General features: G+C 44.8%; 2 protein-coding genes across 2 annotated transcripts in view; both read right to left on the bottom strand.

Moving 5' to 3' along the window:
* Positions 1-863: 863 nt before the first annotated feature.
* On the bottom strand, positions 864-57,033 carry rev3l (REV3 like, DNA directed polymerase zeta catalytic subunit). The gene is made up of 32 exons (XM_084030648.1): positions 56,393-57,033; positions 31,516-31,705; positions 31,309-31,383; positions 30,536-30,696; positions 26,500-26,641; positions 25,578-25,672; positions 24,217-24,321; positions 23,209-23,293; positions 19,387-19,529; positions 18,811-18,939; positions 18,388-18,625; positions 17,848-17,990; positions 12,704-16,517; positions 11,421-12,331; positions 11,187-11,269; positions 10,916-11,041; positions 10,024-10,213; positions 9,289-9,403; positions 8,918-9,033; positions 7,821-7,939; positions 7,240-7,358; positions 6,871-7,012; positions 6,371-6,615; positions 5,592-5,700; positions 4,815-5,021; positions 4,539-4,648; positions 3,939-4,053; positions 3,661-3,798; positions 3,260-3,450; positions 2,515-2,761; positions 1,854-2,069; positions 864-1,014 (listed from the first exon to the last, which is right to left on the bottom strand). The coding sequence occupies exons 1-32, from the start codon at positions 56,529-56,531 to the stop codon at positions 874-876; spliced, it is 9,099 nt and encodes a 3,032-aa protein (XP_083886774.1). The 5' UTR covers positions 56,532-57,033; the 3' UTR covers positions 864-873.
* A 4,193-nt stretch (positions 57,034-61,226) lies between these two features.
* Positions 61,227-61,407, bottom strand: part of traf3ip2a (TRAF3 interacting protein 2a) — a 6,301-nt gene continuing 6,120 nt past the window's right edge. The window contains exon 10 of the mRNA XM_084030837.1: positions 61,227-61,407. This exon is cut by the window's right edge and continues 1,761 nt beyond it. The gene's annotated coding sequence lies outside the window, so the exon portion shown is untranslated.

Here is a 61,407-nt window from a genome sequence, read left to right as displayed (position 1 = left end):
TTTTTTTTTTTACATTTATACAAATACACAGATCCTGTGTACGGCGAATTGAAGATTGGATCTTGACATTGTGGTTTGATGACAGATTTCTTTTTTTCTTGCTCATAAAATTGAAACGTACACAAAACCATATATGCACAAGGAAACGATAGACTCTTCATGACATAAATTATCAAAATACAGTATTGCAACAGTCCCAGATTTTTTCGGAAAAACTGAAGTAAGTTCCAGTTCTCAAGCGAGTTTTGAAGTGTCAAATCTGCACAAATGAACATCAGTACAATCACGGTTAAAAGAAACATGAAAGTGGTGTCCTAGAACAGGACTAGTTAAAAACGTTTGATTGCATTCATGGCCGGAGCTTTAGTTGGGTTTTCTTTTGTTTGTTTTAATGCTCAGTGAGATTATAGATGGAGCTATACAGGAACTATTTACAAAACAACTGCAGTCAATATAAAAAAATGAAGAAAAGTCAATTAGTGGTTTGAGTGTAGTTCGTCTTTAGATTTGTAAGGAGCTCCTTAAAAACTGCTACAGCGCGTACAAGTCCTCCTCGGCTGGACTGCACCCAGCTCCACAACAGGAAGTCTCACCGCCAAAGACATCAGCTTGTGCCGTAGCAGCGGAGATAACGGCAGCAAACGAGTATGAAGACACACACACACACACACACACACACAAGCCCTGGGAGTCGGTTCAGACCGGACACACAAATACTTGAACAGCTACAAGACAATGAAAACCCGACGGGGCTCAATCGAAGCACCATATAAACTATTACAACTGAATGGACAATCAAACACTGACAACGAGGTGGGGAGGGGCGGGGGCAGCAATTAGCACCAAATCGGACGTCCGGGGTTCAGGAGCCAATCAGAACTGCTCCAGCAGCTGTCGGAGGTAGGGCGCCTTAGAGAGCCGTCTGTTGATCTGGGACAGCTTGTAGAGGACGGGACAGTCCAGAGACACACAGGGGGCCTGCCGCTCTGCACAGCCGCTACAGTTCCTGCAGATCTGGACACAAAAATACCACAGACCCATGAAATATTACACCGGCGAGGCACCCGACAACGCGAAAATGTCCTGTCACCATTGTCTCAGTCAAAAGAACTGGGATCTGTGATGACATCCAGATAGAATCAAGTCAAAATGTGCTTAAAATGGCAGCAAAACACACTGGAGTCACTTTGCATTGTGTCAAGAATGTCATATTTTATGGCGTCACAGTGATTCCAGAATGGTATATATTTTAATCCTGACATAATATCTTAAAATCGCCCCGTGCCTACTGCCGACACTGAACTGAGGTCGGGTTCCTCCGAGGATACACTTCAGACATTTGATTTACAACGCCGTCACCCAGAGCAGGGTTTGGGCCGGAGCATAGGAGCAGGCGGATCGATGCTACGTCTCCATGCTACGTCTCCATGCTACGTCTCCATGCTACGTCTCGTTTCTGAAGATTGACACCAGTTTGGGTTCCTCTCTTCTAGCAACAAAGTTGTGGACCAATGAGGACCATTTAGCGGTCATGAAAAGGTTTTCTGATTTAGCAAGTTCAGTTTTATTTGGGATCAGATCTAAACCAATTTGTTTACATTACAGATATTTCTACAATATTTTTAACAACATTTGAGTGCCTTAACTGTTAAAGTAGTTACTGTATAATAATTTTCAAGATAAATGAACAAAACAGTTATTTTCTGTAGAAACATGGTACATACCAAGCCCCTACAATGTTGCTATTTAATGACCCTTTGTAATAAAAACAATTAAGAATGAAAAGGAAGAAGAAAAGAATGTTACGGTGATTATTCCAAGTAAAAAAACGTTTGCCATATAAGATGTCTCACCTTCAGCAGCTGGTCTTGCTGACTCTCCCACTGTCTCATGTCCTGGTAGAGCGTGACGGCGACTCGCTGAGGCTCAGCGCGGCACCGCGAGCACACGCCCAGCTGCGTCAGCTCGTCGCACACGGGGCAGTGAAGCGTGGTGAAGTACTGGGAGATGGTGCCCTTCCTCGCCACTTCCTCTCCCCCCGCGGCCGCCGAGCAGGACGCCTTCTGGATCTGTGTGACAACGACAATGTGGAGTCTGAACGCCTGCAACTGTCCAATGACATTTATCTGGCAGACGGAGGTACCCATGATGCACTCAACACTGATGCATTCAATGAACTCTCACACAACAGTGCAAGAAGGAACTCCGCCAGCAGATGGCGTTCACGTTCTGGAGAGTTTGACTTCAGTATCGACACAAAGGCAGGTTTGATGAGTGGATCCTCAGCATGAAGCACCAGAGAGATGCTCTTCATCCTTTGTTCTTTCTCCACTAAATAAACCCAGTGAAAGACTTTCTGACAGTCTGCTTTTATTTTGAAAGGAGGGGAAGCAACAAACTCATAGAATCATCTTTTTTGCCCATTCAGGTTTTTCTGCCTTGTCAGAAACTCATTATCGTCACGTTGCTTCTTAATAATGGTAACCTCCTGATGTGAATGACGAGCGTACTCACCCTGGGGAGCTCCTGGTACCAGCCAAACACGTCTACGCCGATCAGCTGGAACATGCGAGCCAGCGGCGGCAGGATCTGCTTGGTGATGTAGTAAGTGGCGTTGAGGCGGAGGCCGGGGTCCTGCAGGACCTCCATGGGCCGACGCACCAGCTGGATGAGGGGCAGGCCGGGCATCCCGTACACGATCACGTAGGGCACCCGCTCGCCCACACGGGGCTCCAGGCGGCGGTCGTACGCCATCATACGCCTGAGACGGAACGAACAAAACAAAAAACTTAACATGACCGAGCTTTTCATGATCAACTCAACGACTGCTGGCCTGAATACACAACATAAACTAGACGAGTGCTCATGAATGAGGCTCAACATTTCCCTCTCAACCATGCCTCTGAATTTATATTCTTTTTTACCCATTAAGAGATGGGTTGCCTAGCAACAGACTCAGGTACTGTACATGGAGGCTTGTGCAGCCAGACAATGAGCACGGTGGGGAAGCAGTAATTGGATTCACACACTGACTACTGTAACTGCAGTTGACCACACAACACACACACACACACACACACACACACACACACACACACACACACACACACACACACACACACACACACACACACACACACACACACACACACACACACACACACACACACACACAGAGAGAGAGAGAGAGAAGAGAGAGAGAGAAATGGAGGATTCTCTCATTGAAGCATTCGTCTGCTTGTGGTGCGGTCACACACACCTGGTGAGCTCCAGGGCAGGCACGCAGGCTCCGGGCCGGTACGAGCTGCTGCCCCGGTACTCTTTGGCGAAGGTCAGGTCTTGCATGCTGGCCCGGCCATCCAGAACCTTCATGCACTGATGCTGCACGAACTGCTTCACCTGGCTGATGTCCCGAGTCTCGAACAGCAGCTTAATGGAACGTTCCAGGATCTGGACGACGAGGAGAGAAGAAACGCGAGGGATGAAGTGGATTCACGTGAAATATAAGAAAGCCACCTGCTGATTAAACCCCATGATGTTTAAATATGATCAGGAAGCAGGGCCTTCACCGACTGACACCTGTGAAGCAGTCAAAGTAGACGAGGAGGAGGAAAACTGGCTGCACAGTGAAACGGAGGAGAGAGGAGCTTTGCCTGTTACCTTGGAAACAGCGGGGCAGCCGTCGCGGCGCACCGTCTCAATCCCTTTGGCATCAAACACGGGCTCCTTCTGGTCGAGGCTCTCGTACATGTAGCCCACGTAGCGCTTCTTAGTCTGCAACACGCAGGGCAGGTAGACCTGGGGACCAACACACGGGTCAATAACTCTGAGAACACTGGAACAGACTCATCGAAATGCACAATGCCGTGTGTGTGTGTGTGTGTGTGTGTGTGTGTGTGTGTGTGTGTGTGTGTGTGTGTGTGTGTGTGTGTGTGTACCTTCTCAAATTTGAGCTTGACTGGCTTGGGGTTGGTTGCCGTCACCGCCTCAGCCATCTCGTTGCCGATCTTGAAGGCCTGCTCTTTGGTGGCTCCCTTCAGTAAAACAAACATGCTGCAAAACGCAAAAACAGAGCACTTAATTCTACAGTCCATCTACGCCGCGTCACTTCCTGTCACTGCTCAAAAACCTCATCAGCTGGTTGGCCTCTTTAGCAAAGCGGTACGAACCCGAAATAAAGTATTTAGTTGTGATTCAAGGAAATAACCGAAAACAACAACATAACGATGACAGTTTGTAAAAAGCCTGATGTCGTGGTTCGTTAGGTCTGTCTGCAAGACGACAAGAAAACAACTTTTAAAATGCTTGTTTTCTGGATGGCGTTGGGATCGATCGGAGGTAGGCTATGCTAACATTGTAGCTGCTCCATCAACACTTAAAATAACGTCATCTAGACTTAAATACTAGACAGTCTCTGGTTTCTACTGGTCTGGTTCAGCCTCTGTACTAATGTGAGCTTCTGAGGTTCATGAGGTGAACCTCAACACAAGGTGAGACGTGGTACTGATACTTGTACTAAAGTACTAATATTGGTATACCTGTCGGTGTCTCCGTACACAACATGCGCTCCCCATTTCTTCGTGTCATTGACCAACTTGATGGCTCTCTCCAGCGTCTCTCTGGCCTTGTGGACGATACTGTCTCCAACCTGCAGGGGACAGAAAGGTCCAAAGCCATGTTGACGCTGCAGAAATGTATATTATGCATCCCACTTTTTGGATGCATTTGGATATAAATGATAAGATGACCAACACAAAGGCGTTCCTAAATCAAAGACTGGCAGGATTACGTAGCTCTGTGTGGCCTGAGCTCACCTCCACGCTGGGCATGCGTCCAGAGTAGTTGGCGGCGGTGTAGCCGAAGGTGACATTGGCGATGAGCTTGAGTCCGAGCTGCCGGGCGTCCAGCAGCTTCATCAGGGTCTTGTCCTGCTTGTAGGCTTTCATAGACTGCTTCACCATGATCCTGGTGTTGAGGATTTCCTCCAGCATGCTGGGCAGGACGCCTTTACGCACCGACGACTGGACAGAAAAAGGGGGTCAGAGTGGAGCTTTTAAGGTGATTTCTATTCTAATTTACTGGAGAAAACAGGTTTTTCAGTATGTAGTGTCCAACAAAGTAAAATAGAAAAATCTTTTCATTTCCTGCACATTGTGCTATAAAGATTGATATGTAACACACACGGTGAAGGGTTTGGATTTAGGGAGCAGCAACAGACACAAACTAAACTACTGACAACCAGCTTCAGTTTTGGACAAAAAAAAAGAAACAAAAATCAGCTCCAGGCCTGATTTCCTTCTGTGCCTTTTAATAACCTCATCACACAAGTGTGTGAGTGTGTTACGTAAGGCGGCTGCGGGACCGGAGCCAGGTAGAGTGGAGCCATGAGTGAATGAATGAAAAGAATGAATGGACGGACGGACGCGGAGCATGAAGAGGGCTTCCTACAGACGTGCTCGGCCTCCGCGGCAGCTAATGAAGCTTTAACAAACTGGCAGAGGACTGAGGACTCAGACGGATGATTCACACTCAGGCTGATTGTTTTCCCGGGGCGACGTTAAATAAGCTCCTCAGGGTGGAGGGTGCCGTACCTTGACGTAGGCGACGCCGTTGGGTGATACGGTGATGTCATTGCGGAGCTGGTAGAGGAGCTCCGGAGGAACCCGCAGGGAGGTGCAGCCGAACCTAAACTCATCAGGCCTGAAACGGAGAAGAACAAATGTCATTTAGCGTTGTACCCAAGCTAACGCTCAATCACCAGAGTATCACTAGAGTTCACTGGAAGACAAGTTGCAGCCTCATCGTGTCCTCTCAAAATGATGCTTCCTGGGATCGGAAGGATTATTAAGGAAAAACCTTAGTCCTTTCTACCGATCGTATTATGGATAAATTAAAGAGTTGACTGACCACTAATCGTGCCAACGCAGCTTTGGTTCAGGTTTTTCAACGACGTCTTAGAATATCAACATGACATGGTGAGTGGGCTTCTACAGACGCTGGTATGGTTAAAAATAAAAGCAGCACATGAACTGGCTAACGGTATAACTATTACATGTATAATAGCAAATAATAATTCAAACTAAACCCAGTGTTGAATCACCAGTTGGACGTTCTGAAGCTATTGAAGCCAGCGTTCGTCTGCCAGCCAACTACTCCCTTTTTTTTTTTTTTTTTTGGTAGACATATGCATGTTGGAGAAAAAAATAAGTGTGCATGGCTCCTGCTGTTGCTATGCAACTACAGTAATCCTGCAATGTGTCCTACGTTGCAGCTCGGAGCCGCGAACACCATGCAGAGCTCTCAGCATGTCGGCCGCATTAAAAATAACGAGGGGAGGTTGTCGGTGTGTGCGGGCCGGTGGTCAGCTTACGTTCCCAGGCTGTCCACGTGGCCGAGGCAGGTGGAGTAGCAGTAGTTGTACGCGATGACGATGGAGGGATAGAGCGACTGGAAGTCCAACACGACCACCGAGTTACTGTAGAAACGCGACTCGGGCTCCATCACCAGAGGGATGCACTGCGGCGCCCTCTGCTGGGCTCGCTGCTGGACGCTGGGCGTCACTGGGATGTAGTTCAGCGGCTTGGCCAAGCGGAGCATCATGGACTCAACGCGGTACTGGACAGATAAAAAAGGAAGAACACTGATTATAGTCTGTCGTTGCACATCCTCGGTTGTACGTGTAATATGACCCTACTTCTCACTTGATTTATTACCTCAGTAAACATTGTAAACATGAGTTCACAGTGGGGTCACAGTCCTCTGTAGTATCACAGTACATTCTAGTCCCGCCCACTTTTAAGCTCTCCAATCAAATGTGACAGATTTGCTGATAATTCCTCTTTTAAAGGTACGGTGCTAAAATATCTGTACCTGTGATCCTCGTGTCAGAACGTGGAAGAACTGAATCCCAAACAGTCTGGCCAGCTCGCTGGTTCTGCCGATGACGTCACGCTGCTGAAGAAGCTGCATGGTGCCGTGCACGCGGCTCACGTAGTGGTCCACCATCTTCCACCTGACACACACACACACACACACATTAATGCATAGGCATTAACTGTTTTGGTGTTCATGTAAATCCATCTTTGTTATCATGGCTGGTCATAGACCAAACCAGAATTCATGGTGTAGCCTCAGACCTGAATTCCAACAGCCAAGTAAATACTGTTACAAATTGCCTCGTCTTTAGAAATGTATAAAATGAAGCTCACATCTCTGATGAAGCGTGTTTGGTATTGGTACCTGTAGAGGTCGGTGTTGTGGTCGAACCAGTCGGACAGCGTGCGGGGGCTGTAGAGGGGGAAGCGCTGGTGCAGTACGTGGAAGGCCACATTCTCAAACGTGTAGTTGTTCAACGTCGCCTAAAAAAAGAAGATAAATAAATATCTTTGACCGTCTCATTTTTAAGGTGTTGGGTTTAAAACTCTCAATGGGTGAAAAGTGAAGCAGGTGAAAAGCTGGTTATGGCTCAGCGGTAGAGGGAGTTGTCCTTAAATTAAAAGATTATACAGACAGGTTTTAAACGTGGCATTGATTTAACGTTCAGTATCTTTCCCGAGAATAACTGCTGGAGGAGCCGGGGTTCGAACCACCGATCTCCCGACTAGAGGACGACTCACTCTTTGAGCGGTCTGAAGACGAGCAAAGCTCTGTATAAATGCAGGTCAGTTTACCATTAACCAAAGATCCATATCATCATTTGTAGTTCACTAAAAGGACTAAATCATACACAATGAAAAAATTAGAAAAGGGGGAATCCTGTGAGAGCAAGTAGGTCACAATTTAAAAGTGGTGGTGGGGGGTTGACGGGACGGGACACCTGCCTCAGTCTTCATCACCCTCCACAGGTTGAGGGTGATGCGTCCGATGATGTTGATCTCAGTCATGGTGTCGGCGCCGTAGTCGTCTCTGTCTGCAGCGAAGCGGTTCTCTCTGGAGTCACCTGAGGACACGCAGAGTCCGACAGTTACAGAGGAGTGAGGAGGGGAGACACACACACACACACACACACACACACACACACACACACACACACACACACACACACACACACACACACACACACACACACACACACACACACACACACACACACACACACACACACACACACACACACACACACACACACACACACACACACACACACACACACACACACACACACACGACCTGGATTTCAGGATTTCTTTCAGACCAGAAGAAAGGATCACTTAAACACAAACTCTGCTGGGTGAGAATAAAAAAAAGTGCACTAAGACATCCTGGAATAATCCTTTACATTTTGTTAAGAAACAAATATGTGTATTCATTAATCATAATCATCTCCCTGCAAAATACCGTAAAAAAACATTTTAAACATTTACTTTTGTATTCTGTCATTTTTAAATCAGACTATTTTTCACTTCTCTATGATATTACGATACAATATTATATATATATATATATATATATACAAAAAATATATAAAACACCTACAATAAGTGGATTGTGTTAAATTTCCATTATGCCTGATAAAAATGATGGATGCAAATATCAAAATCTTTATTTATCCTTAATTTAAAATCCTTATGATTTATGATCGTCTTATTTTAGATTATTTGATTGTTTTTTTTAAAGTTGCGTCTTATCTGCAACGGAATCAAAATTTCTTTAAAACATGTCAAATAATTCCAGTGTGTTTTAATACCACTTTATTTTAATGACTATCAGGATAATAAAGAACCATCACCGTCACCATGATCGACTTATTGTGAGCGCTCTTTAAATCATGATAAAATCCCGTATCGTCCGGTCACTATTCCCTACTTTCAGCAGCAACAATCAGACCGTCACACCTTGAACACACGTGTTGAAAATGCAGCTACGAGCTTAACAAGACCAATCGACCAAGTCAACTTGTGGCAACAGTGGGTCCTACCTGGTACTCGTGACAGCTGCTGACAGAGGTTCACTCCGAGCGCGGCGGCCCGCTGGAGGAGGTATCCCCAGGAACGCATCTGCACCTCGTACCCCACCAGGATGTCTGGGTCATACCTGGCAGAAATCAGCCATGTTTGAGCCGAGACTTGATCTTCAGACTAATATACAATATACAGTATGTGCAGAGTTAGTATTAAAAACATAATAATGCTTTAAAAATCACATCTTTTCTTTGCCTTAAAGCTCAATTTAAGACGGAAAAAAGGGAAATTCATCTCAAAAGTCTGCTTCATCAGCAGAATTGCATATTTGCTGTAAACAAACAAGTCTGTAGGTAAAACGGGAACTGTGTTGGCCGCACATACGCACCTCCTCATGACCGCCATCACTTCCTGAAACAGCATCTTCTCATCAGCGGCGTACGTCACCTGCAGCCCAGAGACACCCGACCTCACCAGCAGGGGCGCTGTTCCTCTGTGACCTGCTGAGCATGCAAACAGACTCCTACTTTGAGAAGGCAAATTCTGCATATCTTTGCAAATGAGATAACGTTTTGAGTAAATCTTTGCATGTAAACTAAAAAAACATCACATTGCAATAGTCAATATCTTCTCACACCTTTTCATATTTCATATCCATCGGCCTGACTGTACGCAGGCACTGATGGTGGAACTGAACAACCCACGTAAACACTGCTGCCTGTTGATGCTGTGTTTACCAAAGGCATTTTTTTGTGCTGCACAAGCAATGCAAAGCAAATATGCCAAATTCACATTATTTGCGCAAGTTGAAATATTTTAACTTGAGCAAGAACTTTGTGTGACGCTGTGATGGAAAAGCCTATCAAATTGAGATCATCCTTCTTCCTGATGTCGCTGAATCAGAAATGGAGGAAACAAATGTTGTCTCTTGTGTCTGTGGTCCCCCAGAGCTCTATGATAGTAGTTCATATTAGTCCAGAGACCAGACTATGTGGAGAAACCAGAGAGCCAACGTGCATCTTGCTAGATCCAGTGAATACAGGCGTGTCTAGCGTGTAGTGCAAGGCAAAAAAAAACACCCTTAGCCTCAAACATTTTGCTACATCATTAAGTGAGTTTTCACCTCGGTCACAACAATGGTCTTTGTCCACCACGATGGCACCAGTCAGCTGCGTGCTGTCGACATCTGGCAGGGGAGCATCAGAACTGAGGCAGTAGAATAAGGCACATATGGGATCGAACTCAGGGTCAGGCTCAAGGTCACGACGGGTCCGTGCATGGAGCTCCATGCCCATCAGCGTTAGGTGCTGGATCTGATGGAGGAAGACAAAACACTGCTGAGGCATAACTGCATTTAAAACATTGTTTTAAGACAGTTTTTATTTCCTATGTTTAGTTGTCATAAATGTAGTAAATGTAAATGTTGTCTGCTTTGTTTTATGTGCATATAAGATGGTGGTTCATGTAGACCCAGCGGCTCAGTGCTCTCTGAAAGGCAGCTGTGTTTTTTGTTGCTTTTATTTGCACATATCTTATATTCATCTGTGTATTTTCATATATTTATTATTTAGTAAGTGTGTTTGCATGAGTGTACGTTTTGGAGATACAGCAAAACATGTTGTATGATGACAACAAAGGGATTCTATTCATTCTATTCTATTTATACCAAAGCTTGACAGAGACACAGAGAGAGCAGACAGGCCACAGCAGAATATATCCATTCAAAATCCATTCAGGTTTATGAGGACGTGTGTATTTGTTTATTTCACCTTTGGAACGCAAGGGCCGCAAAACAATCAGCGTTTTATCCTACTGATCATTGTTCTGACCAATGGTCCCTCTCTTCATTCACTCTCTAGCTTGCTCGACCGCCGCTGCAAAGTCTGATTGCTGTGTTAACGATCATGTGGCTACACGTTAGACCTTTCTAAGTACATATTGGACTGATAGAAGCCATCTTTCACCCTAAAAGCACAAAAACAGGCTGATTGGGAGAAACGTGTGGGGCAGCTTACCTCATGCAGAGCTTTGGCATCCTGCAGGTTTTGCATGCTGATTTTGAAACCGTAAGAGTTGGCTATGCTGGGCCCTTCAATCTCAGAGTTATCTTTCTTTGGCACATTCAAAGCAGCAAACTGGTTCTGTGGAAGACAAAGAGGACATGAGCAACACCCGTTATGGCTAAATTCAAACAAATGAAGTGGAAGTTGGGCCAGCTTCATAATCTACGCAGCCATTTCCCAAACCAGGGTGGACTGTTGTTTATGATGTGGTGAGAGGTCTGACCTTCATCTGTGTGGTCAGTAACACTCGTCTCAGTGGGTCCGCTTGGCTCCTCCTCCTCTGCTTTCTCTGAGAAATGGGATCTTCTGAACAACAAATAAGGAACAGGAAGACCAGAGACGAGTTAGAAACAATCACGATTAAATAACCAACAATTTACCAGAGCTGACAAACTCCTGGCACTTGCCAATTACAAACAACAGACACAGATTCCAGGCAGAATGAAGCCGTCCTTACCCTCAGATATGGGCGTGCTGCTCACTGGCTCCAGATCTTCCTTGCTTCTCCGCCTCCTCCTTAAAAAGGGGGTGCTGTGAAGGAGGCGAGGACTAGTCCTTCCCTCTTCCCCGTCACTGACATGGGAGTGCGAAGGACTAGGATTTTCCCCAAGTATTTCCATGGAGTAAGAGAGCCGTGGTGACGGTGGTCCTGGAGAGTTTTCACTTTGCCTGGTTTGGCTGAGCTGGTCTGGCCCAAAGGGGCTGGGCTGACAGGACTTCTGCCAGGGAGGCAGCTCTGGCGACTCTGGAGAGGTGGTTTTATCATCATCATCATCATCATCATCATGGTCGTCGTCTCTGCTTTCCTGCTCAATATGCACAGGGCTGTCATCTGAAACTGGACTCACCTCTGTGGATTTACAATGAGCACCTGTATTCTTCATGGGGGAGATGACTAACGACTGGTTGCATTTCTCTCTCCTTTGGGTCCTAGAGAGTCTCTCGCACAACTTCCCCTTCACCACCGCACAGCTAGAAGCAGCTGGCTGCTCGGTCCTTTCTGGGTTCCCCTCTACATCCAGCCCAACCCTCCCCTTCTTCAGCAGCCCTCTTTGTAAACTCTCATACTGTTTCCTGGCTTCCAGCCACAGCTGCACACGCTCTCTGCTTGGTGGGTTTTTGCAGGGCAGGAGGATGACCTTCTTGTCACTGGCTGAGGACGGGTCAGGCCCGGCAGGCTCTTTGCTTGCCTCCGAGGCCTGAGCTCCCTGGATTTGGGAAGATGAGGTAATAGTGATGGCGGGGTGTGTCATGGCTGAGAAGGCCGTTTTCCAGAAATGAAGGCCCTCCAAAGACAGATCTCCACTAAACTCTGCTAGCTCCTTAGCCAGCCTGGTACCCACCGTTAACTTCCGGCCGCCGACTTCCCTAGAGACAACAAAAGAAGTGTAATTAAATCAATTAATCAGATTTCCCTCTATCATTGCAATTGACTACAACTTCAGAAGTTGAGAACTATGTAGATAGTAATATGCTAAAATGTACTGCTCTTTAGTGGACAAACTATGTAAAAGCAACACTGCTTCTAAACACATCTTCAGCATTTCCATACTGCAATTTCTACTTAAGTTCTATTTGCATTCAGTGTATCAAGCTTTTGCTTGCACGTTTGAAAAATGGAGTGTTTTTCCACGGTTCCAGAACATTACTTCTGAACATAGGAGCATTTTCAGTTGTTTTATGTATATTTAGTCTCCTTGCAGTTTCATGCCTTAAAAATGATGGTGCATATTGCCTTACATTGGTTTCCCTGGCGCATCAGAGGGGTCGCTGCAGAATGGCTCCTGGAAGGTGGCCTCCGACATCTCCAGGTCCAGCAGAGTGCTGAGGATCTCCTCCCGGCTTGGAGGGCACATGAGGGGCTTGAGAATATGGGCTCCACCTCCTGCTCCCCGCAGTAGCTGGCTTGCCTTCACCTGGGATAGTGAGCTGATGGAGCGTGGAGAGCTACTGGGTGTGGTGGATGTTAGTCCATCAATGCCCTCCAGAAGCTCCCCCGTAGGGGAGCCCTCGTGGTCCACGAACGACGCAGAGCTTAAAGGCAAAGGAAGGACGGGGTCGAAGACTGAAAAGAGCAGCTCTTTTCTCTCACAGTGAAAGTCTTGAAAGGGGCTGTGTGTATGGGCTTTACCTAAAGAGAAGTCCCACTCTCTACTCTTGATTTTCTCTGGGTCGAGGAATGTGAGTTGATTTGATAGAGACTCTCTTTCGGGTCTATCAAAGAGGTCAGGACTGATGGGCCTCGCTCTGTGCCAGTCGGGGCCCCTTTGAAACTCCTCCCCAGAATCAAACAACCTATCAAGTTTCTTCTCAAAACCAAACGCCTGGGCAGATACGGCTTCCTGACTTACATCACTCAAGAACTTAACTGGTAAGTTTTTATCAGTCAGGACAAACTGACTGCCGCTGTATGGGCTGGAGAACTCCGTCTGATCAATGGCATTTATATCAAAGGTATAGTTGTGTGGAAGCTCTGGTGACAAGCTGTCCTCAATGAAGTTGCAGCTGTCCAGGCCTGGGTCTGACAGAAAGATGGGGCAGTCATCGGACATGTTGCCCTCCTGCTTCACTGATAGGTTTGGCTGAGTGCTGCTTGCCTTGACTTTACGAATTCTGGGCTTTTTTTCCTTGGGGATGGTCGATTTCGGAGCCCTGGGTTTCCGTGGAGTGGTGGACGGAGCTCTTCTGGATTTAGCTGGTTTAGTTGTGGGATCCAGTAGTTCTGTGACCTGAGCTATGGCAGTTGAGTGGCTGTCTGTACCAACCACTTGTAGAGGAAGAGCCCGTCTCTGCTGCCTCTTCTGGAGAAGCTGCTTGAGGACAGCCAAGCCAGAAGGGGTCTCGGAGAGAGTGGGGATCTGCCCGTTCTTAGGGCCTGAGTGTGGGGAGGCTAGGGAGACTTTAGAATCCCATTCCAGTATGGGTCTACCAGCCAGAGGAGGTGGAGGGGCCATGCACTCTTCTTGTGAAGCCTCTGCCTTTACCACAGTGGTCTGGCAACCTTGCTGCTTCATCTGAGCCGGTGCTGAAAAGCTTTGGTTGATTTCCATGATGGAAGTCTCACAGTCCTCAACCTTTGGTTCAATAGACTGGGCTAATACGTTTGCTGGCTGTGAACTGCCCTGGCTGCCATCTGTGGTCACTGGCGGCTGAGATGGAAGGACGTCTTGAGAGGAACCCTCGGAAGTTGGTAGCTCATCCTCTGGGAAAAGGATCTGGGATTTGTCTTTACTTGATTCATGGCTTTTAGTTTCCTCAGTCTTCTTTTTGCGAGACTTTCTTGGTCTTGTGGTGGTTGAAGAACTGTTGACGGTGGCTTCTGCTGTATCTTTAGCTTTCTTTCTCTGCTTTGGAGCAGCACCTCTCTGTCTTGATTTCTCTTTTTCGGGTTCTTCTTCCTCCAGAGGCTTAGTAACAGACTTGCTTCCTTTCCTTTTCGTGTCTGTGGATTTCTTAGGTTTGGCAGTTTGACACTTCTTTTGTGCTCCTTTGGTTAAAGAGACTATGTGTGGCTTGTGTAAGGTAGAACTAAGACATGGATCACTGAGTGGGTTTATCAGCTGTTCTGAACTCATGGTGTCCATAAGAGGGTCACTTGGGGACCAACAACGAGGGGGCGTTGAGTTTGTAGGGCTTGAGGATCTATCAGAAAGGTAGCCCAACTCTACCATGACATCAGTATACTCAATGTCATGGTCATCTGCTAGCTCACAGTAACATGGCCGAGGGAGTGCTAGAGAGGGAAGAATTGGCCCTCTCCGACAGCCTTTAGTCCTTTTGACCCTTACTTCCTGTCTGACTCGAGGTTTGGAGGAGGTGCAGACTGTTTTTTTATTCGTGGAGCAAACCTTTGCCTTTCTTTTGGGTTGCTTCTTGGCCTTTGGCTCAGTGCTGGGAAACTTGACAGCAGTGGATTCTGGCACCTTGGGCCAGAAATCCTTAGGAGGGGCTAGTTTATTGTACTGCTCTAACTTGTCTGGCGTCAGCATCACCATCTGCTCCTCAGCATTCACTTTGGACATCTTCACCAGCATATTTTTCTGTCCTTTAAACCTGTTGATAATAATGTACTTGATGATAATAGGAGGTTCCTTCTTGCGCCGTTTCTGGTATTTTACTTCCTGCCCACTGGAGACATTAGTGTCCTTGACCCGTTCTTTGACGTAGGCTGGATTTTTAGAACGAGTGGCACCTGAGTACTCTCCATCCTCGCCGTCGTAGATCATCTTCCGTTTGGCCCTCAAGGTGTATTTACTACCTGGCAGTGCTGAAGCTTTAGTACAGGTGATCTCAGATGGTAAATCGTGTAACCTATCCTCTGCAGAGTCTGTAGCTTCTTCAGAAAAAATAGGAACAGTGGTGGAAAGGGGCTCAGAAAGTGGCTCTGTCTGCTCACTTACAGACCTTTCCTCACATTCTGGCTCCTCCTTTGTGATTGGCTCTTCCTCAGTGATTGGCTCATCTTTAATTGGCTCAGCCTCTTTCATTGGCTGATCCTCCAAAATGGGCATCTCTGGGTCTGCAGTCACTGGACCAGCTGGTGAGGTTGAGGTGAGGCCAGTGCTAACCAGGCACTCAGCAGCAGAGCTTTCAACTATGTTTAATTTGCTCCTGTGTCCTGCCATGCCCAACCCTTTTTTATACACCTTTAGCCTAGATCTGCGGGGCTGGGCCTGTTCAAGCTTGTTGCAGGGTTCAGCCAGCTTTTTGCTCCCAGCTTTCTTCCTATTGAGGCAGTTGGAGAGGATAACACTGGGGAAGAACTTGTAGTGTGCTTCCTGTTGAGCCACAATAGTCCTCTCCATCTTATTTTCCTGATAGTCCTCATACCTGATTTTGAGCTCGCCGACATCTCCCTCCTCACTGTCCTGGCCAGTTTCTTCCTCCTGAGGATCAAGGAATCCATCCTCCACCATGGGTGACGGGGCTGAGGAGATGTTCCTCAGGATGGGGCTTTTACTGTCCTTCTGGCTCAGTTCCAGCTCCGTCTTAGCCGAGCAGTTTCTCAGCTCTGAGTAACAGAGAGAGAAAGTCCTGTGGTTCTGAAGAATGGACAGACAGTTTGTTTCTACATTCTTTATGCTGCCGTACTTCTTCCCGTTTTTGGTGACTTTTCCGTTACCAAATGGGAAACTTTCTAGGTCTGTCTTATCCAAAGCTATGGAGGTTTTCTTGTCATACGTATACAGGGGTAGTATATCCTGCTTGTCCACGCAGATAGCGGACACCTCGGGCTGATTGGGTAACTTGCAGGTGATGGGATGTTTGACTGGCGGGATGTAGGGGATTTCTTTATTAAACTTGAACCCTGTTGAACATTCACTACTGCTGTCCTGGCTGCTTTTTGATTGAAAGTGCTTGTCATGTGGTTGCTCCGCGTCCAGCACATGAACCGGTCTGTGCTCGGGGTGCTTGCACTCAAGAAGGATCTTAGTTGAGGAAGGTGGCTCCAGGTGAGCAGTCTCCCCGGAGTAGGGATTCCTTTTCACAAGCCTCTTTTCTGTGACTATGACAGAAGACTGGGTCCTGGAGCCGCTGTCCGTTAAGGATGAATCTATGGATACAACAGAAGAGGCACATGAATAAGAGTTGGCAAGGAATTTATTCAGACATTCAGAAAACATTTGAAAGCTAAAACTGAGTAAAAACTTAAGAAAAATGCACTTACTTTGAGCTTTTGGTTTAAGAGTAATTCTCCAAACCCATTAGCACTAAAAGTAACTCCTATATATGAGAGGAATTAAAGGCCTGGAGGACTCCTAAATCACAAAAAGCCCTACACAGTCTGTAATGTGCTGCAGGTAATGCTTCTCCTGTCAGTGAAATTAACTTTTAAAAATAGTGCCAATTAAATAAGGATTCACGAACTAACAAATCAAACCAATCCATTACCGCCGGAGACGATGGATCATACACTTCTATGTAACGTTGATATTGGAAAAATACAGTTTGCATCGTTGATGATGTCATCCTCAGCCCTCTTAGATTACAAATCAAACCAAAAATGTCTTCAGACCCCAATTTGTTTAACAGCTCATAAAGTGCACATTAAATCATCTTCAACTGCAATTAATACTTAAATAAAGATGATATAATGGCCATCACTAGATTATCCAGAAAAATATGTGTGAACAAATTTATATGTTACATTTTTTTTATTGAATTTTATTGTGATGTATACCACTCCTGTGAAATAAAATTAAATATACCATGAGAGAACATTTTGGCCTTATTGACCACCTCTACAATGCTGCTTACTGAGTTCTGTATAAGAATCTTTGTGTCTGCTTTGTGCTATATATACACACATACTATGGCAGCAGTGGTGCATAATTTTAACCCCGTTTCAGTGGCCACGTGGTTCCAGCAAAAGAGCTTCAAAAATAGCTGATGCAGGGCAAGCCCAGGGACTGAATGGCACACTGGTTCCATGTGCCACGCTACGTTTTAATGTGTTCAAACATTCATAGATTTTAGTGCTGAGAAAATGTGGGAGAAGATTTAGAGGCAGACAGTGCTTTAAGATGGGCACTTGATCCACAGATTGGAGATGGTTTGGTTTTAAAAGGGTGGTGCACTGATAGAATACACCGATGTAAATGCTTTGCATGTAGACAGCTGCGTCAGAAAAACTCTTATCACCCTTAAACAAAACATGCCGGTAAGTGTGAGGTGTTTTAAAGAGTTAGCTGGTAATCATTCCAGGGAATAAATCACACTTCTTTCATGATGAAATTACATCAAACAGCCAAAACCCGGAGTCAAACATGATCGTTATTGTGCAAGTGATATCTGATATCCTTCATGGAACATCAGCAGGAGACGCAAGAACAGTGTCAAAGCAAACGGACATTTCAGTGCCGTCTCCGTATGAGGTGACTCACCGCTGCTCTCGTCTGCAGCCCCGTCGAGCTGGGAGATGGACAGGTTGGCGAACAAAGAGTTATTCCCACTCCACTCCATGTCTTCATCAGAGGACTCCTGCTGCTCATCGCTGAAGCAGTCCTCCGGCTCCTTCACGCCGGGCCTGTACAAACACAGATGAGAGGAACTCTGGTTAAACAGTGTCTGCCGGCATGTTCTCCGTTATCTCCATGTTGTATTTACTCGCATTACTCTCTTTCTTAAGCTGGGTACAGACTTTCAACCCGATCTATTTACAGCAACCATCTAGCGACACAATATGTATTTGTAAACAGCAATAACATATTTTCTGGGACGTATTTTGTTTATCGTTATTAACTTTATCATTGATTTATCATTGACTGTTTTAAATGGGAGAAATGAGCCAGAGAGCAGAATTCAGTCCAATTAATGGTTTCTAAGTGTAAACGTTTTGCTTTAAATTACGTCTTTCTATAAAAATGAAGATCTATTTTTTTGGCATTGTGGTGTGCTTCATCCTCAGAATAAGACAAACTTGCCTCAGTGAGGTTGAGCTCTCAGCAGGTTCGTTGTCCCACCGCTGTGACATCATCACGCTGAGCTCGGCCTCGACCATGTCCAGCTCTGGCCCCGCCTCCTCCTCATCGCTGTTGCAATGGTAGCTCCTTGCACCAGGCAGTGACTGGGACTGGGAAGTCTGCCTAACGGGCGTCCTGCAGAAACCATCGTTCTCCAGGCCAGCCAGCAAATCGATCATGGCCTGGTCTTGGCTGCCGTCTGCATCGACAACAAAAGCAAAGCATTTAAAATACATGACATCAATCAAAATTAAATTCTGAATTTCTGTTTTTTTTTTTTTTTACTCATTCCTGCAATCAGGTCGGAGACAGTAAAAGAAATACGACGGATCACGGGATCACGCTTTAAATCGATCTGCAAACGCAAAGCACAAGCTATTGTACCTAACAGGGGTGAGTGGTGGGACGTCTGGGAGAGAGGGAGGAAGGTCTGACTGTTCTCCAGGAGACTCAAGATGGCCTCCTCATCGACGACAGCCTCCTCTGGGATGTCACCACTGCTCCTCACGGCGTCTGGGACGGGGACGAGGGAGAAGACACAGAGAGTTCACCACCCACACAGCAGTAACACTAACGGTCCAGCATGCAGAGTCAATGCATACCTACGGCAGGGAGAGATTTAATTTCATTTAAATTATATTTAAAATGGATTTATCATTTTTATTGAACGGCAGGGGGAGGACTTTACTGTCCTGTCCTATGTACTGAGTCAAGTTGTGTGTATTGTTTGTAATATAATTGAAAAATAAAAAAATAGTTTTTAAAAAGATCTTTGATTAAAAAAAACAAAATTCAGCAACATCACGTTTTTTAGTCAGAAAGTGAGGATCAACTGATGAAAATAAAAAACATGCTTTCAAAGTTATTATTAGAACTGTAAAGGTATTATTAAGTACTCATATTGGTACTTGGTATCGGCGAGTACTGAAATGTAAGTACTTGTAGGCTGGTTTCCCTCACCTGGCTGCGACAGCCTGTGCACCTCCACAGCGTTGGCGGGGGTACACAGCAGCCCCTCGGGGGACAGGGGGTCAGAGTGGAGGGTCATGTCACCAAGGAGATCATCTTGGTCCTCCCCGTCACTCACGGACGAGCCTTGTGTCCTGAGCAGAGAAAGACACAACGAGACCGTTTATACATGATAATAATTACACATTGCGAAACACCAGAAACGGCAATGGTCCTCCGTAAAGGTGTTTTTGTAAACTTACCACAAGCCTATTAAATGCATACAACACGTGAGCGTCAGCGCTGCCATTACCTGAATCACAGAGTGGAGGACCTTCATGTATCCGGCCCCATGTAGTCATGTTGTATTAGCATCTCTTTACTGTGGGACTTAATCAGGGGAAGTGCTCTGTTTACTGTGTGTGTCTGGGTCTGGTAAGGGTGTGCGTGTGCAGCTAAGTGGTGTCTGTATGTGTGTATGAGAGGGGAATATGAATGGAAAATGGGCAGGCAGCCAACTCAGGCTTTGTATCCCTCCAGATCGCTCTCAGCTACAAGCTGCCTATCACGCTCCCTTACCCATGCTGCCCTGCTGCATCGCCTAGCAACCCGCCACTTAGTGACTCTGAAATATTGAAATGTAGACCAGGCAGGCGGCCGACGCTCACAAGTGGAACACAATTCACAGGAACGGTCATAAAAGCACCAAAAAAAAGAGGTACTACTCCTAAATTGATTTAAACCCTGCGTCGAAAAAAACTCATGTCAGATTTATCAGCAGATGCTTCAAGATTAAAGAAACTGCAGGTTTAAAATCCCACAGTGAGCAGGATAACCTGAATATGAAATGCCCAAATATATATTCATTACTCTCTTTCGACCCCTCAAACCAGAGCTAATGATTGTTAGAACAGTGGAAAGTCCAACAAAGACGGGTTTTAATGAGTGTTATTTTGTTACGAGTTATTTTGTATATGATGTGTTTGAATTCATTTTTATGACCAGAGAGGTAAAATTGTTGTTTCTGTCAATAAAGTCTAGTGGCTTTGAGGAGAATATATACATGATGTTTCTTTTAACTCTGTGATTTAAGGGTTTATATATATTTATAACCAAACCATAGCTTGTGATTTATTTTGTTTCAGGATCCATCTGGATTCTGGTGTGAAGCCGTTAACAAAGTTATCTTCATAATTCAAGACCAACTTTACAGCCAAGTGTTAAAGTCATCTTAGTAGCTAACTGCATTGGTAGCAACCTGTCAATAACAAGGTAGCTCCACCCTAACTCCTCCCCTGCTTTATGGTCTATGTGGCTCTAAATGGACCATCATTTACTAAATGAACATCATGCTGGTTTGAAGAAGACTTGAAACTAGAGATCGAGACCATAAACTCATGTTTACAATGTTTACTGAGGTAATAAAATAAGTGAGAAGTAAGGTCACTTTCTCACTGACTTCTATACAATCAAACTTCTTTTTGCAATCAGAGGAGTCGCCCCCTGATGGCCATCACAGAGAATGCAAGTTTAAGGCACTTCAGTGTTGGCTTGAGCTTTCGTTACCGGAAGAAAAAGGGCTTTCAAACGCACTGAGAAGAAGACCAGCGGCGGCTGTGTGGACCGACAAGTGAAGCTGCATAACAGAGTCTGAGCTCAGCAGCAGCTCAGAGGGATGAAGTAAACCCGGCTGTAGAATCCGTCTGGATGGAGACACAGCTGTGTGGGCTGCATTCAGAAATGAGAGAATGGGATAAAGGCTCTCTCACTAAATTATATAAACCTGGTGAATGATGAATGTCTATCAGAGGTGATGAACAATGAAAAGGTGAATTTTTCTGAGTTTTTATCAGCTGACCTTGCTGCTATTCCAGCGTCTGAGGTGAGGATGACAGTCAGAGAGATTTTACTGCAGTCTCATTGTCATTCAGAGAGTCTGTTCTGCCGGGCCGTACGAGGGAAGGCCTCTAGAGAGTCAGCATGCACGTGCCACTGTCTGGCTGTCTCTTAATTAGTCTGCTAGCTAACGACTTTAGAGGCGGCGAGGGAGCAAGCCTGGCAGGCGTCGGGAGGTTACCGCAGCGATTAACACATTTTGCAAGCAAGCCACGCCCCCCTCTCGCTGCCTCCAATGGCACTGCTTTATGTGACAGTTTGAATGATGGACCTGAAGAGGGAGAAATGCAAGGAGGGTGAAAAAAAGAGAAAATAATGATACACTTCTACAGCATATCATTGCACTGTGCTAACAGAAACCCGCTCCCCATTTATGAATATTTTCATTCTGAGGAGCTAAAGCTGGTATAATGTTGCATCTTGGGATGGAAGCACACTTTTGTTTTACCATTTACGGCATGTAAACGTAACCCGATATTACACAGGCAGCGTCCAATATCACTCACTCACTAAGGAGTTCGCCATGTTGTAGTTTGGCATTTTTGGTCGTCACCATATTGGAACTTTTCCAAGCAGTGAAGGAAGTGACCATATTTGGACTGTGGAGGAGCGACGGATGGATCTGATGAATGGATCTGGATCCATCTGGATTTTGTTGTGAATCTGTTAATGAAGCTAGCTTCATAATTCAAGGTGAACTTTACAGCTTTAAAAAGGTAGCCCCGCCCTAAAGCATCCCCTGCTTTCTGGTCTCTTTGACACTAAATGGACCATAATTTATGAAATGAAGATCATGCTGTGTTGAAGAAGACTTGAAACTAGAGATTGTGAGCATAAACTCATGTTTACAATGAGATAATAAATTAAGTAAGAAGGGGATTTTCCCATAGACTTCCTTTTACAAACAGAGGAGTCGCCCCCTGATGGCCAGAAGAGAGAATGCATGTTTAAAGCACTTCAGTGTTGGCCTTACTTTCAGAACCGGAGGTTGCCGCCTGGAAACAAACGATCTGTAAAGTCATGTTAACATAGTTACGCCGAGTCAACAAGAAGTACTATGGTTAAGTGTTGGGGTGATCTTTTTTTGCTACATTATCAATAGCCAATCTTAAATCAAATAGGGCCAAATATACATGGATATATAACACATAATAGAGAATAAGCAAAGAAAGAAATTGTGCTTAAGATTTTCTTGTGACAGAGGGTAGGACTTCAAACATGCAACTTAGATAAAAATGAAAAAAGGATGACAGTGAAAAGAAATGAGAAATTCCCAGCAAAGCCTGCAGTGATAAAAGAGACCTTGTGAGCAAAGACAGCGATGCATATTAAAGCGAGGGAAAGCCAGCAGAGAGGGGGGGGGGGGGGGGGGGGGGCTGTGTGAGTATTAACACACAGAGAGGGATGGTCGGGAGAGTCGACAGCGGCCAGCACAATGCTCTCTCACCACACAGCTTTCACCCTCCCCTCTGATATCAGAGGTTAGTGAATAGAAACCATCTGGATGAGATGCAGAGGAACGCACGGCTGCAGAGCCAACTGTACTTTTATTTATAACAGGAAATCATTTCAGCGTGGGAGAGGGACGGAGGGAGGGATGGATGTGTAACCTCGTCATTTCACTCTCTCCTTCCCCCTTTTCTTTGCACTGCATTCGCTTCGTCTCCACCCCCTCACTACATCTGTTCTGACTTCACTTTCTACATCTTTCCCTGCCCTCTCAGAGATGGTGATGTGAAGCTGAGGGAAACTGAGGACATTCTGTTCAACACAGAAGAATCAAAGATGAGAGAAACTTGTGATGAATACGCTCTGACACTGTGGTTTGGTAATATGACTGGAAGCATCTTGTGCTTATTTCGAAAAACATTGCCCGTCCCTTCTATGAGTCCCAGCTTCTTTCTCTGGCTTTCCTCTGCGAAAAACTGTCACACTCACACGTCAAACTCGTTCTCCTTCAGGATCTCCTTGAATCTCGTCATGAAGAATTTCTCGCTCTCCGTTGAAGTGACGGACCCACGATCTGGAAAACAGATCAGACAAACCGTTTACATTCCTGGAAACTGTTAAATACAACTAAAACACTGCGGTCGGTAATTACCGTTGAGTATGAGGTTGCTTTCAGAGTTCTATCACTTAATCACACCAATAGAATGTAATTAAACACACGGTGAATGAAAAGTTTTATCGTATGTTCTGTAGAAACTGTAATCTTTGTGAGACCTGGACATTTGCATTTCCTCTCTCTGAACCCGGTGTACCTGGATCTAGGCCTGAGATGTGAAGCAAACACGTTTCATCACAAAGCGGCAGATGGGCCTGTGATTATTTATCATGCTGCCATGACGGCTCTCCGGACCTGTGTGTGTGTGTGTGTGTGTGTGTGTGTGTGTGTGTGTGTGTGTGTGTGTGTGTGTGTGTGTGTGTGTGTGTGTGTGTGTGTGTGTGTGTGTGCGCGTGTGTGTGTGTGTGTGTGTGTGTGTGTGTGTGTGTCAGGGGCAAGATTAAAGCTCTTGTTTGTGGTTAGAGGACAAAGTTGTCACCAATCACATGGACAGCTCTGATAATGATGATCCTCTGACTTGTGTATGTAATAGAAAAGTCCTCCCTATTGGACCGCAGCCCAGCTCACATTAGCTTGTATACATAAATTAAGCGTGTTTCAGGATCTCCACTCTCATCTGCTTTCCAACCTATTTCATAATCATAATTTCGTACAACTTATTTTCATTTCTAGTTATGATAGTATTACACTAATACAGCACTAATGAGATCTTAGGGAAATCACCACTATTGCTGCTTTGTACATGTTGATGTCCCAGATACGCCGGGGATCCAAACACCGTCCTGTCCGGGTTCATCACATTTAAAACAGTACCACTGTGTTGGGACTAGTTTAATATCAGAGACTGGAACCGTTTGAGTTTACACTGTGGATCTGCTCACCTTGTGACTCGGGGGTTTCCACCTGGGACGCCTGGTTCTTCTCTCTCCTCCTCTGCTTCTCGTCCTCCCAGATGGCCTGCAGGCCCGGGTTCCTGCCGATCTGATCTGGACACACAGAGAAGAGTCGCAGCACAATGAGTCAGCCTGCGACGCCACCATATAGCATCACTGTCGATACGAGGAGCTTTTCAACACACAACAAAGAAGGTTTTTATGTCAAGCAGTCCTGATGAATCAAAGCGACGCCAGACTGAACTGCAAAATTCAACCCACACATACATACTGTAGCTACGAATTTAACAGCATGGGTTTAATACGTTGCTATGTAGCAGAAGGAAAAGTATGAGTCAGAACACAAGCACTGACCACCCCGGGAGTGACCTCCTCCCTTCCTGTCTTCACAGACAGATGCTTGTTGTGGTTTACAATTCCACATCCAGCCTGATGTAAATCATAAGGACTCTCCTCCATGCAAGTTAATGCACAAACTAAACAAGCAGCAGAACTGGCCGGCAAACCAGAGGACCTCATGCTGATCTGTTGTTTTAAAGCTTCACCAACAAACTCAGCACGCTTATGGCTGGAGAAATGCTTAACATTAATACAAAGTTTAGTTTAGCAGCACAGCTGGTGTGTGGTGGTTGGCAACAAAAAAAAAGGTGTGTCTTGACTTTGTTCATGAATCTACTTACATATAGATAAAGATGCATTTACAAATTCAACATGATCTCATCCATGTTTTTTTTTTCACCATTCCAAGTACATTTCATCTCATTTCCTCACAGTCTCAGGCTACATTCACATTAATACGTTTTCCTTTTTAAAATACATAACCTTTGCCACATTTACACTGAGAATTAAGGAAAACGCTGCTCACCCCTTTTAGTTCAAAAACTGTGTCTTTAGTTCGAAAATTGTGTCTTAATCTTTATGGAGCAGAAGCCTTTGGTGTCGATGATGCAGACAACCAGAAGTTGCAGGTTTTGTCGGATAATCCCACCCTGCCTAATGGGTTTGGTTCAGTTCAGTGAAACATCCCCACACCCTGGGTTCCCTCGCCTCTTCCTCTCTCTGCTCCCCAGTGAAAGGGGGGTGTGAAGTCAGCTCAACAGTGTTGTATATTTAGGGCTGCTAATGGATTTGATGTGTGGAGATGGCCAGAAGGAAGTGCTCCGAGCAGCGGCTTTCTCTCAGTCATCTCAGCAAAACGTGCTGCACCTTAAGCACTGATGATTAAACGGACAAACTTTTGCCTCTCTGTCCACTGTGTTATTCCTACAACTGTGTCAGAGTGCCCCACAATACTGGCAAAGACTGCTGGAGGGGTGCAGGAGGCGGGATGTCACCCTGAGGGTTCTTACTTTCGATTTCCAGGCGGTTGAGGACGTCTACAGCCACGGCGTCGACCTCCAGCTCACAGGTGCTCTGCTTCTCCACCTCATCCAGGATTAGGGAGCTGCAGGCAGACGGAAAGAAATGCTATAAAAATGCTTCAAGAGGGCCCACAGTAAATCATGCGGTACTGCTGGTTAAAAATGTATGTTTGACATATGAAAATTAAACAAAGTTTGACTTTTGTGACATCTTAAAAGCCAGAAATGCCAGACCACCATACCACTGGACTGCTGCACTCACAGCTATGACATCACTGATAATTTAATATTTCCTCCCTCTCTCTCTGTCAGTCACACATACAGCTCTAGTCTCTTAATTTACCTCCCAAAATTGATGCATTCAACTTAAAATGCATGACATTTAGTTGACAATTCCTGTATTTTCTTTATGTCACAATTTATATTGCAGAAGAACGTCAGTTTGTTCCAATATCATGCACACAGAAGGGACAGCTAGCAGACTGTGAGAAGATATTTGGAGAAATGGAAAATACCTGTATTGGATTAAAATGTCAGACTCCGCCTTCAAATACGCACATGTCTTATAATAATTAAATAAAATGAACAGGTAATAATAGATTATGACACAATTTTTACAACCCTATCCTTCAAAATGATGAACAAAGAGAAAGGCTAACACAACCACTCAGTTCAGAAGTATGTAAGATTAACCATGGACAGACAGACAGATAACAAGCTTAAAGCTGGCAGAAATGATTATGGGTCTTGGCATTTCAGTAAGACCTCATCCACTTGACAAAGAGAGAGACGGGGCAACACATGAGAAGAGAACGGCATCTTGCAGAACGAGGGGTTTTCAGCTTTTCCTGTCAGGACATTTACTCACAGTAAGAGCTAATGGAGCAGAGGCTGGGTAGATGGGACTCACCAGGGAATGGCGTTCTCCTCCCAGCGGACAAATGTGCCCCCCAGGGTGCTGTCGTTGAGTTTCGAGGTGCACAGGCTCTTCCAGGGGCTGATGCTGGGACGACTGCTGGGAGTCGGCCTGCCTGGAGTCGCTCCTGCGTCTTCTAGAAAACACACACAGGCGTACAGTAGAGCACACGATCAATCCGCTGTTTATAAGGCCTGATATTAATCAGCTACCAGCATTGTTTGCTGGTTCAAACTGCCATTGAGAAACAAGTACAGTTTAATACGACGTGGGTCTCGGTAGTTAGAGATCTGTGAACGTGTTGGCTTCCCATCATTCTTGAATCTTGAATCAGTCAATCAGACAGCGGGTGAAGCCAACGGATTAGCCAGATTACATAAACCAGTTTAATCTGGGGTAGTCCACCTGACATGTTGGTAATAAACTAGAGATGCACCTTTTTGTGTTTGTAAAGCGTAATGACGTATATTGTCGGCGGGTCAAATGCAGGGAGGTACAGTTCTGCAGTGGCGTAGTATCGATCAGCTACCAATCGAAACCAGGTGGATTCCTGGTTAACAGCAGATCAGTCTTATATTTCCTTTTCGCTGGTCGCATTTAAGTGCCACATGATTCTTTTGAGTCTATTCATCACTATGTAACTGCAAGTGCACAATAAGCCTCGGAGAAACAACCTTAAAACATCTGGAACCACTAACTTCACCAGAAACTAATTATATTGTAATTTATTCCCACGCATGCTGCTCAGAGTAATCACGGTGACCGGTTCAAGTCTCTACCGAGCATAGTCCTGCAGGATTGAGTCCCGAAAACAAGAAATGAACAGGTCAGACTCAAAAAAAAAAAATTTTTTTTAAATGGAATGGAGTTAAATCAGGGAATTTGTTTGTAACGGGCAGCTTGTATGACAATTTCGTTAATGTTTTGTATTCAACCTAATTGTCTCAATGACTTTGAAATCAGGAGCATTGTTCTAGTGATGCACTCTGTGTAAAGTGTCCTGACTTGTTGAAGTATAGGCACGTACAATGAAAATATATTGTTTTCCATCATTGTGTCTATGGCGCTGTTTTGCAGCTGAGTGTTCGAGCTGTGCAGTGTACTTCAAAACACATTACGGCTTCCATTCATCTGAAAATGGGCCCATTTTACTAGTCCAGTCCCTTTTAGAGTCCCTCCCACTTCATCCCAGATTAAGAACTTCCTTTCAAGTTGGAGCTTGAGGGGAGAAGAAAATGTAAACAGGTGTAGCTATTATTGGGGTACTTTAGTTTCTTTGTTGCACGCTGCATTGATTTCATCAGTGTAGAGGTGGATCAAACATGGGAACTCTGCTTTAGTCCGAGGGGAGTCAAGCGTAAGGACTTAAAAAAATTAAAGAAAGAAGTTTATTAAAGTCAGAGAGAGGAGAGAGGCCTGATCAGCAATGATGAGCACGGCTACAGGTCTGAGATCAGGACTAAGCTGTGATCAAACAGAGCTGACAATCAGGGGCTTCCATCAGGAGGAAGTAGAGATGGGCTTGGGAGGGTCAGGTTCAGCAAAGATCTGAGGAGAAAACCTTGTCTGCTACTCCCACTGCGAGGCCCAGTGACTGTTGGGTTCGCTGCCTGAGGGGACAAACCTGTGTCGCCACTTTTCAACAGTCACTACTAAGTAGGGATGCCACGGTTCTCAATCTAATATTGAACCGTACGGTACGCCAATGCAATACGCACTGAGGTATTTTCGGTTTTGCAATAAAATTCCATGTCATTTCACGTTTCCAACCTTGTATTTCTCTGTGTCAGCGCTTTAGAGGAGCACTTGAACACAGCATTTGTTCATGTGCTGCGATGGGGAAACGCCTCCCTGCCAAGTAAATATCCAACGTCCTGGAAGCAGGGCGGCTATCAGGTAACACGTCAGTTAAAAACAGTTGTCTCTTGTTGATGTCTTCCAACAAGCCGATTCTACCGGTGAGGAAAACACAAGAAGTGCAGTGGGACGTTTATTGCTAAAGATTTGCAGCCCTTTCCCTTCATTTCCAACTTCTATAAAACAACAGAAAGGCATCGACGTGGAACTGGCTAAAGCACAGAGCGTATCACTGACCACGGATAGTTGGACCGCTCGGGCAACAGAGAGTTATCTCACTGTGATGGTCCTCTGTATGTCGGAGTGGGAGAAGAAGAGCACAGTACTCCAAACCCCTCCCCTGTATGAAAGTCATATACGCTACTGAAGTAGAGGTACTTTTGTTTAAAACGGTGAATTTGTTTATTACAAAACACTTGAATGTGTCTGAATGTAAAAAAAAAAAAAAAAAATCTTAGCTCATAAGCAAAATAAAGAAATAACTTTGGAATATATAAATAACTTTTTTTTTCTCATTGCATACAAAATGTGTACCGAAACAGAACCTAAACCGTAACCCAAGAACAGAGGTACGTATTGAACCGTGGGGTGACTGTATTGTTGCATCCCTACTACTTAGGCGTTATTACAGTATAACACTGTATTTAGAAATCCTGACATTTCTACTGTAGTGACCAGCAGACACCACCAGGTCGTATCTACAGTGTAACAGGAAGCTGAGCTCCCAAAGATGGCGACTCAGTGTTGCCTTAAAAAGCTTATAATTTATAGTCCATTTATAGTTCCAAATCGTTTTATTGGTGAAAAGTAAATCAGACGATGCATCGATTCTGAATTGAAATATTTTCAATACTTGTTTGTCACTATATTCCCTACGACGAGCTCCGTGATGCTAAGCCTGAGTGTGATGACGGGGCATTTGTGTGTGCGTGTCCAGCTGTGTAGCTGGGAACCCTGGGACTCAGCACCACAGAGACCGCCACCCTGTGTCCTGTCTAAACATAAACTTAGTGTATAAAGACAATAGATTGTACTTTTGTGTCTTTAGTGAGCCGCAATGAAAATAACAAAAATGGACCAGGGACGGAGGGAAGGAGCGAGAGAGAGAGAGAGAGAGAGAGAGAGAGAGAGAGAGAGCGAGAGCGAGAGAGAGACCAAAGTGTGAAAAAGACAGCGAAAGAAAAACAGACAAAATTTCAAAAAGGTCAGAGACGGCGAGCAAAGCAAGAGATGGAGAAAGAGCCGGGAGGGCAACAACAGAGATGAACACAGAGCTTTGAAAAGACAACAGAGGCATCCTGAGGCTGAGGTGAGATCAGGACTAATTGGATGCAACACCAGGCATGGAGGCCTTCCCTGCTGAGCCATCAGGAACGATGCAGCGAACAGGAAGAAACACCGTCCAGCAGGGACGAGGAAAAGCAGCATGTCCTGTGTGACAGCAGAAGCCGGCCACTTGCTCAACAGCACAGCGTCGGCACGGGACGATACACGAAAAATCTATCCAACCACACTGCGATCCACGATAGTATCCTCATAATGAAAATGCTTAAAACTGTAAAATGTAAGGAAAACATGCTGGAATCACGTAACCTTACATTTTGCGAGAGATCATAAGGGAGAAATAAAGAATCAAATCAATCAACTTCTTTCTGATAACTCCTGGAGGCCAGTCTGTTTTTGAGTAGTCTACTCTGATGGCAATGCTTGGCAGCATTCAACTCGTGAAGATATTCAAGATTATCCTGATGGTAATAATAATTTACCAGAATCTTGTTGCGAGTGTTTTGTTTTTTATTGCTATCTGCGATAAAATCCTGTATCGCCCCATCCATAGCAAAGGCATACACCTGCAGGTGGTTATTCTCTCTCAAAGAGAGAGAAAGTAGGGGGCGAGGGCAAATGATTTAATTCATGTTGTTGATGATTTAAGATTAGATCAACTTTTATTAGTCAGGCAATATTACAGCAGCAAAGAGGCTAGTACAAAAACAAGAGACAAAACAGAACATAAACACTCTAAAAGTCTTACTACTCAAAAAGAGTGCACAGTTATTCAAGATAATAAAGGAATAAAGGGATTGTTAAGGTGTACGGCTGTGGATGGGGGTAGCAGCAAAACGTGTTAGAGACACCTAAAGAATATATATCAGTTGAAGTCTTTGTTCCTTACCTTTGCTCTGGTTCCTGCGGAACTTGACAGCCCCCAAGTTCACCAGGTTCATGCCGTACAGATTGTAGTCTATGAAGAGCTGCAGCAGGTAGGGGATGTGGCCTTCGTGAGGCTGGTAACTCTTGTTCATCACTGCTCCGCTTTGTAACAGCTCACACACCCTAAAACATAATAGGTAATAATAAAATTACACAACTAGCCTGTATCCAACTGATCAACACTAGTGCATGTGGCTGTTTAATCCCAAATTTAAGGTGGTGTAGAATTAAAATGCGTTTTAAATTACAACATTTTTTCAGTATCCCTCATGTGGTCTCCCATTTTAATAATAACCAGGGGGCCAGGGTGAGTAGATATTATTGTTTTGAAGAAAAATATGTGTAATATATGGAGTGTATGGCAGAAATGGTCCCCGATGAAAATAAATTACCAAGAAGTTAAAAAGACCAGAAAGGGGTCGAGTGGGTCAGGGAAAAATGTCTGGCCTAAATCTTCCATTGCTCTTCACCTTGGTCCCTTGTTCTCTCATCCTCGTTTCAGGTCAAGCCTCTTCCCTCCCTCCCTCCCTCCCCCAGCTCTCTGCCAAGTACCAATTCAGCTCCACAACACCATTCACCTCATCACAGCGAACGCTGGCAAGTTATTCACAGTCTTCCTGTGTCCCCCCCATGCACACATAAGTTTGTACCAATGAATACGCAGCGATCGAGAGTAACACGCACACAGCATCCGGTCATGTCAAACAAAGATGCATTGATCGGCAGTAACCTTACCTTTTGACCATCTGAGGATTGTACAGATAGATCTTCATAAAGTGCTTCTCCTTAGCATGGTAGCCATAGAAAGGCCTGTAAGATAAGGAACATATAACATATAAACATACTGAGGCTTCCCCCCGTTCTTATTTTGTGAACTGCTATTTGGAGCAAAATTTCTCAGCTCAGATCTGTTGGCGAGACCAGAATTCATGAGTCGCTTACATGCCAGAGACCAGCACCACCTTGAAGACATGCTGGACGCTGGAGGCGGGGTTTCCCATGGCAACGTTGAGGGCCCTGTCGATGCTGAAGGCCACCTGGCGCAGGTAGCGCTCCGACTGTTGGCCATAGCCATCGTACGGTATGTAGACGTAGGGGAACACACCATGGAGGTGGAGACACGTTTTCTGGCCTGCAAAACAAAAACAACAAATCTGACAAATTTGACAACACGAGGGCTGCTGCTCTCAAATCCAACCAACACATTTCACGTACATTTTCATAACTTCTTCTACATTTATTTTCAGAGTATAACTTGGCCTATTTATTTACCAAAATGTTTGAAAGTATTGCTATACAACACTCCTCCACTCACATGATGAGTATACCATGAATTAGGAAAAATGTGCTCTAATAGTACCCATATCATTTTAAGGACACTGTTAATAATGTGCTGGTGTGAACCGAGTTAGTTGGTAGTACCAGTGCTACCGGTGGAAATGCCAGTCTGGAGCATACAGCACACATCTGGAGTAGATGATTGGAGTAGTGTTTATAAGACTGGGTTTTTCCAGTCATCGAGTGCCAGTATTGCAGGACAACATAAATCAACCCACTGAACTCTTTTTCCCAGCATGCAGTGACACCGTTTTTGTTGAGCATACAATAAGCCAAGCAGCTGGAGCCTTAGATGTGACTTCTTCTACGGAAACCATTACATCTACTGACAGGGTGCAAAGTGAGATGGATCGAGTGTGATGAGGGTCCAGTAACCCCCCCCCCTACACTTTCCAACCAATAACTGCAAGGCATTGGCAACAAAGACAGATGTGACAACAAGCTTGTATGGAGATCGTGGGTGGAGGAGAGAGGATTGAGGTCTTGCGTGATGTGAAAAAGGGAGATACAGTATTTATAATAGGGCCTGTGTGACATCATCACTCCCACCACACAAACGCTGCCGAGAGTCATCTGAGGTGAGCTGTGCTGCAGACAGCACGCTCCGATTCATTATCAGCCCGGGCCACTGCTTTTATCTGCACACTGCCGGAGGAGTCTGCACCGCGTTCAACTGGGTTACATAAGGGATAACAACAGCAGTGTAGAAATGAGGCTGCCGAGGCTCACGGAAACCTGAGCTTCTCTCCACCAGTGACCGGCTGGCAGTCGGACAGGAGGAGGCGGCATTGAGCAGAAGCTTGACTCTTGTCCAGACGTGTCTGCACATGCCCAGAGACAAGCCTGCCTCCACAACCTTCATCACTTGGTAGCACTGCTACAGGAGGGGAAGAAAAAAGAGGGTTCTGGCACAGTTCCTCCACCACAAACACACTTGCCAATACTTCATCCTCATGCTACGGTGTGACAGACGAATGTGCGAGTTCCCCACGGGCACGCCTGTTGAGATTGCTGGATGTGCAAAGCGGAGCTTTCCGAAAGAGGAAGCCATATTCCCCAGCATAGAGGCGACAACGCGTCCGTCTCCAGACAAGACGGGAGGACGATGTGAGCGGAGACGTGTTGCACCTAAAGACAATGAGCGCCTCAGAGCAGGTCTGGTGTAAAGACGGTGTTAGACATCTGGCGTATATGAGAGCGGCGAGAAGCACTGATGGAGCTGACAGGCAGAGGAAGACAGCGGTGTTGAGACAGGTGTGACACACGCGCACACACACACACACACACACACACACACACGCACACACACACACACACACACACACACACACACACACACACACACGCGCACGCGCACGCGCACACGCACACGCACACACACAGTGATGAACAGGGAACATTTCCATTTATTCTTTCCTTGGAAATGTACTATTATTCATTGTGTAACATTAAACCCATCAAAACTGCAAAGAACACACTGAACAATCTGGCACACAATCTCTGCAGGCCGTAGTTCCATCAAAACTGTCAACATTATCCCCGCCGATATCATCCCAATAATCATCAAATGTCATTTTTTTTTATTGTTTCAAAGATAAGATCTTTTTTGTGATCGTCCTTTTATTATAAAACAATAGTAAAAAAGTAATGCAAATAATAAGATAATCGTAAATCTTAAGGTCTCCCTGCATAAATAAATTATAACATAATCATGAATGATAGAACAAGAAAGAGAATCTATTATGTTTTTCTGCTTTTCCCCCCCATTTACTTTAATGTGTTATATTGTTTTTTGTAAAAGGTCTCCAAAGCTTAAAGTCCATGTCCAAAGGGAGTTACACTCTCCCACACAGTAAAGTGGGTAAGTCACCAAGTAACCATTTGCATTCTGCCCAGTCGCTAGTTTGTCCCGCCCTCAAACAAAAGAGTCGAGCTGAGTAAGGAGTTACTGTGTTGAGAAGACAAACGTCTATAGACTTCTAAAGGGAGCACATAACTCCTGTTTTCTGGTTATGGTAAGGGGTGGTTGACAAATCCCAGCAGAGTTGGTCATCTGACCAATCAGTGCAGACTGGGCTACTTGGGAGGGAGTGGCAGGAGTGTTTTTGAGCATAAAAGCATGTAAACGTGTTCTAGTAGTAACCTGAAATACAAATATGAACCAGAAAGGAGCGTGATAGGTCCTCCATAGAAATGATTATACAAATCAGTGTTTTCACTGGGCATCGACGACACAGGATCGATTGATCCACAGCAACGCAGCATTATTTTGTATTTTGTAACTGGATTTTTCGAGGTGCATCTACATTTTACATATCTGCTAATCCTGAATCTTAAATGCAACGGTTTATATTAAAAAAAACACATTATGTATTTCAGCCAGTGTGTGTGTGTGTGTGTGTGTGTGTGTGTGTGTGTACATTATGTATTTCAGCCAGTGTGTGTGTGTGTGTGTGTGTGTGTGTGTGTGTGTGTGTGTGTGTGTGTGTGTGTGTCAGATGCAGAAGGCCAAGGTGTGTGTTGTGCCGGCAGCGACCGAGCAGCGGCAGGGGATCGGTGAGGACGGCACACGACTGTCTCGGCCTGCCGTGTCGACATGGAGTCTCTCAAACACTCACAGGCAGCCAATGTCGGCTTCTGCTGCAGTTGCTAGGCAACGGCAAAGCAAAAAGCCCCTGACGGACAGCGGGAGAGATAAACAAGTGATTCTTTCCACCCAGCTGGTTAGGAGGGATGCAGGGAGAACGTGCGTTTCTGAGGAAGCAGGAGAGGCAAAGAAAGAGAGGAAGCATTATAATGAGAGAGACACTGTGATTGTGTGTCTGCATGAAGAAAGAAAACATGGATGATGAAAACAGCCTAAATGAAGTAATATTTAAGGAATAAAGTGTGACTTATGTTTGGGGACAGGATGGTAGCGGAAGCCTACTGTCCTACTGCGGGGAGCCCCGGGTGGGGCGACTGACGCAAATACATGAAATTGGCTTTCATTTGCGTAGACACAGGACTACATGAGAATTTAACATCTTGATTATCCTGGCCAAAATAATCTCATGGTAAATATGCTGAAAAGTCTTAAAATGGAAGTAAAACATACTAGAATCCCTTTACTTTATTTTGTTGATGTTGGGGATAATATTGTGAATTGCAATCACTTGGGCAGGGATAATCACGATAGGACATTTTCATATCGTCCAATGCATACTTGACAGATAATCAATAAATAGATTGGTTCTACTGATTAATAGATGAATTAATCTTTTTAGTGCATGCATGAGGTGTATTCCGTGCTCCATCCCACCTTCGATTGTTTTTCTCACTATTCCCCTGCCACATGTTCAGTTTGCCGTCTACGTCCCTACTGGAGGATTTGTGAATGAGGGAGTCTCTTCTCCCCCCAACCCCCCTCCCCCCCATTTCCTCGCGGTTATCTGCAGAGGGCAGCTCCATGACTCAGCAGCAGCCCCGCTACACCACTTAGTCACCAAGCCAGCCGGCGTGCAAGTCCGTCAGACACCAATTCAGCCACCTGGCCAAGCAGACAGCCATTAACCTCTTGTTAGCAATGCCGAACCAAGAAGAGACAGACATACCTTCCTGTACACTTGCAATTAGTCAAATGTTTTTCATTTTCTTAAATGCATTATCAACAGAATGTGAAGAGGACACAGCACTGACGTTAAGTCAAAGACATCTATATATCTATATATCGTGTTGCATGGAGGGATGCAAGACCTCCGCAGCACACACACCTGCAAGTTGTCATTTCTGAGCTGTAACTATGTTTGGAGTGTTCCATAATTATGAAGCTAATTATCCTCATAATCACACTGTATACAGTCTGTACTGAAATGAGCAGAAATACACTCAAAGTTCATTCTTTCATTGGTTTGGGGGAGCAGACAGACAGACGGCTGCCACAGGGAGGCGTGGAGGAAAACGTTAATAAAAAAAAACACTGTTGGAATTAATTAAAAAGGCCCAGAGAGAGCTGTGTGAAATCTAGGTCTGAGCGCTCGGAGCGGTGCTCGTGATGCTGGTGAAAGTGAGAAAAACTTGCAAGAACGTTAATGATGGTGAACTTGATGTTTAAATTTGATTTTGTTTTGTGGCATTTTGCTTTGATCGAACAGATATAGGCAGAAAATATAGGCAGAGAGATAAAAGTCCGCGATTGAGCCACAGGAAGCCCAACAAATCTTTTATTTTACTACAGATTTGTTTTAAGTATTTACAGCCTCTTATTTTCTGACTATAGATGTACCTGAATTCACCACTTGTCTTTGTACTGGTTCTTAGCGCTGCAGTGACGACTGATCTTCCAAACCTACATTCATCATCATTCTCTTCGAGGAACAATGCTTTCTCAGATATTGGCGGCGCTCTAGAAAAACACATGCCTACGCAGAAAAACACAAACGCCTGCCACCAACTCAAAATCCTTAAGCTTCTATGAAATTGGGAGCGCTTGTGCGTCACCCGGCAAATGTATAAATACAGTTCCACATGGAAATAACTGATGTGCATGAGGTGAGCGGCCAATCAACAGCTCCTCTGCCAGGGTAGCAACGCTGGCACCGTCCTTCAGCTTTGCCGCCGCTGGTCTACCGAGTTAATTGCTGGCCGTGTGTGTGTGTTTCTGTCCCTCCGTGATGTCGGGTCATTCCAAATGGACTCCAGTGAATAGTGCTGTGTATTGCTTGCTACCTATTTCAAGCATCAATGCAACGTTGATTCATCTTGAGATATTTCTGTTTTCCAACGCTGCTTGGTAATAAATGAGAATTTAACAGAACTGATGCTGCAAATTGTACAAATATGGAACTGTCTAACCTGGTGCATTATTAAAAACATTCAAGGAGTTACATTAATGTTGATTTAACCTGACTGACACAATAGAGAAGTCAACAGATCAGCTCGACAGTACAGTAGATGATAATTCAACCTTTCAGCAGTGATAGGACCCAACAAAATGTGACGGTTAGTCACCAAATCCTCTATGAAGCAGGTCACATGATGAGAGGTGACAGTCATCTCCCAATCTGTTGCTCTGGAAATTGCAAGTTAAGGCCATTCTCTCTGCAACGGCATGTTTCACCCAGTCATACATGTTTAGGGACCGCCACTTCAGTCATACGTTAGCAACTAGCTAACACGTAGCGTGGTTGCAGTAAATTAACAAGTCACATCGCTGAACGGTATATCCTTCATATGAACTTCGCTACAGCCTCGGTTATTTTCTGGAGAATTTGACGGTAAATTGACCGTTTCACTGCTCGGACGTCTTTGCTGATTTCTGATTCCGGGTTTTTCTCCAGCTCTCCTCTTTCGTCATTCGTTTTAAATCCTGCCTTCGGCCCGGACGCTGCTTTCAGAGGAGCAGCTACTGGCATGTTTTGTTCACCGTCTCTCACGTGGTCAGATCTCACTGTCACAAGACTAACACTGATGATACAGGAAATGTTGTGTAATAAAAAGCACTTTATGAATCGATGAAGTTCAAACCCAGCCCTACCAGTAAATACTAGCAGTGTACTGCTTCTATTACGAGATGCTTCGTAGATGAAGCTTCTACGTGAATTCGCTGAGGAACAGTGTGAATAGTTAGAAGTCAGACATGTAGACATCCATCCAATGAGTTTCAGTGCCCGTGTGTCTGAGGGGGAGAAACGAATGATTTTAATAAGGACGAGGAGTGAACAGAGGAGGGTGACAGGCCTCTAAATCACACCCTTTCTAATGGATTCACTCCTCTTTAAATCAACTGCTGGCGAGGAGAGAGAGGATGGAGTATAGAGATGAGCAGTCAGCGTATGAATGAGAGCCGAGGACGACTTTATGCTCCCTACTTTATAAACTAATCACACAGGCCTGCATTGTGAGCTCCCGTCTTTGTGAGGGAGTCTGGCTGTCGGAGTCTGGCGACGGCCGGAGAACTGAAATGTCACCTAACTCAACTCGTATCGTAAATCCAATAAAAATGTTGCCGCCAATAGCTAATTGCTGATCGCCAATGGCCCATATTGTCTAATACAGATCATACAATACATATTAAGTTGTTGCATTAGTACTTTTAACTATATATTACTATAAGTAACTTAGAGGGAGTTTTAACCAACCTAACTAAATTGGCCACCAATGATAGCAATGGTGCTGTGCCCTAACTCAATGTAAATTAATAAATAGATGATTTATAAAACCATGGAGATAGCGGTCAACAAAAAACCACCACCTCAAGGTCAATTTAGTTTGTTAGGTTAGTCCCTTCTGGAGCTTCCAATCATAACATGATTTTGTGAAGTTGACAATAGGATGCTGTACATATTTCAAAGGGGGGCGAGTTAAACGACGAAGCAGCCACATTGAGCTGAATAGATGTTCCTAAAAGAAAGTTTGGTGCAGCGTGGGCGAACCATATGACTGCTCCTCAATACGGCATGCCAGGTGCAATATTTGGGGAAGCATCCCCAACAATTACCCCGTTTCAATTGGTCAATCGATGAGGCAAAGCAAACAATTTCATGAATCCTACTTACTGTACACTTGGCATCAACAAACACTACTGACCACTGACAATTGAAATAAAACATGAACTCAAACATGACGTGCACCTCATTTCAGTCCAGCATGGATGAAAGGACAATTTTCTCACAAACACACACAAAGCCTTTCTCAAAAAAAGAAGAAGAAAAAAGACAGAAAACTCCACCAAAATTCATGCTGATGTCCAAGCCTGAAAGTGAGTCTCCGTCTGACTGTGTCTGGGCTTTGTTCACTGGACTAATAGGTGGGCTCGCGCCCCTGCCACACAGCCAAGCCTGTCCTGGCTGGTTGCCTGAGCAACAAGCCAAGTGCTGAGGAGACACGACGACCCAGCTTGGTTATTCCTAAACAAGCTGGATGACTTCCTACTTTGCTCCTGCTTTGACAAAATACATTTCCCAGTTTTAAAGTGTCCCTGCGACCTTGTTTATATATCTCTCACTAAATATGTCAACAACGATGAAAAATGTTTGAGTAGTTTTAAACCAAATGTAAAACAGTTTTAAATGGTTGATGAAAACAGCTGATATTATGTTGATAATAATTAAGCAGGGTTTACTTTAGGGCGAGGATACCTTGTGATTAACAATGCAGTTAGCTACTAAGATCAGTTTAACACTTCGACCTTGGCGACCTTGAATTATGAAGCTAACTTGTCATCAGAGCCACCAGTTGCTCCTCCACAGTTCAACTTGGTTGCAAAACTTCCAAGATGATGACGGCCAAAATGCTGCACTCGAAGCTTCAAAACCGTAGCCTATAAACCAAAGGGTGAAGTCACCATGACTACTTCCACTTCTTATATAGTCTATGTTTACAGCAGCACAGAAGCTAAAGACGTGCTTACTTCTGTTTCACTGGGTGTATAAAACCTGCTCAGCCAGGTGAACTTTTGAGGCAGTGCAATAATGTATTTTGTGACCATTTGTTCAACAAGGCAATTCTGCTCACCAGTGGTGATCTAGCCCACTTCTGGCCCAATCCTTAACAAATGCATCACTTTGGTCTGACCTGCGTGTGCTCAACCAGCCTTAGTCAAATCAGCAATGCAAGAACCAAGTGGTGAAGTGCATCATTTCCACCAGTATCATCTAAACTCGCTCACCTGTGGGTAACAGAATGCCAGCAAGCAGGTGACTGGCGACCAATCCATTGTCCCCCTGCCCCAGTTTCAGGACCGTGAACAGAATCAGCTCCCCATTCTTCCATAATGACCACTTTGTAGCCAGCACGCCTCCGTCGCTCAAGCTGAGCCTGGAGGACGGGCACGGAGGCAACTCGATGCCAGCTAATCCCCGACGTCTGCCCGTCTGAGGAGACAGACCCCACAGAGCCAGTCATCTGAGCAGACAGGATGAGGATGACCAGATGGAAGGTGCTTCATGCCAGACAGAGCAAGCAGACAAAGTGACAATACATCAATCTTCACAAATGCGAACGGCGAGATCGAGGTTGGCCGTGGTGTGATGTTAGCCAGCACAATGCCATGCCCGTCTTCCCTGTCGTTCCTGCGTGTAAAGAACCCTGTACGACCGCCCAGCTGGTGAGAACGGAGCTCACATGGAGGTAGCAGACTCAGACGGGCCTGGACTGGGTCAGGGATGAACCAAAATCAAGATGAACACTTTAGCAGAAAAATGTGAGAAAACGAGGACATCTCTACCGACAATGAATCAAAGAGATGCTTGTAATGTAAATGTAATGTATGTTGATATAATCTGTGACTTGCATCCCGGCAAAATAATTTTTATTTACCCCAATAATCAAGAAAGCATGCTCAAAACTCTTAAAATGACTCACTTTACCTTACATATTGTCAAGAAACTAATATTTTTTATGGCCTCACAGACAGGACACACATATTTTTGTTTTTCACTAAATCATGTGCGATTCCAGACAAGTAACCTGTTTGAGTCTGCAGAGAGATGTGAGGCATCGACATCGCCCAAGCTGAGCTGGTCCATCTCAGATCCACGGTTACCAGGGATACCATCCATCCTCTTCAAGTCCAATGTTCTCAAGCTCAGCGAGGTCAGATCAAATATCAATGCACCCTAGAGGGAGGCTCAGGATGACAGACAAATGTAAGTCTGAGGGGCTGTCAACTATCTCCCACAGAGTAAAAACCCAGTGTCCTCCATCTCCATAAGACCCGAAGCCGAAACATCCCTGTTTCGATTCCAACTCGGGATTGACCAATACCGATGCCAGTGTCGATACAACCAATACAATAAGGCAACGTAACGTTAACGTCTCATTGAGCCTAAAAAGCTGCAATAATACCCTGATGCACAAACATGTTAAATCCATCATTTATCAGCAGCTGCAGTTTGAAGCTAAACAGGCAGCCTAGTGAGTCTCCACCACATCAGTTCATTGAAATGGGAAGTTGTCAGCTTCTCAAGACCCATGAGAAGACGCAAGCTTAGTTCCCGTGTCTTGTTGTCAGCCAGCTGATAATTAAAGCGAAGGGGGTCAGCCCCACAGTTACTAGGGATGGGATGATATAGGATTTTGCAGATCACGATTAAAAACACTCACAATAAGTCGATGGTGGTGAATTTTCAAACAGATGACTTAAAAAAATACAGTGTATGAATACAATTTTTTTTTCATTTACAGGGAGATCTTATAATTTTGTATTTGATCATTTTTCACAAAATAGTCTAAACAAGTGATTCTGGTGTTTTAGTGCCAGTTTCAAGAGTTTTAAGCACATCTCCTGTATTTTTATTAACAGTCATGAAGTGAGGATTACCCTATGAAAATAAAGTAATCAAAGTGATAGAACTGTAATGGTATTATTCAGTACTTCTATTAGTGTTCGGTATTGACTTGTATTTGGTCTGAAAAAGGTGAATGGTATCGGTGCATCCCTAATTCCAGCCGTGGGACCTTTGTTGCAAATCATAACGCTCTCTCCCTCCCTCCTCTCCACTCTTCATCCCTCCAATAAAGCCCAAAAAAAAAAGTTTCGTAATAAACTGGAGCTGGCCAGCAGCCAACAGCTTGTGGCTACAACTCTCAGGCTCGAGAGCAAAAAAAATGAAAAAGAAATGAGCAGAGCAGGTCACACATGCTCGGTCAACTTTCCTGGGATAAAAGAAAGGGAGAGTGGAAAAGTCAGATCACGTCAAAGAGATGAAAGCCTCCAGTCACCTGACGGGAGTCAGAGGAAGGGCAGACGAGATACGAATCACTCAGTCAATGCAGGGAAGGTGGGAGAGGGGTGAGCACGGGGGAGGAGAGAAAATACAAACAGTTTCTTGGTGACTCAGGGATTTCTTGTCTTGAGGATCCCATGTGTTTTAACAAACAACTCCTCTGCGGCTCGAGCATCTATTGGTTCTCAGACTTCTGGAAAAGGATGAAGGGAGAAGCCGCCGATCTCTGCTGGAGTGAAACCAGACTCCATTACTAGAAGTTTGCACAGAGAGACCTTGGCGAGAGAGAAAAAAATCCATCAACTGTTTCACGTACATAAAAAGATGCACAATACAAGATTTGGAGCATTTCGACGGCTCTCAGGGGTTTGGCAAACTAAAGAGACGATATCTACGATTGTCATGATAATGGAGCTTCACCACTATCATCTTATCGCGAGTGTGTTTTATCATCCTACATCGTCTTTAATCTGCACTTACAGTTTCACACTGAAGGCCCACCTCTGCCTTCACACTAACTTCACTTCACTCTACTGTGAAGAACATGTGACCAGTGAAAGAAAGCATAGACAGAATCAGCTGAACCCCATCAGTTCACACACAAAAAAGGTAATTCATTCAAAACAAAAAGGTGGGAAGCAGCCGTAGGTTACTGGGAACTATAATCTTGCTTGTCCTGCATTTTATCATGCCAGATATTAGTGAGATGCATTTAAATCTTGAGCAACATTTGGATGGAAACAGCTGGAGAGCAAAGAGAGAGGAAGCAAAAGGTCTGGAGAGAAAGATAATTGGCTTTTACCAGAATGTGTACAGAAACAGACAAAGAGAAACAGACATGCGAGGGAGAGAAAAAGAGGAAAAAACAGAGAGAGGGCAGAGAGACAGAGAGAGAGAGAGAGAGAGAGAGAGAGAGAGAGAGAGAGAGAGAGAGAGAGAGAGAGAGAGAGAGAGAGAAAATAACTGGAGTGAGAGAGAACGACTAGAACGATTAGAAACAGAAAGATGGAGAGAAGGAGAGAAAGAGGGGGGGAGTGAGATGGAGAGAGTACAACTGAAAATAGGGGGGAGAGACAGAGAGAGAGGGAGAGAGAGAGAGACTGAGAGACAGAGAGGGAGACAGAGAGAGAGACAGAGAGAGAGGGAGAGAGAGACTGAGAGACAGAGAGGGAGAGAGAGATGCTGAAATGATCAGCGCATCCAGTTAGAGTGTAATTAGCAGGCTGAGAGTTTAGAGGAAAAACCCTGTGAACTAGGACACTGTATTCCCACATAACCTCAGCTGAACTTCTCCTCAGAGCAGACAGAGGGAAGGAAAGAAGCAGCACTGTGGACCGGAGCATCGTAGCATGCGTAGGCCATGTAGGTCAGGAACAGGCCCGACAGGGAGACAGGAGGAGAGGAAGAACACACATTGGTCCTGCAGCAAGGCACGAGGTGGAGGACGAGGAGGTGGAGGAACGATGGCAGGAGGTGGAGGACGAGGAGGTGGAGGAACGATGGCATGAGGTGGAGGACGAGGAGGTGGAGGAACGATGGCAGGAGGTGGAGGACGAGGAGGTGGAGGAAAGATGGCAGGAGGTGGAGGACGAGGAGGTGGAGGAAAGATGGCATGAGGTGGAGGACGAGGAGGAACAATGGCATGAGGTGGAGGACGAGGAGGTGGAGGAACGATGGCATGAGGTGGAGGACGAGGAGGTGGAGGAACGATGGCACCAAGGGTGAGGAGAAGAGAGTCATGCAGATGCAGTGAGGTATTAGGAGTTAAATTAAGCTCCGACACACAAAAAAGGACATAAAGATGGTAGGTTTGCTGCAGCCGCACACATAAAAACCAACAAACGAGCCCGTTCCCTCTATTCAATACAACACACTGCCAGTCACACCAGCCAATGAAAATACCATGTCCAACAGGATGAGATAATCAGGATCAATATCAGGTGACAAAAGAGAGATGATCCTTGTTCCCAGAGCACTTGTGTTCATTGACCCCTCAGAATGCAGTGTTTCCCTCACGTTCACACAGCAGCGGCGCGCCGCCGCCGCTGAATTTTCTCCGCCGCTGCAAAAAAAATCCTTTAAAAAAAAAAAAAATTTTTTTTTTTTTTTTTTTTAAGGATTTTTTTTAAAGGATTTTTTACGTAGCTCCTTTTAGAAAATGTACAGCGCGTAACGTCAATTGCGCAGCACGCGGCACATCGTCACGTAACCAACATCAAAGAAGAAAAATACACAGCGAGTGTGGCAGTTGTTGGCAGTAGGCTACCCTACACGGTTGCAAAGTTACATTGATTCTAGCAGTAGCGAGTGAAGCGGAAGATCGAAGAAAGAAGGAAAGAGTGAGACAGACAGAGAGAGAGAGAGACAGACAGAGAGAGAGAGAGATAAAGTAAGTTGCTAAAATGTGTCGCTACATGACCACCAGTGTCGCTCTCTTGTCCTCTTCCCCTGACTCTCACTGTCTCACAAAGGAGCTGAGCTCACCTGAGGTCTATTTGTAGTGCTAAGGCTCACACTGATTGGTATTCAATTAGCTTTATTTTTTATTTTTCATATGTGTGAGTCTGTGTTCTTTTCAAATTTTAGTTAGGTTTATAATTTAAAAAGATGTGTTTTGCCCATTGTTGCAGGAGATTTCATTTTTGAACAAAGTGTCTTATGTAAAAAACAGTTATGCTTTGGGCATAGCAACCATGTTTAGTGTTTAAGCATTAGGCAAAAATCTGTAAATAAATTGTGCAAATTATATTTGCGTTGTGGCATTTTTTGTTAAATATTACTATACAAAAATATAAAAATCTGTAAATGAAGACACAAAAGGCAAAGTTACAACACCAATAATCCCATCTACAGTAATACACAGGACTGTTTGAATAGGATTTAAGTGCATATTCTCCTCTCAAAGTGCACCAGATTCATGCATTCCAATGTAAAGGGTACAAAAAAATTTCGGACGGGGGGGCATGCCCCCGGACCCCCCTAGAGGGTTCGGGGACCACCGCTGCTGAAAGAAATCCTGCGGGAAACACTGGAATGCTTTCTTCACTGATGAGAATCACAAAACAAAATACATGTGATTTGTTGTTTGTTCACAAAGAAGTGCATTATGGTCTTGGCGTAAGGTACCAGTATACTCAAGCGGTTCTGAAAAGTGAAGCCAACACAAGCCAACATAAAGCAGGGTACGCTTTAGGGCGTTACTACCTTGCAATTGACAGGTCGCTACCACTGCGTCACTTTTATTTTCTGCTGGCTTTATTGTTTATTGCCGCATTTTGATCGAGTTGCAGGTGCAGCCACCAATCAGCTGCTAATCATTCCCAATCAGCTGATGTTAGTTCTAAATATTTTGATCGGTGGTCTCTCTGAAGTCTGATCAGAAGAGCCGAACAGATGACTCATCGTTACTGAAGCACATTGCAACGTTCAAGCCTGCTCTTTAATTCGCTGTGAGAGCGACGCTGCGGAGCATTTGTGTATGCGAGTCCAGCTGTTGTAGCAGGGAGCCGTCCGGCCCGGCGCCACAGACACCAATTCTGTGTGTCCTGTCCGAACAGCACAGTATACAGACACATTGGTTAATATACAGACATAAAATAACCTATAGACTGTTGGTAGTCACATGACTTATTCAACTGCCAGTCACCATCTGCTCCGTTCAGCTGTGTGCGAGACCTATATACCGCCATGTACCCTAGTGAAATGTCAGGAAGGTACATTATGAAAACAACAGTAACCACCCAAACCTAGTTTAGGCGCATAATATATTATCAAATTGCAACTTTGACCATTGTTGCATGTCACAACTCTTTGAAATGAACCCTCTCGCCTTTCCCCTCGTTTCTTGTATCGATCTCCATTGGAGGATCTAATTAAAAAGCACACAACAAAGAAATACATGCAGGAAAAAGGTGCAAGTGGAGTTCAAACAGCCCACACATACGATTCTGTATAAAAAGGGGGTTTGTTATCACAGCACTCGGCAGGAAGGCTGACAAAAGACAAACCCTGGACTGCACAAGCCCAACAAAAAGGACCTGTACATTTTACTTGCATGCCCTCACTAATGACCGCCACAGTGTTAATGTTTAGTGTGGGTCTACAACATGAGGAGAAGAGGTGGGCGTGGAGGACAGAGAGGGATTTAAAGGGCGTCTGAGGCTTAGTGAAGTGGGGACAGCGAGGAGGTGAAGGGGGGGGATGACAGGGTGAGGGCAAAGAGCAAACTAGCTCTAGTTGTAAACACTCCCTCTGTGTGCGCTATGCGGCAGCTCTCCATGGAGGCAGTCCAGGAGGAGGAGGAGGAGGAGGAGGACGGATGGCGGAGAAAGATGAAAGAAAATGCTGATGTGATTGAGTAGAGAGAAAGTGAAAACCCTCGAAACTGGAACGGCATGTCGAGGAAAACAAAGGAATGTGGAGGGGAGGAGGAGAGGGGAGGAGGGAGAAAGAGGCCTCGAGGAGGCGTAGACTGTGACCAGCAGAGGGGAAAACCTCAGAGTGCCTGCAGCACCTCGCACATATGCAGAGATATTCACTCTCACACAGAGCGGTACGCTCAAAACAAAATATCCACCACAACATTTTCTGTCGTGATGCTGATCATGAAGACAGGCAGCGAGTGTCTGTTGCTATCCAATACAACCTTCAGCAAAAATGTTCAAATATGCCTTCCTTTACTTTGGAGCCATTTCTTGACAAATAACAGTTCATCCACGTCTTTGCAATGTCTCCAACTACAGACCAAGTTGTGTCAGTTATGGTCATTGAGTAAGAGTATTGGTCTTTGGTTTTGGTACGGCCTGGATGGTAGTAGAGGTGTGCATGTTCACCAGCCAGTTTGATCATAGTCTGTACACAAGAAGTGGACGTAGGCATCATGATGTGACCCATTGGTTTGTAGATTCCTGTTTGGAAGCCGGCTGTTTTTTTGTTTTTTTTAAACCAGTGAACGGAAGTTATCATATTTGGACTGCAGAGGTGCTACAAGTGGATTCAACGAGCACAAGCAGCAGAGCGGCACCCGGAGCAGCACTGGTATCGTGGTAGTGACGCAGCGGTATCCACGCCCTAGTCGCGACTTATCAATCACAATGTCGTCCCGCCCTAAAGCATCTCCTGCTTTATGGTCTGTTTGACTCTAAATGGACCATAATTTGAATATTGATTGAAGAAGACTTGGAAATAGAGATGAGACCATAAACTCATGTTTACTGAGGTATTAATCAAGTGATAAGTAGGGTAATTTTCTCAGACTTCCATGCAATCTGATTTTTTGAAACCAGGAGTACATTTTTCCTAAAAGAGGTTCAATGACGTCGACATAGGATAGATATAGGATTTTAGAGATAACGAACATAATAAACCTGCTAAAGCTGTAATAAAAAAGCTGTCTAGCCTGCTGTCATGGTAACCAAACAACAAACAGGCTAACAAATACAGGATACAAGAGTACATTTTTATCTATTTTATCTTTTATTTATGCACAGAGGCTTTCTGATTTATGATCATCTTATTTAAGGTTATTTGGTTGATTTTTACTTTAAAAGAAGATGTGCATCTTGCCATTGACACAATAAAAGCAGTTTAGTTTCCCAGCTAAATGTAAAATGATACCAGTATAATTAAATACAATTTTGAGAGTTTTAAGCACATTTTGGCAATTAGCGGATTGATACTGTGTGTCTTGTGGCCCGGATAATCGTGACAGGACATTTTCAAATCATCCCATACCTAGTCTAGCCAGAGTCTAAATAAATACATTGTGAAAGCAGAAGGTTTCATCACAGTGCTGAAGATGCTGCGCTCCCTTATGTAACGCATTATGTAAATCTCCTCTCCTCTCATTAAGGGAGAAATTAGTGTAATATGTGAGCCCTCATTTTAAGCAGCCTCTATGAATGCAGATCTTCAGTTGTTGTAGATTCATATCAGTGGGACTGGGAGGAGGGGGAGGAGGAGGAGGAGAAAGAAGAAGCATGGATGTTGGGAAAAAGGAGTCAATAAGAAACGAGGAATCTCAGAAGATAATGGCACAACGACAGATGTTCATTTAAGAGAAATGGAAACGAATGGAGCGTAAAAGGAAATCTGATGCCATGACAGATTTCATAAGTGTGAGGCGCACCAATCAGGTGTGTGGATGTCTCGACAGACATCGGGGAGAGATTTCAGCGCTCTGCCTGCTCTCCGTCTTTCAACTCGCACTGAATTTGATATTCACGGCGCGTCTCTCTCTCCCCGCCACACATCACAAGACGTAGGGACGGCGGTTCGGCTGGCGCATTAGGGCGAGCGAGGCTCACGCACACGCTCGCTCTTCTTTCTCCCACCCCCCCTCCCCTTTTCCCCACCCTCTCAATCCAACACATGGACAGCCATAAACACACAAAGAAACACACAGTAGATGCAGTGGAGATGTTGCTGTGACTAGAGCAGATCTACACGGAATACAAAAGGGTTTTGCTTCTGACGTCAGAGGAGGTAAATGCTTTTTCACAGAAGACGACTGGAGACGCACAGACAATTTTAAAGAGTCGGCAGTCTGTTAAGTAGCAGCAGCAACAACGTGCCAGCTATAACCAGAAACACACACAGCTATTTTTAGAGCTGGGCTTCCAGAATATCCCTCCCCTCCTCCCCTTTTTTAATAAGCCTGCCCTCAAACCGACTGTATGCTGTTACGGAATTAAACATTTATAAATAATAAAAAACAGAAAGACCCTTTGGTTCCCACTGCAGTCTCAGATTAAAAAGAGCAGCGTCAGAAAGGCTGAAGGGTGTTGGTCTGCAGCTTTTAAAAAGGACTTTGCACAGGTAAAGGAATGTACTGGCTTTAAGCAAACACCCTCTCTGGGGATAAAAAGCATGCAGAAAGATTGAGTATAATCTACAGATTATAAGAGAACAAAGCATGTTTGTTGTATTGCATTGCATTGCATTGCGATTGAGATGTGATTTACATCCCCAGAACAACCGATAACTAGGTCCTGGACCAAAACACTAATCACAGAACAAAAACCAAACAACTAACGGGCTAAAATGAGGAGTCACAGACACTTAAAATAGTCTTCAATAGAGTCACTTAATGCAACAATAGTGACACAAATACCACAATTACGTCCAAGTAAAAGAATGTATATCAGAAATAGACGTGGTCGTTGTGACGTCACCCATTGGTTTGTCGACTACGGTTTTGAAGCCTCTCGCCATCTTGGAGTTCGTGCAGCCTGTGGAAGGAAGTGACCATATTTGGTCTGAGGAGGAGCGACGGGTGGATCTGATGAACACAAGCAGCAGAGCGGCACCCAGAGCAGCAAACTTACTGGATCTGTATTCATCTGGATTCTGGTGTGAAGCTGCTAACAAAGTTAGCTTCTATAATTTACAATAGCTTAACTTTACAGCCAAGTGTCTGTGGTTTAAAGTCCTCCATAACATTTGATCAGGTCTGATCTCAGGCTTTAAAATGATCAAGCAAAGACTAAGAAGTTTGCTTTCATGTCAAAAGCCAAATAGCAAGACTTTAGTCACTTTAGGCAAAAATACTTTGAATCCTCCACAACAATACATTAAACAGAAAGCTTGCGTGCTGAAGCATTGGTGCATTCCTACATAATAACAGACGGCAGTGCTACTTCACTAATTTGCAGATATATCCAAGGCCACAGATGAAAACTTAATCGCATTGTTTGTCTTTGTGTGCATGCAAGCACGCGTGTACACCCATCACACACTCAGGCCTCATTAACATCCATGCTGAATGGCACAGCATGGCAGGTTCAAAGCGCTCTGCCCCCTCCAACAGCGATTCAAGCTTTCCTCTGCCTGCCAAATCCTTTCATTCTCTTCTAAACAAGGTCTTAATCTGCTGTGAAACACTGCAGAGTTCTCCTGCAGCACTGCCAGTGGCCCTGGGGGGGGGGGGGGGTACCTCACCAGCTCGGTGGACAAAGTGGGGCCCCTCCTCTCTCTCTCTGTGGAGACAATGGTGCAGGAGGAGAGAGGAAGAGCCCGACACTGAGTGGAGGACCTGAAATGACCCAACACCACATGCCAACATGGGCCTCTCTCCCCCTCTCTCCCCCTCTCTCTCTCCAGACCACACAAAACCACATTACAGGAAAAGAACAGAGGCCTCACAAATCTGCAGGCATTAGCAGGCACTTCACGTGACTTTGTCATACAGCTACATCTAAACAACAAAATACTTCCCAATCCCCACCCCACCCGCACTTGACCATGGAGATTAACTAATTCAATGACTTGGCAAGAGAGAAACAGCAACTCCAAGTCTCCAGGTCCTTGAGGGCCTTGCTCTGTTGCGACCTAAACGCCCTTGTGGATTATAATAATACGCACAGGGCAGGCACTGCATTTTAGATGAGATTTAAAGACAAGCCTGTTACTACATGCAGAAGTCAATCCGCAGACTTTGCATGTCCCGTGGCTCACCTGTACCGTCAGGAAACACAAAGCACAGACAGGCACTGCCGTTCTGATATCACCGATAGTATTTGTGCTTCACAAAACAAAACCTCAAAGAATGTGTTTGACAGGGTTGTTGTGCTTGATACTCTGCGATTGTTTGTTGGCGGGGATTCCGGTTAATTGAGAGAATGAGAGGGCCCGACTCCCCTTACTCCCATCAAACTGATGTAATCAGAGGAGGGCTCAGTCTGGGCTGAAAAATATGTCAGCTGGAAGACAGATCTACAGTTCTACTTAAACTCTGGTAACAATGCCACAGTCCGGTGAGGGTGATGAATCTGACATCCAATAGACATTTCCCACATAAAGGCTCTCTTTTTGCAGAGCCAAGTAGGTTACGTTTCTTAAACAACAGCGGGCAGGGTGGTGCATGAGTATTTGGCACGAGGGCCTGAAAGCTGAAAGCTTAAGATGTTCCTGGGTTCAAAGTGAATGAGGTTGTCTGATTTGATTAATCGCGGTAAGACTGGCAATGTGTCAGTGTTTGAGTGCCTTAACTATTCAAGTAAGAATTATGGCCAATGAGCACCGTTAAAAGTTATGAATTTTCAAAACAAATTAAGAAAAAAAGGTTATACTTATATTTTCTTTGTTTTCCCTGTTGTACCACAAACACACTGAACCATGAATGTTGCACGCCCCGACTGTCCGGTGCTATTTGTAATTTAAGTGGTGGATGCAGTCGCCTCAGGAGCCGGGGCTGCTGACAGGATGGCTGGTTCAGAGGACAGCAGCGGTCATGCTTTGAACTCCCACTCCTCGTGGAGGTGAGGAGAAACTCTCCTTTGGGTCAAGCCTGCACAGTAATAAACAGGCTTCCAATAAAAAGTTGAAAAAGACGAGCTACAGACGTCAACGTCCAGTCGCCCTCCAAACCGGAATCGGAGTGAATGATGGTGACAGGAAATGCATTGGGGGATGAGGATGCATTAAGGTGTGTTCACACCAAACACAGAGCGAATTTCTCACGTGGCACCATCGCATACATAGTCAATCCAATGACGTGAATAACTTTAGCGAGAAATTCATCTGACACTGTGACGTGAAAGCCAATCAGCATTGAGATTCTCCTCCTCTCTTCACTGAATCAAAAATGGAGACCAAACATATTGTAGTCTGTGTCGGTCTGTGGACTCACAGAGCTCTATAGAACCTCACATTAGTACAGAGACACAAACAACAAGGTCACTGCTGTATTTATGTCTAGATGACCTTATTTGGAGTGTTGATGGAGCAGCTACAGTGTTAGCATAACTTAGCACCCATCAATCCAGACTCCATTCATAATTCATAATTATAGTTATTTCAGCATCCTTTTATCTGTGAATACAGCTCAATAAAAATTCTCAGAGCACCTCTGGATCATGTTACGAACTCAGACAGGATGCGTTTAGTTTCCCGGTGAATCTGGGACTTTTACAATGCAGTAACAATGGTTATTTCAGCCATGATGGATGAAAACTTGCCCTTCCCTCTCAGGCACGTCTAGCGTGAGTGACGTGAATAAACACAAATGATCCTGCTGTCAAACAAAAGGTCAACGCCTCGCTGACCAAAAAGCACATTTTGAGATTAGCTGAGCTAGAAAGTAAGCAAACTGCAGAGGTGAGACGTCGAGTGTAATTACCTACAGTGGCTCCCATCACACAGCTGCCGATGTGACAGTGACTTGAGGGAGTCTCTCACCTAGCGCCTGAATGAAGGGTTTTCCTTTGACAAAACATTTACATCATAAACTGGAGAAATGGCAGATTTCCTGAGGTATCAAGGTATTCAGAGAGACAAAACCACATCCCACATTTAAACTGTTCACACGGGCCTGTGTGAAAGGGACAGGAGGCCTGTTTATTTATTTAAAAGGTCTTCACTGTGGCTGCTCAGTCTGTGTCTGGACAAGCCTCTCTGAAACCAGATAGCACACGGGCTGTTGGAATGCCCCTGTAACAGAGACATGATGGAGATGGCAGCGTCACCAGAGAGGTGCGAGGACCTGCTGCCCAGCACTGACTGGAGTCGACTCACTGGGCTTTTATTTTGGGATTTTCATACTTTGGGTACTGATCTGAAACCTGTGCTCCTTGTTCCCCCAAATGCAAATAAAACAATCAAATAACCTTAAATTAAGATTATCATAAAATCATTTTTAATGAATGGGTGTATCTTGCGATTCGTGATAAAATCCTTAAATTAATTTCAGTCTAAATAATTTGCCCTTACAAATGCTGGTGCGGTCGGATTCTGACCCTGTACCCAGTTCAAAACCTCCTGGTGGATCTGAGCCACCTCCTCCTCTGTCCTCCCTGCCTTTATCCCACTGACTAACTTTAGTGAAAAAAATTAGCAAAAATTCAAATGTAAAACATGGAATTTGGGAAAAAATAAAATTAAAACGGATTTGCAGGGCCCTAATGAGGATTAGTGTGGAGCAGCGTCCGGTCTCTCTTCGTGGCACTTCTCTATCACCAACACGGCTCTACTTCCGTCTGGTTTAGTCCAGATGACATGTGGCACATGTGGGTTTACAAAACACTTCATGAAAGTAAATCTAAAATAATACAATCAAAGAGGCGGCATATCAACAAATTGGCATTTCACTCGATCATAAGAGTGATCAGGAACAACTGGGGCAAACAGCAAAGGGGATTATAATATAAATTATAATAATTATATTTATAATAAATAGAACCTGAGCAACTAACGAGGAAAGTAAACAGTTAAGGGGACAACGACCTTCTGTCTAATGAGCCACAGAGTCCTTTTGAATCCGCCTATTATCCTATTAATGGATCCAGGAGGAATTCCTTCAGATGGCATTAAGGGTTCCCCCGGAGAGAACTAAACCTTTGGCAGGGGGAGAGGGGGAGGAAGAGGCCCTCAGCTTTACTCCCCCTTGCGGTTCATGCTTGGCCCCCGTCATTCAGGTCAATTGGTCACACACTTCCTCCCTCTCTGCCACACACACACACACAGAACCAAAACAGCGCGACTCCTAACGTCACGGGGGTTCCTGTCAGAGCACCTGGGCCGAGCTCGGCGGCGTCGAGGCGCTGGAGATCAATGCTGTCAAACATCAACAAAAGGTTGAAGCCGCCTCAACAGAAATGCGGTGTGGGAAGAGGCTCGCAGTTAAAACCTCCATGGGAGACTTTCAACCACATGAACGCAAATAACGTCTGTTATTAATAAGCATGCGTGCACGTACAGTATATGTGCACCACAGACAAGCCAGCCACCGAATGGTAACAAAGAGAGGGGAGGGGAAAGAAAAGAAAAGGCAGGAAGCGAGGCATTGAATTACACAGGGCTGATTGGTTGGAGCGTGCATGGCTTAGGTCAGGGAAGGACAGGGAATAAGGGGCCTGGGGTTGTAGCCAGAGCCACATGGTGCACTGCTGACCGCTTACACCAGGGTAAACACAGTGATGAGATAAAAGCTGACACACATTAAGCAAAACTGCTCATGAATTCTTTCCCTTTGGGCCAGGCAATAGAAATCCCCACGGAAGCCAATAGGAAATATTGCAAAATAGCTCCTTCTGGGGGGCGTGGCCTGTTTCTTAGCTCCGGAGGAAAGGGAAAAATGCTTAAATGTGTTCCAGATGGTGATGTAATTTTATTTCTGGAAATGCAGAGCTAACTCGGACTCCAGGCTCGCCAGAAGTTATACGTGAAGTGAGCAAGAGTAGAGTCAACGGCGTGAATCCGTGGCGTACACACTGCTTTGTCATTACAGCAACTCGAGACAACACAAAGTCTGATTCAAACCAGGTTTCTAACAGCGAAAAACAAAACCCACTACAGCATTTCTGTGCAGTTAAAGCTGCAACGGGACACTGCCATCCTTTTTAAATGCCACATACTCAGAAATGTCCACCAATCACACAGGACCAGAGGGTTCAAACTGCCAGCACACTCAAACATTACCACAAAATGGAGGGAAAGCAATTGTTAGGACACCAGTGTTCTCCGTCGTCTTCTTGTTCAACCGTTTTCCAATGCTAGCACAAGTGGAACCGAGTCATCATAAAAAAAAAGTATTCTTTGCAGGATTTTACGAAAAGAAAAAAGAAAAGAAAACAAAAACAAAGAAGACTCATACATAAGTAATCTCACTCAAATGTGTGGTGGTGTCTGTACCTGCAGAGACCCTGATTCTGGGCACCAACTTTTGGGCAGGAAGATAAGAAAACGGTGGAAATTATGCCTAAAAAACACAAATATAGCGAGGCAAACGGCAGAGTACTCAAAGCTTGTGTGGCATGTGATGGTTCAGGTAATTTCTCTGTTGCTTCCTAATGCTAGTCATGCTACCTTTTACGTCGGGAGACGTAACTGCCCCTAACAAAGCGTATCAGGGCAAACAGCTGGATTGCTCCTCTCAGAGCCAACATTAAACACAGAACGGAGCTCCCCGGATTAACTACTGTTACTAACCGCGTAGGGATCTACTTACAGGGCAACCAGCCAGCCGAGTGCAGAGTGACCATGACCGACTACAATTACACAAGATCTTAATGTAAAGACCTTTCATGTGGACGAGGACTGGTGTGATTGGTTGCACGTTAATGCATTATTTGATGGGCAGATATTTAATCTGCCAGTAGTTTCTATTATTCATTAAACATGTTAGTCACGTATCGCCTTTTAAAATCATTATTATGCCATATCTTGGGGGTTTCATTTTCAAATTGTTTCCATCGTCCAACGGTCATTTGATTCATTGTCATATGAAGAAAGACATCAAATGCTCACATTTCAGAAATGATGGCACTCGACAATAATACAGCCGTGCAGACCATACCAGAAAAAGAAAATGATATGACGTATATGAGTATGATCTAAATCCATGACAGTATCATGAAATGGATCTCATATCAGAACAGTGTCTCTAGAGCCTTAAAAAAATGCAACGCCGTGTTCGTTTTGCTGGAATCAGTGTTGATGAATTGCTCTTCATTGATTCGAGGACAAGACACCGTGGTTGCCTCTGCTGCATGCGAACGTGCAGGTTCCTGACAGAACCAAATTAGACCTGACACCCTATACCCCTGACCCACAGTCCTTTCGTTTCTCTGCTCTAAATACTTTAATCCTCACTGGGCTACGTCCTGTTGGATGCTGCCCCGGGTCGTCCTGCGGAGGAGGACCGCCACAGCCTGGGGGACAAGTTTTCACACACACACACACACACACCTAAAAATATACACAATCACCGTCACTGTACTGCAGTGGTGTTTTCACCCGGCAAATGGGGTTGAAGAGAGGGCACAGCATTCGCGGGAGGATTTGGATAGATTTTAATGTCGAGCCATTGTGCAGGAAATTATTCTATTGTTTTGCACCGCAGGGATTAAAGTACCCAGAGTGCTCGGCTGTGATGGGTTTATTAGAGAGATCAGGGCATGTGCCAGATCTCAAAGAAAACACAAATAGTCCACATATGGATCGTATTTTCTTTACACCAGGAGGGGATCTGCATCGTCTGCCATGATGTCAAAATGCACTGCACATTTATTTTCACACAATGCAGATTTATTCCTACTTCATTGCCATATCGTGCACATTAATGTACTGTCATGACTGCCCCTGTCTGCCTCTTGACACTGCACACGATTGACACCCAGATTGCTTTTGCAGAACCCAAAAATGCACCTGAACCTCTCCCAGTGGACACATCAAACCATTTCAGTCACTCAATTTCACTGTGAACAAAGTTTCGCCTCCTTTGTCCTGCCACTGTTGTTACTTGTATATTACCCTGAGAAAAAAAAACATGAAATAAAGGAGGTGTGTTGTCGTTTCGCCCCTCCACGTTCCACAGGTTGCCATTAAACACAATAGAACCAGCATGTAAGCTGTCCCTGAACGCCACATGTGGGCAGGTAGAGTCGAGCCCTGAGACCAGGAGCCGCCACGGTGGAGCAGGGGGAGAAAACAAAGCAGAGCCCTGTGAGGAAGAGGAGGAGGACGAAGAGGGGAGCAGAGGAGGACTCCCACCGCTACAGGCAGCCCGTAATGCAAAAGCGGCAGCGGTGCAAACCGCGTAGGTACAATGTGTGACAACATCCTACACAATCCTCCCGCTGACATTTTTGCATAATCCCGTTACCCGTTAGATTTCCTCTAACAGTGCGGACGCGTTTGTGTGCGCGCGCCTGTGTGTCCACACAGCAACCGCGTCAACATGCCGCGTGCTGCGCTGCCGGAGAGAAGCACAGCCACCATTCGGTTTAACGATAAAGAAAAACAACACACACACACACACAGAGTAAGAGTTGGCTAACCTGTAGGCGTCGCTCCAAATATCCGCACCACCGGCACTTTCTTCACGTCGCTCTGCCTGAAGTCAGAATAGCAGACGTCCAGGTCTTTAATGGGACTTGCCAAATAGAAGTCTGCGGTGACGATCCGCACGGCAAACATGACCGCCAGAGAGGCACGGAGCGCCTGCACAGCCCCCCCGAAAGAAAACTACTGTTAGGAGTCCATGAGACGTGGGCACCTCTGTGGCCAGCAGACACCAGCCGAGGGGGATGCTGTCACGGCGGTAACACGACGACAAAGCACGGGGGACGCCCGGTTGTGTCCCATGAAGAAGGGGTAAAAACGTGAACAAAGATTCCCCGTTGCTCGAGGTGCCGCCTTTCTGACGTTCAGCTGCGGCCAGGGAGAGCTAAACTCGACGGCTGCGAGCAATCAGCGGACGCTCCGCAGCTGTCAGGTCCATGTTGTACGAGTAACAGTGGCTGCCCCGTGATTTCAGCTCGCGTTCTCTCTCTCACTCTCTTCCTCTGTGGTGTTTTTGTTTTCAGCCAGGAAGACGTTCCCCGGGGCTTCCGGTATGTAGCGTTATCTTTCCAAATCACGCCTCGGAACTAGTCCCAGCCAGTCCCGTTTTATCAGACAGCCCCTCGGTTGTGCTCCTTCTTCTGCCATAACAGGCTAGCACACGTTAGCTAACCTCGCGAGTTAAGCTAGCTAGAAGGCACCGCACTGCTGCTTCCGTCTACGTTTTTTCAGAATAAAAGCGAGGCTTGAAGGGCAGTTACACAAAGCGACATCGGCGAAACGGCCGATTTATTTTGGAAGACTCGTTCACGTCTAGCACATTTGTTTGTGGCCAGCATTTCTAGTTTTTGGAGTCATGTTGTTTTAATCGACCGCTTAGCCGTCAAACGCCGTAACGTTAGTGCGCGAACATTTATTTCCCACGCAGTTCATGTTTGTCTCGGACGTCTTCCTTCGACATCTACTTAAAGGGTTGGGTTAAGCAAACAGACGTTTTTTATTAACATGTTTTGCTGCCGCTTGCTACAAACCCTGCGAGTCAAAAACACACGAATTCACCAGTCACATCCTGTTTGGTATTTCAACGTAATAGCTCACAAGTAAAGAGTAAACAGTAAAACTGAAATCCTAATCACGAAACAGATTGTGGGTTTTTACAATTCACATACAATTATTTTGCATTGGATTTTTCTATCACAATGAGAGAAGAAAAAAAGTATTGCAAGCCAAGAATCCAAATTATATGAAACATAAATTCACACAAATGTGTTTTTTTTAGAGCTGTACTGAAGCCTCAACATATTTTAGTTATTCGGATATTGTGTTTTTCAGTATAACAAATTACGGATCATAATTACGGGGGGGGGGGGGGGGGTGCTAATGTATGAAAAACAAACACCACACTAGGGATGGGATGATTTAATTGGAGATCGCAATATAAAAAAACATCCTGGTGAATCCATTATCTGGATAAGCTGTTTTACTCATTATCGTGAGAAGTGAAAAACAGCCTGAATTAAAACATACAGGAAACAAAGTAGGTTGTTCTTTATGTATGCAGGGATAATTTATGGTTAAAGATAATCTTATTTAAGATTGTTTGATTGTTTCAAATCAAATGTCGTCTCATGACACAATGCATATATTTGTTACTTAACTAAATGTAATTTGATTCCAATATCGTCCCATAACTACAACGCGCCACTCATATGTAGACGTGCAGATAATCTAGACAAATGCCATAATCAAACATCTTGTTTGTCATAGAAAATGAGAGTCAGCGGAGGTCAGACCCTCCTCTCAGTGTCCATTAAACCACACTGAAAGCTACATTATTGATCAGTTCATTATGCTATATATCTAACCTGCACAGGAAGCTTATGCTCATACCCAGCCCACTATTAGTGTAATGTGATACGAAGCCTGGCCCGTTAGTTTGCACTAGAAGCTTATATGAAAAGTACTATTTAGGTCACGTAAAATAAAAGAGAAAAAACATGGTGTATCCTCATCCCTTTGCATATTTTCAACAATTAAAGTGCCAATGACAAAGCGAACATCAAGCAATGCTGCAGCAAATACCTTGGTCAAGTACCTTGGCGGACTTTTATTTTGTAACTTACATACACTCCAGCATGCAAACAGGAAACAGAATCGAGGTATTCAGGGTGAAGTTTGTCTGCATCTCACCTCATTTGCCACTGCAGCAGCAAAGCAGGGATGAGATCAAAGAGCTGGAAAGCATCACTTTCCCCATCGCTAAGGAAGCCGCTTCTTATCGTCAGGTGAGTTATCTGTGATTGGGGAAAGAAAATCCATCATATCACACATCTAAGGAAAAGGAAATCACACAAGGAAACATCAAATAGATAAAGAAATGGTACAAGCTGCCACTGAACACATTGTACAGCCCCTGTGATTTATTTATTTATATATATATATATATATATATATATATATATATATATATATATATATATTTATATACTACAATCACAAATCAATTCTGGCATTTGGTGTAACCATATTATATTTAACTGGTTTCAGTAAAAAGATAATTAATGTGTGGTGATTTTTAGTCTCCATAGTGGCCATCTCATTGCAGAGAGACGTCATTGTATGAAATGACCTGTTGTGTCCTCTCCGATCACGGCCTCATTAAACTTTACATCCACATACAGACCTGGATACCAATAAGGGGTTTCTGAGCATTTTCCAGAAAAAATGTGTTCCCTATCCAGTCGCCGAAAAATGCACTTCTTGCTGAATTGTCAAAAGTTTTAGATTCAGGGTCTTGGTGTCTTAATGTGGTATTTTTTAATATCTCTTCAAACCAGTATCTGTAACCACTTATGGAGAACATGCAAACCCCACACAGAAGACTGGCCTGAAACCCAGAACCTGGAAAAAAAAAGTTTAATTTAGCACCAAATCTGTGTCTCAACAACTGCTGCAACAACTTATGAGTCATAACAGAGCATGGGAGTGGCCATCATACTTCCATCGTGATGTTCTACAGCCTTATACACTCAAAACTTTCCACTTTCAAATGGGAGCCGAATCAAACGACAACGTTACAAATAACTTCAGCTTTTTCAGTCGTTCAGAACCTCCAAAGCACTCTTTTCCTGTGACTCCACAAGAACGCCCATGGGTGCGTCACTGCACATCTTTCAGCTGTTCAGTATTCCACTCAGATTCCTATAATGGCCTTTACATAGCAGGCGGCGGCGGTGGATGTGCTGAGCTCACTGCTTTCTCCCCATCCACTGACAGAGCCATAACCCTCTCTAAACAGCTGGTTCGATCCGGTTCATGCTCGGGACATCGCCGTCAAGGATGAAAAATGTTTCATTAGCATTTTAATCTAGATGGAGAGAGAACCTCTGCCTGTTAGAGTGCGTGTTGACCTTGAGTGAGAGCCTGACACTGGAAACGAACCAATCAGTGGACATCTGCTTTACGTCTGAATGCCGCACGCCTTGAGGTCCACGAGCGTGCACGAGGGGGACGCGCTTCACATCAAACGTATCCAGGAACATCATGTATGCCATATTTAATGCAGAGTTTGGTCTAAAGTGCTCCACAGTACACCAAGTGCACATGTTAAGTGTGAATGACGTCAGTGGGAGCAAACTGTGATGGTGAAAAGTGCCATTCCTCCTCCTTCCATCATGAAAACCCATCTGTGTGGGGTCGTTAAAAAGGAGTTTGGCTTAAAGGAAACTATCAGCCCAAAATACAAATTCAGACATGATCAAGCCCATGGGAAACTGAACTGGTCAGGGCACTCGGGGGTTCAACCTGCTAGTTTGACAAAAAACTAAAACAAGGACCACTGATTAGCTTTTTCCAGGAGATTCCAACCGCATCTCACTCATGCGGCAATCTCTGGTGCAAAAAAAAAGAAAAAAGAAACCGACATGGAAGTGCTGAAGGCTGCTGTTCCTCAAATGGTCACTTGAGGCCGACTCCAACAGCAAGTAAATCGAGTGCTGCAGGGATGAGTCCTAAAACCCTGTTAATGAGTTTAGCATTTCAGGTTCCCTCGAAGTCAATGAGTTCTTTTATTAAATGGAGTTTTCAGTTGGATGCCTGTGGTTAACACATGCCTAAGAGTCCTTGAAAGCTTTTCAAAAAACCTAAGGCAAGTCCAGGTGCCTAAGACAAAGCTTTCAAGGTTTACCAAGTGGCTATATGAGACACTTAACGTTAGCTTTTTACTTCTGGCAATTGCACCCACGCTTAAAAAAACCCATACATGTGGTGTGAAAACGTGTTTTATGAGCTTATTTTCTGCAATGATCAAAAAGAAAAGAAATCCCATCGGCTTCTTGTGGAGGGAAGCAGTGTGATGCTAACTTCCCCAGTTGGCCTTCAAAACCACATCACCCCTGCAGCTCTCCATCTCCATAGTTACAACTCCCATCCTTTTCAGCAGGAAAGGATGCTGTTGGGGTCTGACAGCTGATTTGTCCGTTTGTGGTCCTCCACACTGACATGATTGTTGGACTTGACCCTCTTCTTTTACTGATACGTTGCAGGTTCAACTCCCACAGTGTCCCATGTCAGTGTGTCCCATCCACGTAGGAAAAACAAAAATGAATTAAAGTTGTTTTGATCCCCAAAGATCACTTTAACTGGACTGATGCTTGTCGTCATGGATATACTGTAGACGTAGAAAAAAAGGAGTATAAGTGAACAGGGTTTTACAAGCAGCAGAGCAGATTATTAAGAGAAAAAAAGAGGCTTTTTTTGGTGGGAAATGTCTGTGTCTGGTTGCGTTGCAGTCACCAGATAAGGCAGAGTCAAGTGGCGTGCAAGTCCTGGAACAATAACAAACAGTGGATTTATTACTGGCAGCGCTGGCTGTTTACAGACAGCACCCTCTTGCAGGAGCTGATAAAAGACAGGGTGTCACCAGGTTTGCTAAACAGGCCGACAGAATGAACACTGGTGCAACAATGATGAAGTTCAGGCTGAACTCTGGCAGTTGGAGGTGTCCGACACA

Source organism: Eutrigla gurnardus (genome assembly GCF_963514095.1).
Source record: "Eutrigla gurnardus genome assembly, chromosome: 16".
NCBI classification, from domain to species: domain Eukaryota; kingdom Metazoa; phylum Chordata; class Actinopteri; order Perciformes; family Triglidae; genus Eutrigla; species Eutrigla gurnardus.
Note: the sequence above shows the minus strand (reverse complement) of the source record. Positions and strands in the feature narration are given on the sequence as shown.

What these genes read in the sequence shown, in the direction of transcription:
- rev3l (XM_084030648.1), bottom strand. Translation starts at nt 56,531, where the DNA reads ATGTTTGCCGTGCGGATCGTCACCGCAGACTTCTATTTGGCAAGTCCC. An exon ending in CCACCACTCACCCCTGTTAG is followed by an intron (nt 18,626 to 18,810) that starts GTACAATAGCTT and finishes TTGTCGATGCAG; the next exon opens with ACGGCAGCCAAGACCAGGCC. An exon ending in GCAGCTGTCACGAGTACCAG is followed by an intron (nt 7,940 to 8,917) that starts GTAGGACCCACT and finishes GCGTGTCCTCAG; the next exon opens with GTGACTCCAGAGAGAACCGC.